At 42.2% G+C, this 61203-nt stretch overlaps 2 protein-coding genes across 2 annotated transcripts; one reads left to right on the top strand and one right to left on the bottom strand.

The window, feature by feature from the left end:
• Positions 1 to 5448: 5448 nt before the first annotated feature.
• On the bottom strand, positions 5449 to 42165 carry LOC146682241 (anosmin-1-like). The gene is made up of 14 exons (XM_085448368.1): positions 41983 to 42165; positions 35388 to 35447; positions 27797 to 27862; positions 27191 to 27413; positions 26123 to 26307; positions 25319 to 25448; positions 23787 to 23992; positions 23432 to 23558; positions 21443 to 21547; positions 19753 to 19841; positions 19300 to 19471; positions 17792 to 18018; positions 6468 to 6609; positions 5449 to 5498 (listed from the first exon to the last, which is right to left on the bottom strand). Exons 1-14 carry the CDS (start codon positions 42163 to 42165, stop codon positions 5449 to 5451), a joined length of 1965 nt encoding a protein of 654 aa, XP_085304494.1.
• Positions 38003 to 40332, top strand: LOC146682242 (uncharacterized). Its single transcript, XM_085448383.1, has 3 exons — positions 38003 to 38621; positions 38706 to 38798; positions 39587 to 40332. Exons 1-3 carry the CDS (start codon positions 38451 to 38453, stop codon positions 39896 to 39898), a joined length of 576 nt encoding a protein of 191 aa, XP_085304509.1. The 5' UTR covers positions 38003 to 38450; the 3' UTR covers positions 39899 to 40332.
• Positions 42166 to 61203: the final 19038 nt, after the last annotated feature.

Here is a 61203-nt window from a genome sequence, read left to right as displayed (position 1 = left end):
TAAACCGCCCGCAGGGGCGTGCTGGGTGTTTTTTTTTTTTTTAATATATATATATATATATATATATATATATATATATATATACACATATAGTATATACATTGGGTGAATGTGCAGTAGTAGCAGCAAGCAGGTGAATTCTGTACATTAATATGAATAGACATCTGACTATTATACAGGATAGACAATATAAACATATTTAAAATTAAAGGAATTGAAATGTACATTGTGCCTTGGTTTAGTGTCTGGAAGAGTCCTGTCTCAGTCAATTATAGATGATGTGAGAGGGCGGGTGTGTGTGTTTAGGGCACGGATGGCTTGGGGATAGAAGCTCCTCTTGAGTCTCTCTGTCCTTGCCCGGAAGATGCGGAACCTTCTACCAGATTGCAGAAGTTGGAACAGTTTGTTGCCAGGATGGGACGGGTCCTTCAGTATCTGCGCTGCTCTAGTCCGGCATCTCCTGGTGTAGGTGTCCTGAAGCGGGGGGAGAGCAATCCTGCAGCAGCGTTCTGCTGTACGGATCACTCTCTGGAGAGCTTTTTGGTCCTTCACACAGCTGTTCCCAAACCACGATGTCATGTTCTGTGTGAGGATGCTCTCCACAGCGCCTGTATAGAAAATCCTGAGGATCTTTGGAGAGACCCTGAACTTCCTCAGTTGTCGTAGGTGATACAGGCGCTGCCTAGCCTTTTTGGTCTGGACCTGAATGTGGGCAGCCCATGTCAGGTCTGAGGAGATGTGGACACCAAGATACTTGAAGGACTGCACCCTGTCCACTGGAGCTCCATTGATGATGATGGGCTTGTAGTCTCTGTGCTGACCCCTTCTGAAGTCCACCACCAGCTCCTTGGTCTTGCTGACGTTCAGCTGGAGGTGGTTGTCCTGGCACCACGATGCCAGATTCTTCACTTCATCCATGTAGGCCGCCTCATCGTTGTTGGAGATGGCACCCAACACCACTGTGTCGTCAGCAAACTTCACAATGGTGTTGGAGCCATGGGTGGCCACACAGTCTGAAGCGTAGAGGGAGTAGAGCAGTGGCGAGAGGACACATCCCTGAGGTGCTCCTGTGTTGATGGTGATGCTGTTGGAGAAGCACCTGCCCACCCTCACCACCTGAGTTCTGCCAGTGAGGAAGTCCAACACCCATGCACACAGACGGCTGTTAAGTCCCAGATCCCTCAGCTTTGTGAACAGTCTGCAGGGCACTATTGTGTTAAACGCTGAACTGTAATCAACAAACAGCATTCGCACATAGTTACCCTGTTTCTTGTCCACGTGGCTGAGAGTGGTGTGTAGGACGTGGGCGATGGCATCCTCTGTGGATCTGTTGGATCTGTAGGCGAACTGCAGCGGATCTGTGGTGTCTGGGATGGAGGAGGAGATGATGTCCTTCAGCAGCCTCTCAAACACCTTCATTACTACCGAGGTCAGTGCAACTGGCCGGTAATCGTTCAGGGATGAGGGGTTGCTGTTCTTGGGCACAGGGATGATGGTGGATCTTTTGAAGCATGTGGGGACCACAGACTTCGCCAGGGACTCGTTGAAGATGTAAGTGAACACACCTGCTAGCTGGTCAGCACAGCAGCGCAGCAGACGGCCGGTGATGCCGTCTGGCCCCGCCGCTTTCCTTGTGTTCACTCTCCTCAGTGCCACTCGGACGTCATGCTCCGCGATGCTGGTCACCGGTCTCTCGCTGATGACGTCACTGTCCTCGGTAGTCAGGTGGTAGATAACATTAGCCGCCTGGCTAACCTCGAAACGGGCGTAGAACCGATTCAGCTCGTTGGTGATTGCAGAGTCAGCGTTGATCGGCGCAGTGTCCCTGGCTTTGTAGTCCGTAATGGTGCGTAGTCCGTGCCACATACTCCGTGTGTCGCCCTGGTGGAAGCGGGACTCCACACGTTCCCGGTACCTGCGTTTGGCATCTCTCACCGCACGCCGCACGCCGTATGAGGCCGCTTTGTAGGCGCTCATATCGCCAGTGGCGAGACCCGCGTTGTAGGAGGCGGTCCTGGCGTTTACTGCAGTGCGGATCGATCTGTCCATCCACGGTTTCTGGTTTGGGAATGTGGTGACTCTCGCAGTGGGGATAATCTCCTCCGCTAGCATATTGACGAAGCATACTGCTACTTCCGTAAACTCGTTGATGTCGACTGCGCATGCTCTGAACATGTCCCAGTCTACGTCGTTGAGTGCGTCCTGTAGCGTAGCTTCTGATTGGGCAGTCCACCGTTTTACTTCCCTCTTGGTCACGTCTTCCCTCCGTATGCTTTGTTTATACTGTTCAGTGAGTCTGTTCAGTGACAGGTTGCTTCTCCCACAAGAACTAACAGACTTAAAAACTCCTTTGTCCCGCACGCCATCAAACTGTTTAACTCCTCTCTGGAGGGGAGAGGGAGGGGAGACAGGAAACAGGAGGACAAAGGAGGGGGGAACAACTAAGCTGTAGTGCCTCTTCACCTCACTGTACAATACCTTGTGCAATACTTTTTGTAAATAGTCAACAGTGCAATAGACTCAATACTTGAAATGTGCAATTCACTTGTATTTTTATTTTTTATTCCTATTTATTCTATTTATCCCCTTTGTATATTTTATTTATATTTGTCTCTGTATTTATATGTGTGTGTGTGTGTGTGTGTGTGTGTGTGTGTGTGTGTGTGTGTGTGTATATATATATATATATATATATATATATATATATATAAACAATTCTGTAACTGTAACTTCGGTCGTTGCTGTGCTTTTTTTGGAAGTCGAATTTCCCAGAGGAACCCACCCGAGGGATTAATAAAGTTCTATCTTATCTTATCTTATCTTATCTTATCTTATCTTATACTGGGGGATGAGGAAGATGGCGTTGTGGTCAGACTTCCCAAAAGCCGGGTGTGAGACAGCTTTGTAGCCCTGCTTGTATGGCGTGTAGCAGTGATCCAAAATCCGATCCCCTCTCGTTGGACACGAGACATGCTGGTAAAAGTTTGGCATGACTTGTCTGAGGTTCGCTTTGTTAAAGTCTCCTGCTACAATGAGGGCTGCGCCCGGGTCCTTGTTTTGAAGCGAGCTCAGCACATCATGTAATTCGGACAAAGCCATACCTGTGTCCGCTTGGGGTGGGATGTAGACCGCTGTGGCGATGACCGAGGTGAACTCACGGGGCAGATAGAAAGGGCGGCACTTAATGCTCAGGAACTCCAGATGTGGCGAGCAGCCGCTGGAGAGAGTAGAAATGCTCCTGGCATCACACCACTTTCTGTTTATCATGAAACACACTCCCCCACCTTTGGTTTTGTTCGACTCTGCCGTTCTGTCCGCGCGGAGCACAAAGAATGAATCCGACGGAGTTACGGCCTGGTCCGGCACGGTGGGGTGTCAACAGGAATCCAAGTCCGTTTACAACAGCTGAATGGTTGGAATTAATTAACGATGGAAGAAAATAAATCACTAATTTACCACCGGGTGAGCCACTGTGTCACCCCTGAAACTGTAGCTGTGCACACGCCACACAAGCTGCTAGCTGAACTAAGAAACAATGTCCAGAGCTGACGATAAATGCATTTAATTTAATTCATTTATTATGTATTTATTTTACACATTAACAGGTTTCAGGTTGTATTGACAAAACATATATGCATGTGTAACCAGGCATGTTTTTAACGAGCATCATAAGACACTTCAGTGCTTTTCATGAATATGTTTAACACGTTTTTGTTTTTCACATAAACACATTTGATTCATGTCTGTTATCTTTTACCTGGTAGTTAGTTTTATCATGTAAAATTGTAACAAACTAGGGAAAAAGAATCGCATGTCAGATCATTTCTGTCCTTTCTGCATTATAGTTGTACACAGTGTTGTTTGTTGTTCTGCATGTGGCTGCTCCAATCACTCAGATTAAAGTTCATGTATATAGATTAACGATAAACATGTATATGGATCGAAAGGAGCCCATTGAGGTGGTTCGGGCATCTGACAAGGATGCCTCCTGGGCACCTCCCGGGCGAGGTGTTTTGGGCATGTCCCACTGGGAGGAGGCCCCGGGACAAACCCAGGACACGCTGGAGAGATTATATCTCTCGGCTGGCCTGGGAACGCCTCGGTGTTCCCCCGGATAAGCTGGAGGAGGTGGCTGTGGAGAGAGAGGTCTGGGCTTTGCTGCTTGGGCTGCTGCCCCCGTGACCCGGCCCCGGATAAAGCGGAAGAAAATGGATGGATTAACACAACAGCAAATACATACATGTGTACCAGGTTCTCCAAAGGGTGACATGATGGTGACGAGTTGCATCTTTTTTATTGTTTATGGTCTGAACTATGATAAATATTCTTCATAGCCTTAAACTTAAACCAACCTCCTGTGTTCAGTCTTTGTCTCTGCGGCTCTGTTCACTGTGGTAAACGTAAAGGAAACATGCTCTTATCCAAACAGACTCAGTGTCTGTATGCAGCCATCTGTAGCACAACTTCATCATGGAAATAAACTCTATTCGAGGTTTGTTAACATACAGCAGCTCATACTGGCAATGAGACGTTTTACACTTCAAGAACAATAGAACCACATCTGGAGTACAACCGTCTTGGTTTAGTTTCTGTCCACATGAATAAGTCTTGGTTACACTTCTCATGGCTAAATACTGAACCAGGAGTACAGGAAACAAGAAACCTGTACATGGGTGCAGCGCGCTGTATTTGACACGTATCTGTAGTTAAAACCATCTTTGCACAGAGAGGTGAACAAATGTGCGCACACACATGCAACGCAGATGTAACAGTCCAGGCACAAATATACCACAACCAATAAATAGAGACACAAAGTATATACAGCATTTGAAGAGAGAGTGGGAGGAGCTACATGTCATTTATAAAACAACAAATCTTTTTAGAAAATAAGTTGCAAGAGCTCTTAATGGCACCACTCAGTGACACTGACATTAATTTCTATCATTACATGCAATTGTATCAAAACTGTTGATCAGACCTTAGTACACATCAGTAAACTAATCCTGAACTCGAATCCTTAAGATCCAGTTTTTAGGATCCAGTTTACTATCAGTGCTCGTTCGTGGTGTTAATATATCTTTTGCATCTCTGATGTCGTTGTCGACTAAATCCATTTCATGCTTTTATTGTATTTATTTTTTACATATAACTGTAGCAAACAGAAGTAAAAAGAACTGAAAACACAAAGAGAGCTTTTTGTTTATCTTCCTGTTGGTGAAAGTTGTGTCCATACTTTTACTGAAATATGTTGTATACATGCTTACTTGAGGGTCAAGTTTGGTAAAGCTTCGGTCCATTATGGGACACTGCAGGGAGGGATTCACATGTCTGTCAGCTGTCACTTGTTGTCTTGTTGTAACTGACAAGCTGCCATTTGTCAGTTAGCACCGCTGCTCTGTGGCTTCTTCTTTATTGTTTTGGGAGCTCGGGTCATGAGGCCATCTGGTCTCAGTGTCTGTCAGTGATTGGCTGCTCAGGATGCTTCCTCAGCCTTGATCCTGAATGCAAGCATATATATTTTAATGTTAACATAAAGTTTTGGTTCTGGTTTCAAAAAAGGACACGTAACTTATAATAGCACAACGTTGCCAATACAGAACAAGGTGTTGTTTCTCCCCTGCAGCGAAGACTCCCAAAGACTAGTCTGCTCATAGAAAATACAGTTTCAGGCGTTCGTGGATACAAATATTTAACTTGTAAGGCAAATTAAAGCGAGCTTTTTCTAGTCTTGTGCAGGCTGCTGATCAACATCAAAGTGAGGGTCGAGTTTATAACAGTGGTGAGTTATTACTGTCCTGTATGAGCACAGGAAGTGTCAGACAGCTAGCTTGGCTCAGGCTAACTATTAACTGAAGCTCCACTGTTGTGCTTTGTGACTGGATGCTGCTACTAAAGCTTAAACCCCGATGGCAGGCACACTCATTATATCTCTGTTTCTCTGTTATATTCATTTATAAGACACCTTCCTGCAGCTTTGGGCATTTTTATTCAAACTCCAGAGCCTATCAGTAGGAGTGAGGCAAACACCTACAGCTGGTGACTACAGAGGATGAAAATACAGCATAATGAGGGTGTGTTTGGCACTTTAGCCATGACGTTATTCAATCAGGCTTTGCTACTTCCCAGTGACAACATATACACATGGTTGGACTTCCAGATATATCAGGAACCTTGGCTTTGCTTTTATTTTCAACACCATTTTTTTATTTCAAGTATTTTTGCCTTTTTACATTTGTCTTCACTTACTGACCATGTAGGACACTTAAAAGGAAATATGTTGTGCATCACCAGTCAAGCTAAAAATATGATAAAGTATGGTGTGACTTTTTGGCCAATATCAGACATTTGCACTGTGTGATGCAGGCTCAGAATACACTGATTTTAAAATGTAATTGTGCTTTTACCAAAATGTCCAAACAAAAGATTTTTCTATGAGTGTTTTCCTTTTGATTGTTTTAACCTCTTACTGTGCAGTAAGGTGCTTTGGTATCCAGGGGTCTGGAAGGTTCTCCTGGTTGTAGGACCTTCACCCTCCGTTGTGATGGCCTGTACCTCCAGCCTGTACAAACTAGCAGGGCGTAGGCCTGACACCACTAGAACATTACCATCCTGAAAGAGAGGAGACAACAAGTCAAGGAAACGTACGGGACAAAGTGTGAAACACTCATGTTGTGTGAAAGTGCAGGACGACTGAACCAGCTTTCAGCTCAGGGCCCCTGAGATTTGCCCACAGAAGAAAATAATTTTGAACTTGCATTTAAACTAGAAAAGAGAAAGCCAAGTATTTCACTGTACTATCACAAAACTAAGACACAAAGAAATCGATATCAGCAGACGGTGATTTTTGTTGCTTTTTTACATTTAATGTGATCAATTTCTCATTTCACGTGTGAAAGCAGCTCCCAGCCTGGCAGATCCCCAAAGGAGGCATCCTCTAGAACCAGTAATAACTGCGCGTTACAAAGGTCAGAGACCAGTAATAGAACTGGTAGACAGGCTAGCGGAGATAAGTAGCCCATGGCCTCAATACGGTGGCTGAGGATGCCAAAGAGTGGGGCGGATGAGCTCAGAAAATTAGGAATTGGAGGAGAAGAGATCAAAGGAAATTATGGACAATGTAAGAACCTGATAGATGAATGAGGGGAAACCTCAGTCAGGTAGTGATGTGGCTCGACTCTGAACTGTAGCTCAAATGATAGATGGCAGAAGCTGCCAATCTAGTGCTGGAGAAGTGAGCTGCTGCATTTTGGGAAAGAATGTTAGGGAAGAGAGAACCTGGCTAACTTTCTGCTGCATTAGTACGTAAGGGATAGACACAGGGAACCTGCCGTCGTACAGAAAGGAATCGCTGCTGATTAGCATCTGAAGGCCGGATGCAGGGAGACTGGCCAGTTCTACAGAACATTGCTTCTGCATTTTGCGAATGAAAACTTGTTTTTTGGAAACGATAGAAAGATGCACAGAGCTGATCTCCAGAAGGCAGAAGGGTTTCCTGCAGAGAAGCTTGTTGCTGCATTCTGCGACTGAGGGATAGAGAAAGAAGCTGGCATCCCAGTTCACTGCTGAAGGGTCCACTGCTGCTTTGTATATGAAGGATCAATGCGGAAAAACCAGCATCCCAGTGGGATAGAGAGAAGGGAAACTGGCAAACCAGTGCCCCCTCTTTTTTTTTTTTTTTTTTGCAAATGATAGATAGATGCAGAGAACTGGTGGTAGAAAAGCCTACTGGTTTTTGTGAATGACGGATAGAGAAGAACCTGGCATCCCAGTGACAAACTTGCTTCTTTAATTGCTCCTGAAGGAGGCATAGAAAACATCAAAGCTGGCATCCCTTGTCTAACACAGACAAATGGAGGCAGGTGCACAGAACTGAGCTTGCCCCTGCTACCTGGCACTGATGGGTGGGAGGAGCTACAAGATACACAGTAGCTTTTGCTGTTGGAGGTACAGTTTTGCTTCAGCATGGAAGAAGACTTCGGACAGACATTTGGATGTGTGAGGTTAGCTTCGAATGCTGGTGGTAGAAGCAGCTGACACCAGGCTACGGTCCAGTTTGAATCTGTAATGGAAGGATATTTGGGAGACCTTTCGGAAGCGCTGGAATGGCACGGCTTCTGAGTCGGGCGGCTTTTCGACTAACTTGCCCGGTCTGTGGGCCTGTTTCAGAGCAACGTGAGTGGAGCTGTGAGCTTTGCTGGTGGGTGATCTTGTTGAATTTCACGGAGGTGGCGAGTGGCCAGAGTTACTTCATAACTGAGGGTATTCGGCATTCGCCATGATGTTGAGAGTGTTTGGGTTTCTTGGATTGCCTGGAGGCTGTTAGATTATAATATTATTTTATGCCATGTTAGACCCCTAATTAAAGATTGTGAATTATTATGTAGTTTTAGTTTGCATTATTCTCCTGAATTAGAAGAAGCTGATAACTATTGCATTAGTTAAACTGATTTGCATTACATTAAACTGCTGACTTGTTGTGAATGAATGATATTGTTTTATGATGCATTATACTGCTGAGTTATAAGAAATCTAATTTGTCTGAGTAGAAGAGAACAGAGTGTGCTGGAGTTTTCTGCCCCAACTCAGCAGGAGCAGATAAACAGGGAGCCAAGGTCGTAGCTTAGGCGCTGTGTGAGAGAAAGCATGTGAATGTTTAGGCTTTGTATGATAAGGTGGGGGCACCAGAGGCTATAAAAGTTTGAGCAATGCTCCACCATTTTGAGATCTGAGGCTGTCTGCATCAGTGTCCATCTCCCACGCGTGTGATCATTAAAATCATCGTTTGACTCAACCCGGCCGGACCAGTGTTGTTATTGTGGTTTTTCTCTTGTTTCCATCCCCAATATTTTGAACCATAACAGCTTGGGGGCTCGTCCTGTGGTATTGGGGTGGAATTTAAAAGTTTGGACGGTCCGAGGTTGTCGAACGGACAGGCACGAGCCAGTGGTCTGATGTGAGTGGACAAAAGCCGGCTTATCTAAAGGTAAGGCACTACCTGTTGAATTATTTCCAAAGTGTGCCAAATTGGATATGACTAAATTAAAGTCTACTCACTGAAATTACTGGTAGAGTGTCTGTTTTGATTTTGATGAGAATCACCGTGTGTTATGCAGTTAAAGTTGCTTAAGAATGTTTAATGAAGTTGAAGAAATATGAAACTGTTCTGGAGGAAACAGATATAATGTTGGGTTTGAGTCCCTGGATATTGAGCTGAAGGCTCAGGTAGTTTGGTAGGGAAATTAGGACAGAAACTGTTCTGGAGGAAACAGATACTGTTTAATTGGCATGGTAAAATTTGTCAAAAATCGGTTAGGTGAAAATTATTATAGGACGGCACTGGAAGATGCTAAGAAGCACATAGCCCGGGGGTTATGCCCCCTCCTGGTCGTGGACGCGCGGCTTTGACCTGTCGGCGAACAGGGTTAGTTCAGTTTGGCTTATCTGTGGGGTACAGGGCATCCTGAAATAAGCTAGGAGTTACCGAGTCTCCTCATCGTTTAAAACGGTGTCATGTGCTTGTTTGGACACAGTTAAATTGAGTTAGGGACTTTAGAAATCAGGCCATAGGCTGTTCTGGAGGAAACAGATACTGGTTAATTGATTACAAAAAAGTGAAGCTTTCTTCGGTTGGACCCGTTAACTTAAATTTGTCGAAATTTGTTAGGTGCTGAATCTGTCAGGCCTGTCAGTGATTGTAAATATAAGACGTCTTTGTAATATAAAATAAAAGAGTTTTGTCTGAGCTTTGTGTGACCCTGTGTGTGACGACAGCACACTGCAGCGCTGCGAGCTATTTTTAGACGGTGTGTGAACATGCAAATGAGCGGTGACACGCACAGAGGACTTTTGTTGCTGTTTAGCGTGTTTTTGAGTTTTATAATTTTGATTTGCAAACAATGATACATGCCTGTAATTAAAACGCTGATTTTGCTGATTATGATACTACAAATAAGGTTTTGAATGACTAGGGTGTGAATGAGGTTGGGTTTTAAAGCTGAAACTCAGAGAGGAGTGTGTTGGGAGACTGGCATGTAGTCTGCAGTGCAAAGGTGGGCGTCTTGCCTGCTAGTCTATTTAACAGTGATGAAAATGATATTAAATAAATCTCTCAGTGTGTTGATACAGGTGGCTATGGGGCTGGACCAACTGCCCCCACAAGCACGGCAGCCGAAGCAAAATTATAGTAATGGAAACCAAACTCAGCAAGAATCAGCAGCTGTGGAAAAGACAGCAGCTAGCAGAGAATTAAAGGAGAAATTAAGAGAAGTTTTAACACATAAAATTGGGGCCAACAGACTTGTGGAGGTTGGGAAGGCTTCCGGAGCATCACAACAAAAAGGTGAAACAAAAACACACACAAGCAGAGAAATGTGAGAGAGAGGCACGTGCTAGAGAAATGCCTCGTTTGAGAAAAAACGTTAAATTAGCCCACCTACAAACGCACATACACGCAATGAAGAAACAGCTTACACCCATAAACACGTGAAGATTTTCCAGCAAGTTGAAAGCAGTGAAACTTAACATACATCCGCCGTTAAATAATGAAGTTTATCCACTAATAACAAATAAACCCTCTGGGTTGCAGGACAACAACTTAACTTCAAAAAAAAAAAAAGGAGTTATGGTAACTGTATGCCTACACAATATAGTGTGTGAAGTTCTGGTTGATTTTTGGGTTTTGTTTGACACTAGGTTGATTCTATCAGTGAGGTTTGGATTGTTCTCTTTCTCTAAGAGAGAGAAAGATGGTTTGAACTTTGGACATGTTTGTAATGGGCCCCAGTATCTGTTATTATATGAGTGTTTTATTGTTTACGTTTGTTTTTGCTTTTGTTACAGTGCACTGAGATAAGAACATCTGAGAGGTGTGATCCACCGGTGGTGGTATTTTGGTATTTTGTGAGTTCCTGATTTAACAAATCAGCTCTTTAATCCAGACCTGAGAGATTGAACTTTAAAGCGCTATAAAATATTCTTATTGAAAACAGTCGCAAAGTATTTTTTCTCCATGATTATAATGAGCTTGGGAGAAAATTCACTTATATGGGACACTGATCCTGAAGCCTAAAAGGATTGCACCGAGTCAATCCAGTCCAAAGAAGGAAAAACAAACAAGGAGCTGTTTCCTTTAAAATGATGACGTCATCTTGCTGGTGATGGAGCCTCGAATAGGCTGCGCGTGAGACTCCATTATCAGCAACTTCTGGTATGAATGTGTGTGAATGTATGCATGTGACTGGACTGTGACGGACTGACGACTAAAAGTTTTAACTGACTTGATACTGAGACAAAAACGGTGCCGACTTTAGGATTATTAAATGTCCACAGACAATTCACCCAGCCTGTAAAAGAAGGGTGGATGTTTTGTTTTGCTTTGTTTTGTCTGCAAGAACAGAAGAATGACAGAGACTAAAGAGCTGTAGCTTCACAGCAGTGTGAACTGCAGACTTAACCCTTTGGTTGCTAATTTTGAGCTACTGATGTTTGCATTAAGGAAATTGTGTTTTAGTAGCTGTGTTTCGATTAATGTATCATATTATATGGTGGGGAATGTTAAATGCTAAAGTGAAGAAAAGGTTTGATCCCACTCATGACTGAGCATGTTATTATTAACCATAGTGGGTCAATGTAGAGAGTGAATTAATTTTAGAGAAATAAAGAAAAAACAAACAAAAAACCCTCCACCGAGGTCTATGAATAAGAGGGGAATGATAGACAGCCACACTCAAAATGGAGATATGTAATGATAAACACTGGTCCCCGTCTTTTGGGCGCTTTCTTGAAGTAGTCAACATTTTAAAAGTAAGATAAAATAACAGGGGCATGTGCTGAGGGGTGGTGCTGCACAAGAACAAGAGTAAAATAAAGAAAATATTGTTTTTAGGTTTGAGAAGTGCAAATTAGAACGTACCATTACACTCAGAGGATCAATATGAAGCTTGATATTTGTTAATTTTGAATGAAGTACATGACTGGTGACTGTTCTGTCCTGAGCTTTTGTTTTTACAGCACCCGCTTGATCACACCAACAGTTTCTCGCCACCGAGGAGGGGTACTTGCAAAAAAAAAAAAGATAAAGAACGGGGAGGAATATCATCAAAACTGGAAAAAGGTAATCCCCAAAGGGGGTGATAACGCCATAACTTTCACTTAGGGTCAAATTCTCAAAATTTGACCCTCAAAAATTCTTCAAACATTTAGACACAAAGTGGAGATTTAGATAAATATAATGTCGTAAACCACATAAGCATGAAGTATTTGATTCAATAAGATGGTGAAATAACAAGCAGCAAAAGGTTGATCATGTTAATGGTGTTTATTCAAGGGTGCAGAGGAGATTATTATTATTAAAGACAACAAATGAAATAACGAAAACTAGAAGTGGAAAAATTTGCGTTAACGGTAATAAAATCAAAACAAAAAGGAAAACTAACTAAAACTGTACTGAATGTTCACAAAACTAACTAAAATTAACTAGATTTATAGCAAAATGTGTTTGGTTGCATTGATGTGTGCGTGCCCTGCTGTAGTGAAATTAAGGTAGTACGTTAGTCGAGTCGTCTGTGTTGCTGCTCCGTCCACGCGCAGAATCAGGTCAGGAAAAGTCGGGAGACAGCGCCAGAATAGAATTGAGGATGATTTTAATATGACTGTTTTGTAGACATGACAAGAGTCTTGTAGTGGAGAGGGACATAATGTCCTCCTGAGACCCAGAGAAGAAAAAAACAGGGAGAAATGTTTTCGTTTTTTCTTTTTACTTTTTTTTTCTTTTTTCTTTTAAATGAATCAAGTGTTATTAAAATAACAATCTCATAAGATGAAGATCAGGGACCAACCCAGAAGTCACTGACACTTCACTAGCTGTAAACTATTGGTTTAGGAATAAGTGATGGCACTGAACTTTCTATTTCACAAAAGTCAATTTATTTAGGATATCTGAGGAAGTACTGATTTTATTTGGAGACACAAAGGAACATTTGGCACTCCCCTCATCTCACATCTGTTTCATTGTTGTACCCAATCATTCTACAACTGAAATGCCTTGGACTGCTAACCATTTCAGGCAAGTGGAGTGAACCATATTTTGCTAGACTCTCATCAGATTGGGGCTTCCCTTTTATTGATCTTTGGAGAGAAGTCTTCATTACTGGTATTATTCAGGTCTTGTTCACATGTTTGTCCCAGGTTTCTCAGCTAAGAGGAGCTTAAACCCCAGATACTGTGAGTTCTTTTCACACATTGAGATCACTGATAACTTTCAGCAACGACGTGATCTCGTAGAAACAATTAGGTGTTATGGATTCAACTATAATTGCGACTCTTATTTTTTACTTTACTGGAAAAGATTTCTGCATTTTACCCATATTTTAGTTTTAACTCAAAATCAAAATTCCAGATTCTACTACATGTTGGTTTTGCACCAGATAGGACGACAGATTTCAGGTGGCCCTGTGTCTTTCTCTATTACATCTGCCACTGCATCTCGATAATCTTTGTGTGGCTTTTAGTGGGTCCTGACCCTCTCATATTTTGAAAAATCTATGTTTGAATCTCCCTTAATAATTGTGTTAAGAATTCTCTCCGCCTTGGTCAAAAGTTGGGTATTAGGAAAAAGTGAAATAAATATAAATATAAAGTCCCAATGTGTAGAGCACACATTAATAAATTAGTCATGTTCCCTGTGAAAGTAAATGAGCCTAATTCTTAAAGACCCCTGAAATTATTTACTAGATGTTTATTTTTTGAATAAAATAAAATCTGAGTTTAACAAAACATTTTAAATGTAAATATCAAGCTTACCTTTCTCTCTTCCATAAAATGTGCTTGTGGGCACGCCAGCCATTTTGAAAAGGTGGGAAAAACAATTGGCAAGGCCACACCCCCACACATGTGATATAATTTTAAAGGTACTGTTGCCCTCTCTAAGAAACATCAGGACTTAGAGGAGTGGCAAGTAGAGTATGAGAGCTACAAGCAAAAAACTAAATGTGTACTACAGTGCGCAAAAATGAATTACTGGGCCATCAGGGGGTTATGAGGGACATTTATAAAACAAAAAAATCCCACAAACCTTAAAAGTGCACTTGAAAAGCTCACACAAGAAGGTTAACCTAGCTTACCTAGAAGACCTCATCAGGGGGAGGACACTCCCCCTCTTTTTAGAGCTCACCCACTTAACTCGCATCCCAAGAAAACAGCTAACCCCAGATAAGGCAGCGTGATGTATCCCGAGATAACAGGACTGGGACATCTAAATAAAGGTGTGAAACAATCGCCTTCAAAAGGTTATCAATTGACTTCAACCAAAATTAGGACCACTCGGTGCGGCAAGAGTTAATAGTGATTAGTCTCAACACCCAAGGATAACCAGAAGAGCATGACTGATATGATGGAACTGGGATTTTGTTACACTTAATTTTTGCAAAACACAAATAAAACTAAACTGAAACTAAGGATTTTCAGAAAATAAAAACTAAACTAAACTAGCAAAGAATTGGTAAAAACTAATTACAACTGGCAAAAAATTGAAAATCTGGAGTCGAAACTAAATAAAAAATAAAACCTAATGAAAATGGCGAAACGTTTAAAACTCTGGTGCAGAGATTGGCAAATCTGACCAGGAACGTTATAAAATGGATTGTCAGAACAGTCAGCGTTAAAGCCACTTTTGACAGTCCATACTAGGATGGCATTGGACATCTTCGGGGCAGAAAAGGGTTGGTGTGACCAAGGTGTGGTTTGGCTTGTTGTATGTATATTTGAGATCATATGGCTCTGGATGGACCAGTTACCAGGGCATGGAAGGAGGACAGACTCATTAAAGGAGGAGAAGGAATTTCCTGGGATTGGAGATCCTCTGGGTGAGTGGTTGATTAAAAGCATGCATAAAATAGAAGTTATCTGTTGTTATTGATTGGTAATAGATTGATGATTGGCCACATTTACAGCTGTATTGACTTGTTGTGGACGTAGTCGACTTCAGGTTTAAACACTCTCATTAACAGGTTGAAAATAGTGATATTAAAGGAAGAGTATGCAGCACCACCCTGTCAGACGCCAGTGATGGTGGAGCTCACTGATGAATCAGGTGAGCTGGATTCATGGCTGATTCAAAACTAAGATCCCCCTGCTGTGGTCAGGAAGGGGAGAAAAAGGGGGTGTTTTACTGTTATTTCAATGTCAGCATTATTATTGTATGAGAATCATGCAACAAGCATTGCATCGATGATCATTTATTGAAGCTTTTGACCTTATACTAACATCTGTGTTCCTGTGATGGTTATAACCTCTGATGAATCTTCCATTTACAGGTGTTAGGATAATGATATAATTTTTCATTGCAGGTGTAACCATGATCATTTTTATACATATTGCAACTTGTTGCTCATTGTAGAGTTGTGCTCAAGTTAATAAGGGTTAAAAGCTACAGTCAGCGCGAATGTCTGACTGATCTATTGAGGGGAAAGGCTTCGAGCATAGAAGGCCGCACACGCTTACAAAACACTGATATCATGTTATTCTTTGTGATCTTTTCTTCAATTATGTCTTTAAGGTTAGTTTAAATAGTGGCAGTTAATTAAACGACATTTATTAAAATATTAAATACCTGAGTCAGAACGTTACACGCGGATCACCTTAAGAGTCTGGGAAACTTTGTAGCTGCCTAACTTTTTTTGAATGTTCTAGCTCTGTTGATTTGACACATGGGGATGTGTCAAAAAAGGGGGGGAAGGTTGAGCTTTAACATCAAACCAGGATTATTTGAACATTTTATAACTTCATTTGTGTCTTTAATAATTTAGGAATGGTAAAGCTTAAGCTAATAGCGGTCCGAGAAGACGGACCTTTTAGAGAATCAGTGAAAAAGCATAAACTATCACTTTCATGTTTAATCATTACTCATTACGTTCGGCGTGACTGTCCGGACTGATAAAGTGTAGGAAACGCCTTGAGTGCAGAGGGCTAAATGCAAACATGCTTACACACACATAAGATATGATTAGAATAAGTCCCTGGGACATTCTGAATGTTTTAGACCAATTTTGAATCACTAGAAGGTCAGTAGATAACAACATTAGATTATTAGGGTTAGGAAGAGAGGTGTTTTGGTTTTCTGTCTCTTACAGAGAAAGGAACAGACACCAGACGAGGTCACAGAGATGCGAGGATCCTCCGTAGCAGAGACAGACACAGTGACTGCCGAGACATCAACTGGGTCCAAGGGTCATGGCGTTTGGGCTCCAGCTAGTCACCACAAAAGGATGGATCCCATAAACACAGCAATAACCATGAAGGGGTTGGCGGAAATCCGGGAACACCAGACCAACGAAGTTCGAGAGGCTTTTGGGCAAAAAGGGGACACCTTCCTGTTCCTTTTCTGGAGAATACACAGATCGTTGTTTGAAATCGGGGCAGAATAATCCCCTGATCTGTGTTACGACTGAAGGGTTGTCTAACCCCTAAGGTTGAAGAATGAAGAGCAGAGGATCACCCAACTGGACGACACTGGTAGCTGCAGCAATAGAATAAAGGCTGAAAGCAGTGGGAGACAAGGAGAGAGTGTCATCTGGACCTGCTACTGTTGGAATCATAGTTTTTCTTGCATCTGAACTGCGCAAACACAGAGGTCATCCCACATATGGTTCGCCCCTCAGGGGGACAAAGGACCTCAGGAGTGAGAAGAGATGAACCCGGCCACACTGAATTGAAGGGTGTTTGTGAGGTCATTATTCTAATGACCTCATCAGGGGGAATTGTTAGATTATAATATTATTTTATGCCATGTTATACCCCTAATTAAAGATTGTGAATTATTATGTAGTTTTAGTTTGCATTATTCTCCTGAATTAGAAGAAGCTGATAACTATTACATTAGTTAAACTGATTTGCATTACATTAAACTGCTGACTTGTTGTGAATGAATGATATTGTTTTATGATGCATTATACTGCTGAGTTATAAGAAATCTAATTTGTCTGATTAGAAGAGAACATGCTGGAGTTTTCTGCCCCATTTCAGCAGGAGCAGATAAACAGGGAGCCAAGGTCGTAGCTCAGGCGCTGTGTGAGAGAGAGCATGTGAATGTTTAGGCTTTGTATGATAAGGTGGAGGCACCAGAGGCTATAAGAGTTTGAGCAATGCTCCACCATTTTGAGATCTGAGGCTGTCTGCATCAGTGTCCATCTCCCATGCGTGTGATCATTAAAATCATCGTTTGACTCAACCCGGCCGGACCAGTGTTGTTATTGTGGTTTTTCTCTTGTTTCCATCCCCAATATTTTGAACCTTAACAAGGCAAACCGATGAAGCAGAGCTCTGTAGTTCTTCGTCTGACGTGGTGACGGACAAGAGGGCGACCGTAAGCAAATGGAAGGTGACTGAGGGACTTTTTTTGCCTTTTCCTGCTTCAGTTCCAGCAGTGATGAGTTCCCTTCACTGTGCCTTTTCTCTATTGCTGGTTTAATAGTAATAGACAGATGTCGTTATGCATCTCTCACAGACTTTAGAAAAGCTGGTGACGACCTTTAGGCCCAGTATGAGTTGAGTCACTTTTACAGGTTAAAAACTTAGATGCTCATCGTGGTTCTTTATTTGTACATTTGTACATATAACCAGCAGTCGAGGCACACTGGAACTCTCTCATCTGGAGCATCTCTCAGTCATGCTCAGGGCTTTGATGTTTTGCAATAAGGTGGATTTTGCCATACCAAGCAATGCATGTATTTTAAAAACATCACTTTTCAGATTTAATTTTCCACATTGTATAGTTTAGTAAAGTCACTTCACTGACCGGCGGTAGGATCTGGGACTGGGAGATCAGGGTGCGAGGCAGCTTGACATTGTAGTTGCGGTTAGTTGGGATGACTTCTGCCCAGGTAACCTGGTAACCAGTTAGCTGCTGGTGGGATGAAGTCATAGATATATCCCAGCTAAAGATAGCTGTCACATTGCCACCCAGGACCTCAAAAGATGCGATCAGGTTGGTTGCTTTCACCAGGACTTTCTGAAGATTCATAGCTGAAAAATACACAACCGGACAGTCCAATGAAGTCAGATACTGGAAAGGTTTTCCTCTCCATGAGGAAGCAAGTGGCATAAACTTCCAATCGCTCACCAGAAGAAGTATAAAAACAGACAGACTGGAACATGATTATGTCTCCTCAGGCAGTTTTGAATATTTGTGCATATGATTCCTCTGAAATTACATTTCATGTTTACATCATTGTGTTGTGCATTTATACTGCTTTTGAAATGTGAAGGCTTAAAATGGGAAAAACAATCTGGAACGCTTTCTGGCACCTTCAGGAAATGAGTAGTTAAATCTGACAGATAAATACACAATACTGAGTTAGGTTTTCATGTTGTGCTCCAGCCGACGACATCCCGATATTTGCTCAGTAATAAGAAAAGGTGTCGATGTTGTGCTACCTCAGAAGCTACTGAAAAAAGCATACATGCATTTACATTTTAAGGTCATTTGAAGCACATCTTTTCAAACAGCTCAACAAATAACATCAAACAAAAGATTTTAATATGTGTACTTTGTTACTGCATCATTGTAACTAATGTAAAAGTGCTATTTTTACCAGAAGGAAAAAAATATGTTAATGTCATGGTAATGTGATGGACACTCGATGGAGAGGTGTAAGAAAGAGAGGACATGAGAGGAAGTTAAGATTTTATTTTGAAAGGTAAGGATTGCTCAACAAGTGAGATTTGATAATCTGGAAAAGTTCAATTTAATTTATATTATATAATTACACCTATATGTACTGTTGCATTATGTTTTTGTTAACTTTCAAAACTAACTGAAGCACACAAATCTTTGTGCCATTCGAGGATTGTGTGAAAAACGGGGCAGTTTAATACAGGCTACACTGACTGGTTTGCAGTGTTGCTATTTACAGTTGCATTTGCTGCACTATTTTGCACCATGTTATCATCATAATTCTTTTCTCAGCGTTGCACTACTACACCCAGTCTTAAAGTTGTCTCACTTCCCATTTCCAAGTTTAACCCTGATCATGGGTGTAAAGTTTCAAATTCCTCAAACGATGTACGGAAGGTAGGGGAGGGGCTGGTTGCATCGAGAGATTTGATTGGTCAGTTCAGCGTCAGTAATGTTTTTATACATATGTGTGCTGTGAGTCAGGATTGTTTTGTGTCTAAAGAAAAAAAGGCTTGATTAGAAGCTAACAGAGTTGACCTCGCTGACTCGTGCTGCACTTAGAAAGTGTTGAGGTGTGCAGACACTGATAAGTAAAATGAAATAAACAAGCCATTATGCGTTTGCCTCACCGGTTTCTCTGGGACAGTTGACAGGTGTTGGACTCTTGGCCTGGATGGTGGTGCAGGGAGGCGTATGAAAGCTGGTGCTTTCTGCCAGAGGATGACTCGTTTTGCTGACTGGCTGCAGAAGGACTTTGTACTTACAGGAGAAGAGTAAGCCCTGCAGGCTGATAAAGCTCTCCTAGATTAGACAGACAGGGTGTGAGCATGGCTGACTGGAGACTGATTCCCAATTTCAGATTACTGCAACTCTCATTTCACAGCAGGCAAGGCAAAGACTAAAATCACCTGTTCACAATGCATACGTTGTCTCGTCTTATCAATAACAAGATTAATAAAAGCAGTCCTTTTTATCTGTACCACCCATGTGATGCCTTTCAACTCTGTTTTATTTTGGCTATGGAAATGAAATAATTTCACCTCCATGATCAGAATGATACTCATTTATTTGAATAGGGTTACCTTTGTACTGGTCTCCTCCACAGGGCTGGTCTGGTCGTGTCCACAGTATTCAGGTCCCCACTGGATTCTGTAGAATTCAACCAAAGGATCTGCACACAACAAGCCAGAGAAGAAGCAATGTTTATGTTGAGTCTTGCACTTTGTTCATTAGCTGTATTATACTGCTATGTCCACGCAACCTTTAAAGTGTTTTTCTTCTTTGAACCTGCTTTTTGAAACCTAGTTATGTCATGACACAGATCAGAATTGTTTTGCTCTGTCGCTTTTTCCCTCACGCTTCCTCTGAGTGCTTTTATGGAGGTTGTTAGGATGAGAGTTTATACTGTAAGGATCCACCAGCTGTTATTCACTATAATACCTGACAAGGTGACGAGATTTGAATACTCATTCATGAGATCCAATATGGTGTCTCACTCCCATTTCTGCTTTATCAGATTACATATTCACTTTTTATTTCATGACCTATAACCCTGTTTTCAGGTCCATGGTGGAGATCTAGGATTTTACTGCAGAGATTTAGGTTTTTGATTCCAACCTTGCAGAAACATTAAACCACCAGCCCTGTTGTGATTGGGGCCATTTGTGGTGTCTTCTTGTCATGTGATGACACTTGTCTCCAGTCACCAAGCACTCGCTCGGTGAACGTGTGTGCTTCCAACCACAGCCCTAAAACTTCAAATACATGAATTTATATTCACCCAAATCTCTGCAGCTTCCACTGTGCTGGATGATTCTGTCACCACCTGTCACCAGTCCTCCCAATCCTTTCTGCTATTTCGTTCTTCATCCTTGTTCTTAGGGTAGAGGTTTTAGCAGTGCTGCGCTGTGTCTTCCTTTTTTCCAGATACCTGAGCCATTATTTTTAAATGTCAGCTAACTAGTGAGCTTACTGCCCCATGTACACCAATAAACCTTTACTAAACTGCTGAACTTTTAATCATTACATCTTATTTCTGACCTGTATGTGGGTTAAAGCCCAACAACAGCTTAGCGTATTCCTGCGTTTCCATATCCTGCACAGCCTTCGGGCTGCAGAGAAATAGAAGCGAGAGGTAAGAGCTCACAGTTTGCATCATTGAAAGACGGATTGTCAGTCACATCAGGGAAAGATTACGGGAGCGACTAAATCCCTCACTCCACAGGACATTTTTGCACAGTCCACTGTTTGGCAGATCAACATAACTCTTTCTTCCCCTGTGTTAACTGTGAGTGTGGTACAGAGCATTTATTTAGTTTTTAACTTTGAGTCTGTGTTCATAAAATTGTGTTTTTGCTCTGTATACTTTAGTTTTGTGCTTGTTTTCTTGCCTTTTATGCAGTTTGGCACTGACTGCTGTGATGCAGTAGTTTCCTAGAGACATTTAGCAGCTCTAACCTAAGCTCGTGTTTCAAGATTCGCTTCAGCCTCTTGCTGATGTTGTGAAACTGGTGGTTAACATTGTGTCTCATGGCAGCAGACCAGCCTCCTTCCATAACATGAATTACTCATCATATTTACACCTTCTGCACAGAAAATACGTTTCTTTTTCAGAATGACGTGTATTGCAATTTTTGCTGAGTAAACCTTGGCACATTTATCTCTGCACGCTGTTTCAAACGGGGTATTTGTCTTTTAACAGCAGTTGTTTGAACGTTTGCAGAGCAGCTGCAGGATAGCTCAGATGTTACGTGTGATATGATTTGTACATACCCACGCTTCTCTGCCAGTAAACATGAACCCTGAGCTGTCCGTCCTGGTAGAACGGTGTCCCCACATCCAGGACGTCACCTGCAGGGCTTCTGGGAGCACTCGTGCCTTCAATACAGACAGAATACAATTAAACATGAACTGCATCACATACAGTGATATCCAAACACATGCCATGACACAGCCGCAGGTACAAAAACCTTTGGTATCAATCATTGGAGGTAATTATTTTCTGTATGACTTGTTGGTGTCTCAAGCTGCTGTGGAGGAATTTGGGCCCCCTCTTGATGCTGGTGGCCTGTGAACAGCTCTTCTAAGGTCCCATCACAGTATTTCATGTGGAGGTTGGGACTTTGGGCCACAGCTTTCTGTTATAGATTTTGTCCTGTTGAAGAGTTGCTGTTTTGCAGTCGGTGCACTAGCATGAACTCAATACTAAATATGCTAACTGAGGCCTTTGCAGTCTGACTCTGGATGAATTTGCTCGGGCTCCTGGGATGGGTAACCATCTTTCCACACATGAATAATATTTTTTCCTGTGGTGTACTTCGTTATAACCCTTCCCAGACTGATGATTACATCACTGCTGATGTCGTTCCTCCTCAGTGTGTTAGTACACACCTGAATGCTGCAGACTTTGACTCTCATCTACTGATAACCTCTTAATAAAGTGCATCTGACTGGGAGAAGCTGGACACTACTTACTTTTCCTCCTAATTCGGATGGAAGCAGTAAGGCTGCGCTGCACAACAGCATAACCCTGTAAAACCTTTGTTTTTCACATGACTACCTTTATGTTACCTAATCTCAGTGAATACAGAGCATCACTGTGGAAAGCTGATAGGTCGATCTCATTCAGGGTTTTTTAGAAGATAAAGTTGAAAATGAATATTAACTTATCATCAACTAGATGTACAGTAAAACCCAAAGTAAACAGAAACTGACTGAGGGCCTGCATTGCACATCAGAACGTGTAGGTTTGATGACAGTTTCTTCGTTAGTATTAACTATGACTTTATTTTCCCATCCTCGTGGATTATTCTGTATCTGCATGCAACAGTTATTCCCACCCGTGTCACACGGGGGGCTGTGCACGTGCTGATGCATCTCCAGTCGCTGTTTTCAGCCTGTTGCCTGTGATTTTAATGCTTCACTTTCAAGTTTTTATCATTTCATCACTGCAAGACTTAGAATAAAAAAGCAGTTTCTCCTTTACATTAAAGACAAATCTGTACATTTAATTTTGCCAATTCGATATATACATTTGGAGGCGGGGCTTATCACAACGTGCTTTTGTGAATGAACTCTGGTTTCCAAGCTTGTGAAGGTTTTTCCAAGAACAGAAATCCTTCAGCTTGTGAAAATGCTGAAAAACACACATACTTTGCATTTTAATGTCACGTACAGAAAACGTTGATGTGCTGGTGAACCTTTTCACCTTGAACGTTCACACGCCGCTTTCTGCTCTGCACAAAAGCACAGACGCTGACAGCGACTTCACTTCAATCCTTCTTTCATGAGGCACTCACTCTCACGCTCATTTCTGTAATTGTCAAGAACATTTCTATTTTTTCTTTGTTTAATGTCAACCACCTCTTTGAAAGGAACGCCTTGACATTTTGAATTTCAAAGCTAAGAGTTTTCAGCCCCGTCACACTGATAAGTTCGTAGGTGTGGAATGTTAAGGTTGCATCTGGAGTGAAGCTCTGAGATACAGGAGATCAAAGATTGAACATCCCAGCAGGAGAAAACCTTTGAAATATTAAACCCCAACGTGCTTTTTTTAAAAATAAAAAGTGTCACCATAAGAGTGTAAAAGCAGACCTATCGACTATACAAACGGAGGAAGCTTTCAGTGCGAGCCTAAACATCTGAACACGCTTTTACACTTTGGGGAAATTTTAAGCCGACATGAAGACGTTTTCTTTTCTTCACGACAAAATTTCGAGCTCGAGCTGAAAAAGCCTCGGTGTCGTGTGCGTGTTTCCGTACTTTGCTGCGTGGTGAAGTGGAGGACAGCGCGCGGTCCTTTGAACTGAGTTTGTCCCCAGTAAGACACAGCCTGAACCTCCACACTGTAGCTCCTGTTGGTCCTCATGCTGTCCAGCTCCACCTGGCTCTGTGCACACAGACACACACAGACACACAATTAGGCACACACCACACCACTGATTCCATGTTATATTCAAGTCATATTTGCTTCCAGTTGTGATCACAGATGTAAACATGCTACACACACTCCACTCCACGAGGGTTTCGGAGAGCATTACATGCATTATATCTTTCTTGGGTCTTAAAGAGAAGTCATGTTTTTGACGTGCTCCATCTGCAGCTGTGGCATTCTCACCTTTCTGACCGTCTTCCTCCTCTTGGTCAGGGATGAGGCGGAAGAATGTCCAACTGCAGTCCAGCTCCAACTGACCTTGTAGTGGTGGATGGGAACATCCAGGTCAGGAGGCATGCTCCACTCAATCCTGGCTCCCACTGTGCTCCCAGGACCAAAGCTCATATTTGCTACTCTCAGCTCAGTGGGAGCAGGAGGATTGGAGGGATCTGAGGGGCACATGTTGGATGTTATTAATATCTGTTTGCATGCAGAAACAATGACCTTTAGTGCACTGACATGTGCTTAGTTTTTAACCCATCCTGCAAAGTTCACAAAAGGCCGATTCATTCACACGTTACTCTCAAAAGAACCAAAAAATCGATTCCGGAAGACATCTGCCGTATTTACAGGTAGTACTGTGTGGCAGGCTGTGGTTTGTGGCTTGGCTGCAAGGGAGGAGCAGTGGGTTCAGGGCATGGTGTCAGGGGGGCTGACTGCCATCATCTGACCATGTATTTGAGTATATCAGCAGGACCAGAGCAGCGGTCTGTGCGGCGTGAAGCGGAGGAGGGCAGCTGGAAGGCTGCTGCAGAAACAGATTACGGATAAAAACGAACACTCGGCGTGTAACGCTGTGTGCGTGGGTCCTTCACTATCACACACTACCATTGCATTCATTAATAGTGAGGACTGCTGCCTGCCATTAGCATGAACTGGCTGGATGCTGGTATTTATATCCGGTGCTTCCTCAGCCTGATCACGATCAGTGATCAATCAGATGGTAAAACTGTTCTAATAATACATGAGGGCACCACCTACACTGCGTCCCTCAGTACCTCAGCACCGTGCAGCAACAGTGGGAGAACGCCATGAACACGTCTGAACTGATTAAGGTTCACATCTTTGCGACTTGCCGAGGCGGCTCCTCTGAGACTGTGGCAGCTACAGAAACCACACAGAGCAAAACAATGAATCCTCTGAGGACTCTCTCCATAACCTCTGCATATATACCACAGTACAACCATTTGCTAAACAGTCTATTTTCCCTTGCATAGCTTCTAACTGTGCCAGTGTTGATATTAAGAACTTTTGGCTTCTTGACTTTAACCTCATTAAAAACACCTCTCTTCTCTATCTCTTCTACTTCGGGTAGTAGAGGCAGGGGTGGGCCTGGTGCTGTGCTCTGTCACTTTGTATTTTCTAAGCTGTTAAAATATATTTTGCTTTCAGCTGATGTCACTGTAGCTGGTCGGTCTGAACTCCTCTTCTGTCACCACCTCTGCCTGTTTGAACGTTGCTGCATCGCCTACTTTCTTCACTGGCCTACAGCCACTCTGAGGATCACCACATCAGCACGGCTACATCAGCACAGTCACTCTCTGTTGCCAGACTTTGCTTTTGTGTGTCTGCAGCTGGCAGCTTGTCCAAAGTCTGACTGTCACCTGGCTCCAGCCCCCTGACGGTGACTCATTGTGGTTAATGCTGCTGTTTGGCGAATGGGAGGAGCTACTACGAACACACACACACACACAGACATGCAATGTGTGTCTGACCTGTGCTTGAGTGGAAGTGTCTGCTGGGCGTGGTGAAACCTCTGGTCCCGTGAAGGTTAACGGCTGCCACTCTAAACTGGTACCAGCGACCGGGCCGGATGTCTGACAGCCTCGCTCTCTGCTCCGTCGTCTGTTTGGGAGAAAACAGCGTGTTTGGTCAGTGTTTAGGTTTCTGTCTTGGCGATGACGATTTTTAACGTCTAAGAAAATAAGTTGATAGATTTTTAAGCATGTCACAATTCATTGTTGAGTTAAGAGGAATTTACCAAAATGTCTTATGACCCGTAAAACGTTTGCAGAATATTTGAACATGCAGTGATGAATTTTAGCAGATCCAGATCCAGATGCAGGCTTGTCTTTCAGATTTCCACCTCGGACACTTAACCTCACATTAATGCACAGCTGCTAGAAACTGCAGATGAAGTTATTAAACTACAAGCAAAATAATAATCTCATGTCTAACAAAGTTAAAAGTCTGAAAATTTGAAATAAATGTGATAAAATGTGTTGTTGCTGTGCCCGCCGTACATGTGGAAACTGTAACATCTACTTTTACCAGCAGCACTTTATGAAGTTCATGCCGAGCTGAGTTCATCTTATTATTCGCCTCCACAACAGTCCCAGTGCATCATGTGACGCCTGTGTTGCAGTGCTGCCGCCATCAACAAAGCAAAAACAGAAACAGCAGAGCTGTTCTGTCAGCACTTGGAGACCCAGCACCTTACAAAGAGATTTTATTTGGGCTTTCTTTCCTTTAATTTGTCACGTCTCAGTAACAGTCTATATTGGAGGCAGTTAACTAACCTGTGCAGCCACCTGCCACGACGTGGCCGTGTCCTCGCTCGGCTGGATGCCAAAGTTCCATCTCCTCTGCAGAACGTAGACGACAGGCTCGGCCGAGATGTTGAAGCGCGATGACCAGTGCACCTCCAGCTGGCCAGAAGACACTTCTTCAAAGGCTAGCTCCTTCCTTGGCTTCAGAGGAGCACCTGGACAGACAAAACATCCACCAAAGGTGAAACAGAGTACAACTGAAGGGACAGTGCTGTCCATCATCTGCTGTAGCTCCGCAGTGGGGCTCCTAGTCAGCACCCACCAATGCTGCAGGGATTTGCAGATTTACTCAGGGAGAATTTCCACTTCATTTGTTTGAGTAAAGGCCCAGGGGGGCAGTTTTTAGGTTATCAGGACTGATAACATTAGAGTGCGTGTGCCTGCATGGGTTCTCTCTGGATACTCGGGCTTCCTCTATGTCATCAAGTGTGACTCATTTGTGACCAGTCCAGGCTGTAGCCTCTCACCCTGCGACAGCCGGGATGAGCTCTAGCTGAACTGGATAAGTGGGAGAAATGGACGCATGAAGCTTCTTTATTATTTCCTACAGTCAAATCGTTAAACACATTTATAGTCAGGGCTGCACATAAGTGGTCCGCAGGTGCGAATGTCAAAATAAAAGACCGCACCAGATAAGAAGTTGCAGCGCGCGTTTGCGCACATATCAAAGGCAGTGTTTCTGTCCACTAGAGTGGGATTTTCACGGCACATTCTGCACCACATCTCTGTGCGTTCATCATTTGTTTGAAGCCAGCTCACCTCCTGCAGCCACTTGTCCGAGAATACGCGCTTCTTTTGTGGTTCGGACTCCTCCTGACATTTCTTCGGAGGTGGAGGAACATCACAGTAATTGCTTAAAGGAGCTTCTTCGACATCTTTAAGAGTTCTAAACAAACGTCTGTCCTCCTCCACAAAATCTAATGGACGCAAACGCGCGTTGCAACTTCTTATCTGGTGCGCGTCTTTTATTTTGACAGCGAATGCTCACCTGCTTATGTGCAGCCCTGGTTGTAGTGATGTGATTCTGGCTCAACATACCCTTGTAGATGTCACTGGGAGTCTGGCAGGTGTGGCCACAGCTGTTAGAGCAGCATTTCTTCTGAGCAGAGCATTCTTTGTCGTGGTCACAGCTTTCCACACAGGCAGCAGCAAAACCACTGGCTCTCTGTGGAGGTGGACAGCTGCCCTGCTTCACCATCAGCACAGAGTGCAGGAACTCACAGCTGGTCACACACTCCCAGTGCTTTCTGGGAAACACCCGCTGGATGAATCAAAGGCAAAGTAGTTAGCACAGGTTAACTACTGTTACAGCTACTTCCTGCTCTTTGCTTAGAACATGGTGTAATTCTCACACTTGACATACGACAGTGAAACAATGAATAAACTGTGAAATATGATAATGTCAGGTTTGCATCAATAAGTAGCATCTAGACAAGAAGATTAAGAAAAGCGAGACAAAAAGAACAGCACTGAATATGAATAATATTTCCAGGAACAGGCGGATTCTCCAGGTCTTTACTGGGACTGAGAGTTTAACAGACTCTCCACCTTTATTTCAAACTGTGATTGCACAAACAACCCTCGGCTGTTTTTGTACTGTACTCAGAAAGCATACAGTACGACTGACTCTATGCTGCACCATACCTCACATAACTCTCTGCAGTTGCCTTTCCCCTTCATCTCCCAGGAGTCTCTGCAGGGCTCCAGGCACTGTGGAAGTCAAAGCAGTGTGAGCACGTTTAAGGTTTATGGTCAGAGATGAAGAAATACATTTGGAGGTTATGCACAGTGAAGTGTTCATGTTTTATTGCTGAACACAAGAGTGTGAGACAGTTTAATGTCTCTGTGAAACTGCAGGTAACCACAGATTACAGCCTGTCACATCTCGCTTTAGTTAAGTATAAATAATTGTAAAAATTATACAAACATGTACAGGGATGGTGTGTGTGTGTGTGTGTGTGTGTGTGTGTGTGTGTGTGTGTGTGTGTGTGTGTGTGTGTGTGTGTGTGTGTGTGTGTGTGTGTGTGGGCATTCAACTGATTGTACCCATAATATTAACTTCAATAAAATGAAGAATAATTGGTGCTTTTTGTTATTAATTCATAATGATGCTGTTGTTTCCAGGGGAAGTGGACATGAAAGTGTGGTGACATCAGACTAGCTGCACAGTGAGGACATCAGTGCCTCCTTCTGTCTCGTCCTTTTTAAATATGATCATATTTCTCTGTCATGTCTGTAAGCAAACACACAAGGTGACACAACTCTGTGTAGGTGCACACCTGTGTGAGGGGATTTATGTTACTGGAGCATGTCAAGCGTTAACAGTGTAGTGCTCTGCACCACAAAGCCCAATCCTGCACCAGTAAGCAGAGGCAGCCCAGGGGAGCAAGTGTGCACTGGTTCTAATTTCATGCTGTAGCGAGAAGCAGTGGGGGAAAGTGAAAAGCACGACAGCCTCACGAGGGCATAGCAAGTCATCTGAAAGTTGGAGGAGTGCTCCAAATGCTCAGCAGATAAGGCACACGCTGCACAGGAAGTGACGCTTCACTAACTCACAACACTTTTGTCTGACCTGGAAAAACCGTTTGTTGCACTGTAAATTCAGACAAAACACAAAGTTATTGTACTCAAATCTTCCAAATATGGTATCTACTGCCATACTTACTCTGGCATTACGTTGACCTCCAGTAACACTGCTGGGAATCAGGATGTGTACATCGATCCACATATAAACAAACATCTAGGACTGATTTCTTCCTTTTGTGCAACATCTCTAAAATTAGAAATGTCCTGTCTCAGAGTGAAAACGAGCTCATGCATTTGTTTACTTTCACAGAAAGAGCGAGCATGTCTGCTGTACTGTTACATCCAGAATCACATTTAAAATCTTTCTCCACAAATACTTCGGGCCCATCTTACACTCATAGTCTCTCATTGTGTCTCAGACTGTGGGCTTGCTTGTGTTTCACTGGATATTAGATGACTCTATCACTCATACCCTCCTAATCCAAGCTGTAGATCTTTAATGTCAATAATATGTTTGCAACAAGCAAGTCGTAAAAGATCTACCCATGAATGATTTTTCTCGCCATGCTGAAGCCTGGTGTCGCTCTGATTTGGTAGGACAGAGCACCCTGAGTAAAGATCCGGCTCAGCTGGCCTCAGGCTGCTTCCCAGTTCTCATGTGCACAAACTAAACTCAGTCTAACGTTGTATTAAATGGACATAAAGCTGCAAGACAAGGTTCCATTAATTGTTTCTGCATTATTTCATACAATAACATGAGTTGTGCATAATCATGAGCATCATCCTGGTCTCCCGCTCAGACAAATGGTTCGATCCACTTTGCAACACTGGGAGATGCAGTTGCTTCAAGTAATGACACCGATTCCTTTGATTCAGGTACGCAGCACAATAGACCGCCGCAGAGGAAGAAGAAATGAAACGACACAAATTGGGCTTTAAACATCTTTCTTGGTTAAGCTCATAGTCCAGGCTGCGGCTCAGGAGACACAGCGGGGTCATTTACCAACCAAACGTCAGTGGCTCGATCCTCACAGTGTAACTGTGGTTTACAGTCACACATGTTTACTTCTGTGTATTTTCTGTAAAGCTTACAGATTTGTCATCGCTGCTTACAGGGGGGACAATAAGCTTTTGGGTTAATATGAAGCCACAAACGCCCTCCGATGAAAACAAGCCACACATGCCGGGTTGTAGACGTGCTGAATGAAGCAGGTGTCGGTGCTCTTAGTGCTCCACGAGGAAGAGTTCAGCAGCACAAGCAAGATGAAGAATACGTTAAAGATTGTACACGAGTCCACAAGACAGGAGAAGCAGCATGTTGTGTGTGAGCGTCGGAGCTGCTGCAGAGCCAAGCAACAACACCGATGACAGACTCGCTTTGTGCCTGATGTTCCAACTAGTTTGGGTCATTTGCAACCTGACGGAAATATCTGTGCACAGAACAACAACGAGCGACAACAAATTCCAGCCACTCAGTCGGCGGCTTTATCTGTTTGTTCTTCCAGCATCACAGATCAACCCTTAATGATTATGTACAACTCTGAGTTTGCTGTCACAGCATGAGAGGCAGTTACACCCTGGTCAGGTCGCCCTGCAGGGCTGACAAGGGAGAGCTGCACAATTATGTGACATGATGTACTGTTTTAGAGCCCCGTGCTGAGGCGACCACATCTTTTAATCAACAAAAGGGTTGTGAAAGTTAAAAAAGGGCAAAACTCACAGTCAGTGATGTGCACTAAGATAAGGGAAGATACAGGGAAGAAGAAGTTGCTGCAAAGTAGAGTGTGGCCCACACTGTGCTGCTCCGCAGTGGAGTGTCTGATTGCCCTGTTCCAGGCCTGTCATCTCCCATCTCCTGTCCACGCTCTCCACAACAGGACGCTTCCACTAACGCACACTGACATTCCCACTCTCGTGTCATTCCCTTTGTAGCTCAGCATCACTGAGTTTTCTGCCCCATTTCAAGCTTAAATCATTTTTGTTTCACTACTCTGAAGATAAAGCAGCCCATGAAATGTATTTCTTACTAAAACCTGAGCCGTGCTGTTCTTATTTACCTACAACGCACAGCAGTGTGTGTGTCATTACACTATTATTATTGTAGTGCAGTAATTCTGTTTATGTGGTCATGTTGTGTGTCTTGGTTTAATGTTGGGGTTAAAGTGAGGCCAGGTGCAGGTTTGGGCTGGTTGGTGTTGGGGTGAGTTTCAGCTATGGTCCATATGTCAGCATGATGCCTTCTAAACTAATGGAGACATTATTGTGCTGTTGGGTTATTTTGGCAGTGGATGTTCCTTATTCCTCCATGACCAAACGGAGATAATGGAGCAGCATCTTCTCTGCTGACCGTGTAAAATGCCGTTCCTTTGGTTCCTGACACGGTTTGATTCTCTGCCCAGACGAACCCCACAGAGACCAAACAGGCCGTGTTTGTGTGTCTTGTTTCCTGTTTGACATTGTCTCTGAAAATGTTCCAGATTTTTGAACATCCACAGGCGAACTTTAACTTTTCCTAGAAAATTATTTCGCAGGTACTTGAAAATATGAGTTGAAGGAATGAAAGAAAAGGTTTTCTGGCTCTTAATCAAACATCACATCAAGGCTGTTGTGTATTGAAGGACACTAATTACTGCTGAGAGGAAGAAGGTCATTACACTGCGCTCGATGCCAGTTTGTGTATGTTTCGCTCAGGACACTGGTGTCAGCACGTGACTATGATGCTCGCTCATTGTTCCAGTGCCACAGTGCCATCTTAAGCCTTTTTTAAGAGCTGAATCGAACTAGACTGTGTGGGAGTGTCTTGTTAATCAACTCTGGCATTTGCAAATGGCTGTATGCCTGCAGGAAATAGTGACAGAAGGATTAACAAGCTCTCATTACCACCAGAGCCCATGAGGATGACATGAGGCCAAAGTGATAGGCTGTCTCACAGCAACAAGGATCAGCAAGCTTATCATCAGACCTCTCTAAGATTAAGAGCTGGGCAGGGGTATGTTGGAACTGGGACTGTCATGTTAGCCACACTCACAAGTCTGACATGAGTAATATTTTATAACACGGAGGAATATTAAATCTCTAAAGTTGTCACTACGGAGATATTTTATCTTTTACTGTGGTTCATATTTAAAGTGCTGGAGTGAGGCCCACATCCAGCCTCGGTGTTATTACTGCTGAGGTTCGATGGCATCCGTGATGTCAGACAGCTGACAGGTGAATGTGGGCAGACACGAGTGGAGGATTTCGTACTTTAATAAAGATCTGCATCGTCATTTAAGTTTCAGACGTTCGTTGAAGTTCTTAAATCAGTCTGATATTTTAAATGTGCATGTTTGTTATAAATGTAAGTAGGTATTATATATTTAAGCTGTTAATCAGCCTATCACAGCGGCCCCCAACCTTCTTTGTGCCACGGAGCAGTTTAACGTCAGACGATGTTTTCACGGCTTTAAGGTGTCGCAGATAAATACGACAAAATTAAAGACACGACCGAGACAGAAACTGGTATTTTGTAAATATAATAATAGACGTGAATTCACTGTGTAACTGTGTAACGTTGTTAGCAGCGTCCTCCTGAAATGCACCAACAACATTGAGAGTAACATCCTCCTCTCTGCCCCTTAATGCTCTCTGGTCGCTATGGTAACTCTTAAATATTTCTTTCAAAATAAGACGCACGACTACAACACGGGAAAAGACCCAGGAAACCGAGTTAACGATGAAAACCCTGAAAATCATAAATTTCACAGCTGAAAGTGTGAAAAGCCTCAACTCCCTCTCCACATCCAGCCTCGGTGTTATTACTGCTGAGGTTAGATGGCATCCGTGATGTCAGACAGCTGACAGGTCAACTCTCGCAGTGCGGTAACGACTGTACCTGCTGATTCCAGGTCTTTCTGCAGCTCAAGTTGGCTCTGGGACAACTCTTCTGATAACTTTTTTCACTCCACTGTCTGAAATCTTGTGGGGAACAACTGTCTATAGTGACATGCCTTCCCCTGATAAATGTGCATACAGTTCAATTCAGATTAATTTACACAGCACCAAATCACAACTACAATCACCTCAAGGTGCTTTATATTGTAAGACTGAACAATAATACAGAGAAAGCCCAACGATCAGATGACCCCTGAGAGCAAGCATGTGGACACAGTGGAATCATTAGAATCAGTTTTTATGATCCATAAAGCCTGGTGGCATAAATCAATCAATGAAACTACAGGCTTATATTAAAGACATAACGCTGTGGACGACCTCCAATTTCCTTCTAAATTCAGACAAAAAAAGGTTTATATTTACGGCTAAAAATCTCAGAAAGATGGTGTCTGACCGGATTCTTGGGGCATTACCTTCATTAACATATTTCCAGGCTGGACGACTGTAACTCATTATTATCAGGATGTCCTAAAAACTCCCTGAAAAGCCTTCAGCTGATCCAAAATGCTGCAGCAAGAGTCCTGACAGGGACTAGAAAGAGAGCAGATTTCTCCTGTTTTGGCTTCCTGTTAAATCCAGAATTCAAAATCCTGCTGCTCACATACAAGGTCTTAAATAATCAGGCCCCATCTTATCTTAATGACCTTGTAGTACCATATCACCCTATTAGAGCACTTCGCTCTCACTCTGCAGGCCTACTTGTTGTTCCTAGAATATTTAAAAGTAGAATGGGAGGCAGAGCCTTCAGTTTTCAGGCCCCTCTTCTGTGGAACCAGCTTCCAGTTTGGATTCAGGAGACAGACACTATCTCTACTTTCAAGATCAGGCTTCAAACTTTCCTTTTTGCTGAAGCATATAGTTAGGGCTGGGCCAGGTGGAGTTGAACCATCTGTTATACAATTATAAGCTCAGACTATTGCAGTACTTTGTGTGATGAGCGGCTCTTCTTCTTCATTCATCTCTTTTCACCCCCACATGTTTATAGACCACTGCATCGTGTCATGTTTGTCTTCTCTGTTCCTTGTTGTGTCCTGTTACATTAAAATTAAAAAAAATATTTATGCCCAAAATGGTGACTTTAAGTAAATTCATTACATGTAAATTTTCCATGTATAAATGTTACATTTAATGGAATCTGATATACAGTCAGTTCATACAAAGGATGTTTTCATTAATGTTTAATTATTTAGATAAATAACCATTTTATTTTGTATAAGTTACATTATCACATTATTACATTATCTTATCAAAATGATTGCTTGATGTTGCGTGTTAGAGTATCTCACATTGATAAGCTCTGATTTGGGTTTATTTTGCAGCAATGGGACATGGGCACCTTGCACAGGACGATGATCTCAGCAGCAAATCTACAGCACAAAGGCTGAAAAAGAAAAGACTCAAAGTGCTGCAGTGGCCCATCACAGAGCAGAACTCCGCCTGGCTGAAAGGACAGAGAAAAGCCCACAAACGTCAATGAACTGACGTAACACTAAAAAGCAGCTGGCCAACATTCCCCACATGAGTGTCAGATACTAATAAGTCATATAGAAAAGGATTGTTTCTAATTATTGCTGCTAAAGATGGTTGTTCACGCTGCTGAATCATGGATAAGCTACTTTGTTTTTCACATGAGTGGATTTAAAAACACCAGGACTACCTGAGCATCATTTCACAAACAATGTTCAGATTATCAAAAAGATAGCCATCCATCTTTTACTGTCTGCCTCTTTCATGACTCCTGATGTATTAACAGGGAAACTGCTTTGACATATAGGATGTCACAGAATAAAGAGCCACAACTGGTGATGAATGGCAGACTTAAGAAATGGGTAATAACCACTATAATCCACCAGCACGTCCCAGTACATACAGATGTACACCTGTGCACAGAGCATGCTGTCAGGTTGCATGTGGCCTGATTTATTGCTGCAAAAGCATCGAGCATAAAACTACACACACATGAGGAGAGCGAGAAAGAGTGATTTATTACTCTGAAAGGCTCCAGCAGTCCCACATGACTTCCTATTTTTACACTCACAGCTAACTGAAACTCTTCGGTTCTTGTCCGTGATGTAAACGTGTATATGAGAACAGTGTGTGCCAATAATTCTATCATTTACGTTTTAATCTGCATCTTTTCATTCATGCTGCAAAGCAAGGGGGACTTTACATGATATACATTTATAGATTTTTTTTCCAGGCAATTCCAGGATTTTTAAAAATGTACTAAGGGAGAGCAAGTCAGAGGGGCCCGTGGGAAATAAGAAAATCTATTGGAAATAAATATAGAGTTGAGAAACGAGGGAAGTTGTTTTGGATTCAAAACTGCATGTTAATGGAAATACTTGCATCCTTACAAAGGTACAAAAATACTTCAATAAAGTGCTTCAGATTGAATGAGGAGCACATTCACGTTACATGCATTCATGAGCGCATCACTTTATAAACTTCTGTCTTATACTGTATGAAAATAGCACAATGTAAAACACTTTAGACTACAAGCCACATTTAAATCATTTAGTGCACTTCATCCATCGTGCATCCACACTTACAACAATTAACTTAAACTGCATGTAGTGGGGAAACCCACACAGGGAGGAAGAACATGTAGTGTGGCCCAGTTAACCAGGAGATTTATCCAGGAGGTGAGAGTGTTGTTATTTTCTATGGACAATCAGAACACTTCATGCAAATGAGGTTCAGGAACAACCCACTGTCTCAGGTTTGTGTGACGAATGGAAAATCAGAAGGACGTACTTTTAAAAATGTCTCCTACCTTTGCACACTGTTTATGATTATGACACCAGCCCAAGGATCCGTTATTCTGAAGACGAGACTAAAAGGAGGAAGACAAGGACACAAGCATAAACAAACGGGTCTGTCTGAGTTAAGCACCAATGAATCCAGTTTAAAGCTGAGTGATGTCACTTTCAGAGGAACGTGAGAAACCAACAGGTGTCTAACTTTGCAGACTGTTAAAGTATTGAATAGGAACATCTAGTGCCAACCCTGTTCATTTAAATAAAGCATGCAGACCTCATAGCTCAGATACTTTATGCACGACGATCTTTTCCACCAATATTCAAACTTCCAAACATGTTGCTGTTGTCGGAGCAGCTCCTGTCTTTGGGATCAGACAGCAAAGACTGGTTGCAGGCCTGTTACTCTGATGTTTTTATACAATACAACCTCCAAAAAAACCTTATGACCTGGTTTTAAAACACAAACATCCAAAGTGCTCAGTTGGAGACAAGACAGGATGCCACTGACCAGTAAGTAGTGGTGGCTAGATCCATTTTTTGAATGAACGCTGAGCGTCTCCTGCTCTTCTGGAGTTAAACCTGCTGACTTGGCTGGTGAATAAAATGACAGTAACAAGAAATGTTTGTTTCTTTTTAATCTATGAGCAGCTGGGGGATTGTTCACTGTTCTCCTTTTTTCTTCTTTTTTTCCATTTCAAAGCCGTTGAAAATGTTGGCAGCAAACAGTGAGATTGAAATATCGAACAGTGATTGTCTAACAGCGCTGTTTGCTCTGTCTGTAGATAAATGGAATATGAACGATCGAGAGCGGAGACAAACTGTCTTGTTTGGTTTTATTGAAGCCAAGGTCATTATGTCAATCAACAGTTTTACTTATTTTGTTATTGGCTGTTTAAAACTGAGCTCGCATCAATTTCCTGAAAAAGACTCCTTCTACAGAATCACAGGAATCAGATAATGAAAAAGTATTCATTGACTTTTTCCATGCAATCTTTGCCCATTCTTCTTTGCAAAATAGCTCCAGTTTAGTCATCTGTGAATCCCAATTTTCAAGCCTCGCCACAGAACAACAGGATCTAGGTGTGGACTTTAATTCTAGCACTGTCCACACCACTGCAGTGTAGCTCTGGCCGTTACCAGTTTAAGCTGGCCAGTGAGCCTCACATGTGGGTGGCTGTAGCTCAGGCAGTAGTGCAGGTCATCTACTTATTGGAAGGTTGGTGGTTCGATTCCTGGCTTCCCCTAGTCTGCATGCCAAATATCCATGAGCAAGATACTGACCCCAAATTGTTCTCTGATGTGTGTGAATGTTAGTTAGAAAATGTGCTTGTGTCAATGGGTGAATGCACAAGTTGTGTAGTGCTCAGAAGAGCAGAGAAGCGTTATATAAGAACCAGTCTGTTTGCAGTGCAGTGGGGAACTACTGCATCAGGTCGATAACTGGAAACATCACCAGCGTTAACAAATGAATCATTTCTAAATTTTGTGAAAGTAGAAATAATAATAAATCATAACAGAGGTGCTGGATTAGACAGTGGTGAAACATAAAACGTATACTATGGCCCTACAGGACAAGTCGTGCTTCTAATTGTGACTTTCACAGGAGCTTTGTGAGGAATGGAGCCCAAGAATAATTAGTGTGAAAAACCTGAGGATGGACGTTAACTATAGTCTAAATCTAAAACAGGGTACAAAGAATAGCCCTAAAATAAAGTGACACGCAGATTCACAAAGTCAATGTGAGCATGTTTCACACTTCAATAGTTAATGAATTGACGTGAGTGCTGTGGGAATACTGCACTCAAAAAACAGATTCAGGTCCTCCTTTCAAAGAACACATGCAAATTATGTTAGTTGTTCACAAATGCAATTAAAAAATACCAAATTAATTTGATTTTCTTTGTGTAAACCTAAAATTATTCAAAACCAGCAGAGGCTGATTCTGAACACAAAATGAATGAGTTTGTTGGGGCACTGGGGGTAGGAGTACATTTTTGCACTTAAGTATTTGTAAACTCAAAGAAATCAATTCAAGCCCCTCTTTAAGCTTAAACATTATTTTTAATCTCATTCAACGCAAATGTAGCACTCCAGTGTTACTGCAATTATTATTCGTGTGGTGAACCTAAATTATTTTCTCTCAAAGCAGTCTTTGTCACAAGAACACAAAGTTACTGAGTTACACAACGGTCCGCCTTCTTTGAAAATTTTGCGCTCTTTCAGGATCACCTAAATGAATCCAGCTGCTCTTGGCCTCTCTGTACTTTTTGGATAAAACTACACCTTCAGGTAAGGTAACATATTATTTTTCCATATATCCAATTGTGTATTTCTTTATCAGCTAAATCTATAATGCTATTTATCATAGAAGCTTGTAACAGTTGTTTTTTGAACTTTTGGTGGTGCTACCATTCTCTTCTCTGCTTGAATACTATTTTTTTTGACAATATAGCCAGGTCTTTTCAAAAGTGCCTTGTTTTAGAGGAGAAATTGTGTAGCTGCCAACTTTTAAGTTGGAGCGTGTGCTAGCTTATTAGCAGCTAGCCATTGTGCTCAATGAAAGATGATGTCCTATAGCTAACTTCTTTCTTACTGTTTTCTTTTTATAATCTAAAAATGTGGTATTCTGTGTTTATTATTATATAATGCCATTTTCTAGTAGAAAGTATCGTTTTGAGGTGTCTTTAAAAGCACTACATAGTTTACTGAGGGTGCTACCAAAAGCGAACCATGTGGCCGGAAGAGTAACTGCAGGCAGCACAATGCGCACTCCCATGACGTTCAAACCTATTTATTATTATAAAAGATTTCGGCTACGTCCACACTTACACGGGTATTTTTGAAAACGGAGATTTTCCGTTTTCGTTTTAAAAAATAATCCCGTCCACAGGTAAACGCAAAAATGAAGGAAAACGCTGCTAGGAACATGCCAAAGCAACAGGTGGCGATATATTCCTAAACTCAGCTAAAAACAGTTTAGGTCTTGACAAACTTCACTGATGGTTCAAATGTTTAGCAACTTTCAGTGTGTTGATTCAGCAGTCTGTATTTAAACTTCTAGTTTATTATATTTGTGTATGTTTTATTTCCAGGTGAATGCAGAGTTCCTGCAGATCACTACAAAACCCCTGCAGGCGAAGTTCTTGGCTCAGCTGGACAATTTAACCGACAAGCTGATGCAAAATTTTCAGGGGAGCAAAGGAGCAAAGGGCCAAAAGATCAAGGATATCATGGCGATCAGTAGTTTGGTCCGTACTAATGATAAACCCATCAATTAAATGCAATCAATCAATTCCATTTTTTTCACCCTTTTTTTTCCACCCTTGCATTAGTATGATGACATCGACATAAAGAGGGAGCATACTCTTAAAAGCCTGGTGATCTACTTTAATGAAGATCCAGACCTACTGTTCAAGGAGTATCTGGTACGCTTATCACACTTTCTTTTCTAGATTCAATTTGAGTTAGGTTCATCGCACACAAAATCCTCATATATTCAAAAGAGACAATATAATTGTGAAATAGTATTATTCTTAATAGTCATTGTTGAAACTTGCACTGGAGAGCACTTTTTAAGGGGACAGTTTCAGCAAAAAGTCAATTGTTCATTCTTTTGGTGCTGCCATGTAGGTATCTACTGCCTCTATAAACACAGTAAATGTGGACAAAACATTCATCCATTTTCTGTCAGTGTTTCAATTCAGTTTATTTATATAGCGGTATATCACAACAACAGTCATCTCAAGGCACTTCAGAAAGTAAACACTCCAGTGGAGTTCAGTTTATTATGCCAATTAGTAAAAAGTCTTCATTATAAGGAACACAGCAGATTGCATCAAGACACTAACTAGTGTCACTGCCATTACAGCAATCTCCTGGTTTCAGGAATAATGTGCATAAAACAAGCTGTTTCAAAAGGTTCCCAATTGTGATGAAATAAGGGAAATTGACCCAGCCCCCCCCCCACACACACACTGATAGACACTGGAGGAGCTCCTGCTCTATATCAAGCCCCTCCCAAAGGGAGGTACATAATACCTGAACCCAAACTATTGATAGGAAACAGATTGACGGGTTTTATTTATGTTTGGAGTGTTTATAGAGGCGGTAGAGACCCATGTTTCAGCACAAAAGGATACAAAAGCTGAGTTTTGCATAATATGTCCCCTTCCAAGTGACAGAGCCCTTAAACCTGAAACAACCTGTTTTTCAGACCTCCTCCACTGAGGATGAACGGTTGAGGTCCACTGCAGCAACTGTCATGGGCATTTACACCATCAGAAGAGAAGGGATTCAGGAGCCAGAGGATGTTGGAGTTGTCATTGAAGGTACTACAGTTATGAACAACCTCGGTAGTGTCATCATGGCATTCATCGTCCTCTTTGGACTGATTTATGCACTTGATCTGAGCTATCCAAATGACCACAAGTACACGTTTGAGTTCTGTCAGAAGATTTTGATGAATCTGGATGGACAAAGGCTCAGTACAAAGATGCAGCAAATGAAAATGAAGATGTTTGCTTAGGCAAACAAGACCCAGCACAAAAGTTGATTTTGGCCTTTTTATATCTTTTGTTCAAACTGTGACCTTTTTTTCTTTCTTTTTTTTGGCCAAATGGAAGTTGTCTATTTTTGTCTGCTGTTATGTTGTGAGTGATGTGACCTTTAATCTGTACTACTATAGATGGATGAAAGGACTGGGGATTTAGCTCAGAAAAAGTTTCATGGTTGTAACCACCATTTTCTTTTTGATTGCTTTTGGGATTTGCAAAGGTAATAGAAAAATGTTGACAAGTTTTGTGTCTTCCAGTGTTTTAAAGTTGGTCTTCCCGTTCTTATAAGCTTGTAAATGTTTACATGTAATTGGTTTTGGAGAAGTAAAGTTGAAAGATTTTTTTTTTTATTAAAATACCTCCCCCTTGGTAACAGAAAAATGTTCGTCATGAAAACACACACACACACACACACACATATATATATATATATATATATATATATATGTGTGTGTGTGTGTGTGTGTGTGTGTGTGTGTGTGTGTGTGTGTGTGTGTGTGTATTTATGTATTGTTGGGTTGTTTCAAATCTTCAGTGACTGCCATACTATGGTGTGAATTGCAATGTTTAGTAGGTTATCATTGTGAATTTGCAAGTGTCACTATAAATATATACAATGATTCTGAAGTGAAATCTGATTTTACAGATTCCAGTTTGTTTTCAGTATTGCCTAGTAGTACAGAGGTGTGTGCTATTCAGATTTGACATTCATTACAAATGTACGTCAGCACTTTTTTGTGAGCACTTTGATTTTTGTTAAGGTTGATTTGACCATGTGACATGTATGTTTATTTACAAAATATTCTGTTTCTGCTTTTAATTCAAGTGAATAAACCTGAGTTGTAAAAACAAATTCATTTTGTCATTATTTTAATAATTAAATTAGTTTTCTGGTAATGAAAATTATGATTTAGTTGAACTCAAAATAATGATTTCAATGCAATGAAAATCTAGCTCACGTGAATGACATTGTATTGAGTTGGACCAACCAAAACCTTTCACATCATTTTAATGTACTTGTTTTCATTTTAGCAGTATTTACGAAATTGTGTTCTACTGACTCAATTTAATTGAATTGTCATGATGTATGTAGATTAGGTTGGACCAAAATAGATGTATTACGTGGAAAACCTGCCATCAGTCCAATTGAGTTCATCCAATGACTTATTTTTTTGAGTGTGGCTACTGCAAAACTAGGAATGGCAAATGATGTATCGTCTGAGGGGCAGCTTTGGAGAGCTGGAACTGAAGCAGGGACACAGTACAGTAGTCTGCTTCTTGGCATGTTTGACGAGCACCACAGCACACATTACAGGCTGGACCGTCATTCTGTGCAGTTTCATTGGACTAAGTGAGGCACACTCGAAAGCCTGAACCAAAGAGTCACACTGCAAGTGTGTGCACGTGTCAGTGTGTGTGTGCACGTGTCAGTGTGTGTGTGTGTGAGAGAGAGAGAGAATGGCAGAGGAAGAATCCGTTTGAATCCCTATAATGAGCCGTATGGTCTATTCTGGCCTTTCAGTTGAACAGTGAACATCAAGCATGACTGAACTTATTTTTATCATGTTGTCAACTCCATGATGTCACTGTTTTAGATCGTTTCAGACGCTTAGAATTTTATGATATTTAGATATCATTTCTAAAGTAAAGTTTTTTTTGTTTTTCTTGTTGAGTCAGTGTCTCTGGAGTATACTCACCATCATCCTGAGACCTTGTTTTGTAGTGTAAACGTGACTTTCCATTACCTTGTGCACTGGTTTCCCTCAGCTTTCCCTAAAGTGCCCATATCTGACTGCATATGTTTCATTTTATAGCAGTATATATAATAAGAAATATATTTACTTATATTAAAAGTTATTTTATTAACGTAATGTAACTTTACATAAACATTATTGCACAGATCTATTGTTTGAAACTCTTTTTCAGAACTCATGTAAGGGTCATGGATATTTTCTTTCAAACCAATAAAAAAAGCATTAGCTGATTTAAAAAAGTTAAATAAGTGAAATTTAAGGACTGGTTATGTATAAACAGCCGTTGTCAAAGGTGTCCTGACCTGCAGAATCGAGAGCGCCGCTACACTGTGCAAGCTGAGGCATCGCGACGCACACCTGGCCCTGGAAACGCTCTCCGACCAGGACTCATCAGCATCGGCGCGCTGCCTCCTGGCACAGACACCTGAGCTGCAGAGGAACATAATCCACAGGCTGGTCCTGACAGCGCTGTTTGTGGTCAGCATCTCCGTTCCGAGGTGGGATGCTGAAACAAAAGATGCGGAGTAATGTGATGGAAGCCCAGCTTTACTAGCTATTATATAGCCAAGGGTGGAGCTATGAGATCTAGGCGTACACAGCTCGGGTCATGAGGCTGAGGGATGCTCATGAGCCGGTGTTTTCATTCCAGTCGGTCAATGTGCGCACAGCCAGGAGTATTGGGTCAACAATTCAATACTTTATTGTCCCACAAGGGGGGATTAGTTTAGCAGCAAGGGCAACATTAAGAACAAACAAAACAATGATAAAAAGCCACAAGACAGTTATTTACTTGTCATTAGATGTAGCCAGAATAATATGATGCTCACAAAAACGCACGGAGACGAACAATGACGAATAAATGAGCAGTGGCGTCATAATTGATCGTGACTAGTTCAATGGCTGATTTGCAGTAAGGTACAGTAGTCAGGCAAATTGAAGGCTAGCTATGAATGTATTAATGAATGACCACATTCTTCACACTCTTTATTACCGGTTCCTATTTTACCCTCTCACGGCTGCAGCCTTCCAGCTCCCAGCCGAACACACACCACCAACACCAACAGTCACGGCCCACTTCAGTCCTTTAAAGAGGCTTGTTGAGCCGATGCAGCTCCGGTGCGTCCGCCCCCGCGCTCCCGCAGCCGCGCCACCGACCCACGCCCTGCCACAGAACCAAAATACAAACTTAAATTTGCTTTCATGAGCACTGGTCGTGATAAATGTCAAGCTCGAACATCTAATTACACCATCGTGGTTTGTGTGTCTGATACCAGCTTCATTGATGTTCGTTGTTTCTGTATTTTATTGATCTGCTTCTGAATCACGGGCTGCACTCCTGTGAAGACTTCCTGTTTTATGAGCCAGGGGGATTTTACGTCTGAACTTAAAAGGTTTTGCATGTGTGGCGCTGTTAATTCAGGTTTGGATGTGCACATTTGTAAAATAGTTTTACATGCAGTCAGATTGCTTTGTATTTTTGTGTGGACTGGAGTATGCATTTGTGAGCCCTTTAAAGTTACGCACAAATCACTGTACACGATTGTAAATCTTACTTTATGCTCGTGGATCATATCATAAGCAATTGTGACCTTTTTTGAGGCAAATTTCTGTCCATATATAAACAATGACCAGCTAACCTAACCCCATTAACGTCTGTGGGAGGAAGCCAGGGTACTCGGGGAGAACCCCACGCAGAAACGGCCCAGGCTGGATTTGAACTCAGGGCCCTCTTGCTTTGCTGACCACCACACCATCCTAGTTTGAATTTTTTTCATGTAAATCGGGCCTTTATTTCACAGAATTTTAGTCAATGAAATATTTTACTGTTACTCTAGCTTGTGTTTCCTTGGTGTGTTTTCTGAGTGAATGAAAAAGGAGTCTACCTACTCTGTGCTTGTATGTGCTGCTTGATGCCAGCACAGGTTGCTACTCCATTAGTAGAAAGGAAACATTTATGTTCCTGAATCAGTGATTTTACACACTGGAGACATTTTTTCCGAGGATGAGAGCTTTTTCCTCAACATGACCAGGGCATAGCAGGGAATGTATTTGTCAGGGAATTCTAGCTGGTATGTTTAGTGGTAGCTGCAAACACCATTTTTATAGACTCCTCTATTAAAGTAACCACAAGCATATCTCTCATAAGTAAGCGGTTCACTGCTGGTTTCCTTGCCCAAGGAAAGGAGAAAAATGACGTTTTGGAAATTCTGAAGAGATCCTCCTTGGATTGTCAGTTCCCTCATGCCTGGCGTAAGGGCCCCCCTTGCACTGCTAGAGCATCCTGCAGTGTTAATAGGCGCTTTTTTCTCCGCTGCACTAGATTTCCAAACAGTCACTCATGCCTCCCCGCTCCCTCTCAGGTTTTATAGTACTGTCTTTGACCTAATGAGCCTTTACAGCTGAGATTTTTTACCTCTCAGAGGTTCAAAACGAGAGGCAGAGCAGGTTCATTACGCCTCTACATATACATTCAAACACAAGGCGATGAAATGCTCCGAGTGTTTTAACTAACAGTGGCTCCTCAGTGTACTCACTGGAGAAAATGACATGAAGCCTACAAGCAATCCTCTGAATTGTTTTCCGATTTGTTTTGCATCTGCCAGGGATAGTCCTAAAATAGGCTGTTAATGAAGTGAGTGTCTCCAAAGAAGTGGTGAGCTGCTGCTGCTGTGGTGGCCCACCCACTACAGGATGGAGAAAATCCCTCTGAGCCCCCCGGTGAGGGGTTTGGCTTACTCACAAATAAAAACAACATACTATGACAGCGTAGACTCACTATGTTTGTGTTGTGTCTGCCAGTGTTCTGGGGCTTTTTTCCCTCTTTTCCCAAAATGTCCTCTACACTTCGACTGGGAAGAACAACAGCATGAAAGCAGACTTTTGATAGAGCCTGTGATCCAGTGCATATGGACAGAGCCTTATCAGTTCTATTTTCCCACACGAAAGCCATTATTTTGGCCTTAATGCTGGTGGAGTCTTGGAGAACAAAAAGAACTACGTGCTTTGACCTTTACTCACAAAGTTCATCATTCATGGGAGATTTAGAAGTAATGCAATACTGAGTCTTCATCAAATTATTACAATTTCATTGTGAAACATTGCAAACATTCCCAGACAATAACGAGAGGTTTTGGATGCGTTTTAGCACGTCCTTACCTGCGATCATTCGAAGCACCGTGAAACTGGGGATTCCAATCAGAGGTTAATGTTGAATTGGGCTGGTGGGTGAACGAGGAGGTTTGTCTTTAAATAACTTCCAAATTGATTTGTTTCTGTTTGTTTCTTTGTGAACAATCTGTGCTGCTGCTGCTCCGCGACTCATTCTTCTTTGGGAATATAATAAACTGCATTCTACAGTATACCAGCAAATGCTACATGAGCTGTCGTGCTATGATTGATGCTTTCCACCTGCTAGAATAACAGCAACAGCCCCCACCTGCCTATTCACAACGTGTCTGCCTGCTCTCCACCTGCTGATGGTCTGCAACTCTCCTGCCTACTCAGTTCCTCCTTCTTGCTCTCCTCGCTCACCATAACAAGTAAGACAGAGTCAGACACTTACACAACTCACCACTACAACACTTACCTGTTGGATCTCGCTAAGTGCTGCTCTCTTCTGTGGCAGAGCTCCTGTGATCCAATTCTCATTGAGGCTCTCCTTTACTCCCAGTTCCCTGCTTGATAACCGTTTCTCCTTCTCTGATGAACCCTACTGCAAACTCAGGCCTGAGTCTGCTCTCTGAGTCCTGCCTGATTCAATCCCTGGCTGTATTACTACATAACAGTAACAACTAAATATAAGCATACGTGCATATGTGTTGCTAGTAGGACTCAAACATGTCATAACTCACTGGATGTCCACTTTTGTGATGTTGAACGAGTTTTCACTTCAGCTCACCTCTGAACAAATTGCAGTAACTCTCTTGCATCCTGCCTCTCATTAAACACAACTAACATCCCTTGATGGTTCTTGATCTTGCATCCAACTATCTTTTCTATGGAGGTCCCTGATTCTTAATCTATAACCACGTGGGAATAGTAAGTGGAGCTGTGTTAATGTTGGTCCCATTAGTCCCAATCCCCATCTTCTGCTCAGTGAATGTATCTTCTGACAGGCACAGCTACGCATTTTTGGAGTTTGATTGCAGCCTCTGATCTCCAGCTCTAATAGTAATTTTGTATGGCTTTGCGGGCCAAATGTAATTAGGCTGCGGGCCAAATTTGGCCCGCGGGCCAGAGTTTGACACCTGTGGCCTAGGCCCTTATGTCTGTCTAATACATCCCTGCAGTTTAACTAATTGGTGTGTGTCATCTGGAGGCATGGATACATAAAGCTGGGTATCCTTTGCATAGCAATGAAAATGTATGATATGTTTTCTAATAATACTACCAGCACGTGTAATATAAAAAATGATATTGGTCCTGGCACAGACCTCTGTGGAACTCCATAATTACCTTTAGTGTGTGAATATAATTCACTATTTACATGAACAAACTGGAAACTGTTGATTCTGACTGATATGACTCAAACCACTGCAGCACATTAATCTCTATGACAATAGGTGTTCACTCGTACTCTACCAAAAGCCCCTCCAGGGACAAATAATGATCAAGACTCCAGACTCAGATCAGCAAATTCCTCCACAGGTTAATGAACAGACTCCTTACTGCTTCACATTAAGGGGATTGTGGGTTTGAACCTGCTGACCGACTGGGGCCTTTCAGTCTGGAGTTTGCATGTTCTGTGTGTGTGCCTCCAAAGACATATTGGGGTAATAGGTGACTCTAAATTGGCCATGGTGTTGTTGGTAAATGGACTGGTTCTTAAATGGTGGTTTTCTACCCTGTCTGAGCACTCAAAGCGCTTTATACAACGTGCCTCATTCACCAGCACCCATTCATACAAGCACTGTGCCTTCCAAGGCTTTGGAACAGCTTACCACTCACTCTTCACACTAACAGCTTGAACCTCATCAGTTTGGACAAATGATGTTATTTTTGCTTAACTAAAAAGATTGCACACTTCCTCCACCACTCACATTTTGGGGGGAAAAACTGCAGCCGAACAACAAAGCAAAGCAAAAAAGTACTTAAGCTGAAGAAGTTTGGAAAGCTTACATTCCAATAACCCAAAGCTGTTTCCTCATGTGGAACCATCGCAACGTACTCTTGTAATTGTTCAGTATATAAACTTCCATCATGACTGTTGCTAGAGAGAACAACATTCCCTGCCCATTACACACTCAGGAAACTTGTAGACCTCCTTTATGAGGTGTACCCCCATTGAGTGGGGTTTCCCTTCAGTAACAAGTGCCTGAAGCAGTGTGGAGCTCTCCTCACAGCTGCAAGGAGCCTGAAGGACCCCACACTGGAAAATGAGATTCCACCAGGACACATACAGAGAGGAAGACACACACACTGTTGTAAATCTAAAACAGACTTACAGTATTTATTTTTTTATTCTATTTATTTATTCGTTTCTGCATTTGGGAAAACCTTGAAAAACAAGCAGATACCCTCTGGTACGATATGATATGAGTGTTGGTGATGGTGAAGATTTACTGTCAACTAAAGAACCTCATTTTTAATGGCTGACATTTTGGAACATAGTGACAGGATGTTTAGGTTGTAAACAAAGCAACCAATTCATTGAACTTATCTAAATGGATTTAGATTAAACACTGAAAAAACAACTGAGATGACACTAATAATTTATAATCACTCATTTTTTGTTTTTCCTCCAAACAACTTCTCTGACTGTATCACTTTGTGGTTTTTCCAGCAAGTGAGTCCACAGTGGGCAGGTGTAGGTGAGATGTGGGGCTGTGTGGGCTGGGCAAACCCACATTAATCCCATGGATGTCCCAAGTGGGTGTGCCCACACACGGCAGTTTTGCCTTTTCTGGTCGTTATTTGGGATTTCTGATAAGAGCTGGCTTGTCCACAGAAGATCCCTGTGTGGTCCATGTAAGCTGCATTTGAAATGTGTTGTTTTTTTCTCATAGACACTGTCAACAGAACCCAAGCCGACCTGAAATGGTAGCTTCAGTGAACACATGGTTGAACAATGCTTGAGGCCAGTATTGGGGAAGCAGCAAAATACCTTTGCAAAATGTGACTTTTTATTTCATGTTCAAGAAAACCTTATGGGATTACCAGAATTTCTCCCCATCTTATGATTTGTAACAGGAAACAGCTGTTAGTAAAGAGTGTTCAATGGTCACTTTTTCAAGCCTGCTCTATAACGTTATTACTCCTTCTTGTTGAATAAACACATGACCAGTACGTTATTTCTTAAGTCTGATAGTGTTTGTCTACAATGGGGGGGCTTCAAAGCTGCTTGGAGATGAAGAGTGGCTACCACATTACAATCAGACATCAGACCAAGTGGGAAACAAATTGTTAGAGTTGTAGAGTTCGCAAGAAATAGCAAATTGAGAGAATCCTGAACATATCAGCTGCTACTGGAGTGAAAGGAAGTGAAGGTCAGTGATTAGTTGATGCCAACCAGGTATCTGAATGCAAACAGTATCAGTTCCTCCAAGAATCCATGTGCACAAGATATATGGATGAGAGGGCGTGAGAGAGAAAGCAGAAGGCTCCGACCGAAGCCACGAGTAGACGGTAAAAACAAGGTAAAACAGCACACAATCCATCCTGCTGGTCCTTATTAACCCTGAGGCGTCTGCAGCCCAGATGGCTTATTATTCTGCACTTCCTCCAGTTCTACCTCAGAGGCAGATAGACTAGGGCCTGCATACAAACTTAGATTCATTTCAATGTTATTTATATGCTGCAGTATCAAATCACAACAACAGTCACCTACTGGAGCTGTATATTGTAAAAGGCACCCTACAACAATACAGAAAGAACCTCAATCATAAGCACTTGGTAACAGTGGGCAGGAAAAACAGAATGAAACCTCCAGCAGAATCACGCACACATCTGCCATGATGGGTGTGGGTGAGGGGAGGGAGACAGGCCAAAAGACACACTGTGGAAGAGATCCAGAGATTAATAATAACTAATGATTAGATGCAGAGTGGTGTATAAACACAGAGAGAACAAGTGAGCGAGGAAGATGCTCAGTGCATCATGGGAAGCCCCCTGGCAGCCTAGGCCAATAGACTATGTGCACGTTAGCATATGCTACTTCCGGTGCGGAAACTCCTGTGGGGAGCTTTGTTTCCAGTGTCCTAGTCACGCCTGGTTTACGGTCCAAAACAAGTTAAGCAAATGATTGAATCAAGCGGCGATTTACATTTCTATAGATGTCTCGGGCATTTACCCAATATATCTGTAAATGATGTTCATCGACTTGTCGATATTTTTCCCCTGCGCCTCAGAGCAAAAGAGAAAATGGATTCAAATGTTTCTCAGTATCTGTAAACAGCGGTCCCTCGTTTATCGCGGGTGTTATGTTCTAAAAATAACCAGCGAGAGGTGAAATCAAGGAGCCAATTTTATTTTTTGACGGTGCAAAGCGTTTGGTGGACATCGTGGACATACAGCACTGCACTTCAGTTACACTGCTAGCATCGATGCAGCGATTCTGTACTGTACAGGAGAGACCAAGGAGATCGTCTGCAGCGATCAGGACGCAGGACACAATGTGACGTAAAGAAATAAGCATGCTTGCACTAAAAAATCTGCGAAACAGCGAGGTGAAAGGTGAACCGCGTTATAGCGAGGGACCGCTGTAATTTTGAAGGTAAGTCACAACATACCCTTTCTTTCCGTTTTCGAGTTTTGGACATGATTTTGGAGGATATCTTCGCAGTAGCGATTGACCGCAAAGTAAAGATACCGGAAATGTACAACCCCACATCCGGTCTCAAACCAGGAAGTTAGCATTTTCTCGTGCACAGGGTCAATTAACCCTTTAAGACCTACCATAGAACCAAGTCCACCACAGCTTTTCTTTATATTTTTAGATGCTGTAGTGCCAATTTGGGAGTATTTCAAGTTTCTATACAGCAATACAATCGTTATATCCCCAATTTTAATAATATGCATGCATTAAGTCCATAGTAACTACATAAATTGCAAAAAAAAGTGCAATAAATTGCAAAAAAATTGAAAATCATCTTTGTTTTTTTTACACATATTTCTAGTTAGAGAAATTTCAGAGGTAAAAAAGTTGCACAAAATAATTTCCAACCACATAAATTTATTTTGAGTGTCTTCATAGTTTTATTTTTGAGATACACCAATTTTTATATACTGCAGGAAAAACAAAAGTAAATATTATAATGCATATTTGCAAAAAAAACCCAAAAAACAGCATGTGCATCTAAATAAGCTATATATCTTTGTAATTGCCCTATAGGAAAAAAAACGTCCAGTTTTGGTCAGGTAATGGCGGACATCAGATAGATTGTGCTGACGTTTAGTAGGAAGTGTTATGAACAGCTCATCAGATCAGAAAGCGTGTTTCTGGAATATAATATGTTTGTTGCTGCAGATGCTTTTTACACAGGGTTAAAGTGCAACTAAGGGAGGGTTCAGGGTCACCACTGCGATCCCTATAATCTTTATCAAAAAGAAAAGTTTTAAGCCTTGCTTTGTCCACTAACCTTTTGGCCTCGTCCTAAAAGAGAGCTGCTCTCTCTCCCGTTCCAGATTACCACACCTGATTGCTACAGCTGAGCAGCATCAAGATCGTCTGTGGAACAGCATATAGAGCTCCAGCAACAAATGCTTTGCTCTTTCTTTTGGCGCTTGGAAGTGTGTGCCTGCCTGCTATCGCTGTTTTGCTTTGGTTACTGGAAGCCAAAGGTGGGAAATATGTGAGACCTAGTTTGTGTTGCTATGTAGTCATGGTATTTTGAAGTTGTAGGGGTTCGCTGCCATTTCTTTTTTATGTAAACCGTTTCTTTAGACCCTACAATAATACATGCAGAGAGAAACCCAACAATCATACGACCCCTCAAGAGCTTGGCGACATTGGGAAGGAAAACCTCCCTTTTAACAGGAAGAAAGTGGCTGTTTATAAAGACATATCTGTGGGATATTATGAATTATTTTTTTCTCTAATGGTAAAAATTCTATTACTAGTTGAGTTTAAAGGAATACTTAGTTCAACACAAGTCTGACTCTTTTTTGGACTGACCTGACGGATCCAACGTATAGTGACTGTCATGGTTCTGAGTTTGTTTTGTATGTTGCCGATGACATTTTCCACTAGTTAATCTTGAGTTTATTCTTTCCATGTTCCTGAGTTCCCTTTGTTTCTTGTCCTTTAGGTTGCACTTGTGTTGCCTGTGTCTCTTATGTCTCTTTCCTTCCGTGTCTTCCTCTTTCTCTCTCCCTCCATGTTCCTCTATGTTTCTCTGTGTTCCTCACCCTCTCGCTCCATGCCTTAGTCATGTCTGTGTCTCCCTTACTGGTACCCATGTTCTTCTCCCTGTGGTTCATCCTTTGTCTCCTCAGTCTGTCATACACTGTCTTTCCTCTGTTCAGTTGTCAAGCGTACATGTCCTTGTCTGGGTTTCAGCCACTTCCTGTTTTATTTTGACAGTCCCTTGTCTCATGTGTATTGTGTTCACCAGCTCGATAGCAGACCGGGAGGTCAAGGAGCCCGGCGAGAACAGCAGACTCCCGCACATCGTTTTCAAACCCCCCACGGTCTTTCACTACTCAGGTTAAACATGATGTATAAGCCACTTAGATAACTTCGAAATGTTAATGTTTGGTTAGTTTCAGTGTTTATTTGTTCTGAGTAAATCGGTTTGGCTGAGATTAGCTGACTCTGGATTAAATCTAACATTAAAAATATTTTAATTCAGGAAACATTTTCACCGGGAACAAAAACAGCATCTTAGTACATGGAGATTCTGAAGGCTGCTTCAAAAATGATCAGATTCTTTTAAATATTTTTTTCAGTTCTCTTCCAAACCCCAGCAGCTGTCTGTCATTTTTGAGTGTCCACCAGGGGCGGAGCGTGGGGGTGGCTTACTGGGCTTAAGCCCGGGTTGTTTTGTCAGAAGCCCGGGGTCTTTTGGAGTGTAATTTTTTCATAGTTAGATGCCTGGCTGACAACTGTATAAAACAAAAAGTACACACAATATTCGAAGCACATAGTGCACACTGTGGGAATTTACGACTGTGCGTGAATCCCCCCTGATATTGGTATGATCCGAGCTCAGGCACTAAGCGACTGAGCGAGGGGGCGGGGCAGCTGCTGCCTGTGAGTGCGCTGTTGGAGGTTGGAGAGACAGAGCCAGCCATACTAAGGAGAGCTTAAGTTTGACCAGGTACCAAAGCAAATCATTCGTACCGTACAAATAATGTAAATATGACGGTGCATCACGAAAGATATCAAACTGATCACTTGACCAATATTACCTTACTTGCTCTTCAAGTGACTCAACAAATGGCGAAATGAAAAGCCGAACAAATGCTATTTTTTTTTTTTAGAGATTCTTAGCTTACGTGTGTTTATTTCATATTCTCAGTTCTTACCCTCCCAGACTAAATCGGTTTCAGTTATGTACTGAAACATAAGAATGGACATTAGAGGCTTCTTTCAAAGAAAAACTCAGGTAAATGTTATTTTCTATATTATGCTTTGTATGTTGTTCAGTATATTTCTATGCAAAACAAGAGGGATTTCAGTACACGGCAGGATATTCACATTTGTAACCAGATATTTACACTTTAGGGAGAAAACAGTTTTACTGTACAACATCAATTTAGAGTAAACTTTTATTTTAGACAAATATTGAAATATCTTTTGAATTAGTTAAATGTCAGAATAAAGAGAGAGAGATCGGTCTATTTATCATCACTTTCATCAAATTTAGGAGTACATATACACTAAGTTTATTGTTAAATAATAAGAAACTCCAGACGATTCCATTCTGAGCTGAAGAAGCTTCTGATTGGTTAGTAGAGTCCATGTGAGTAAACTGGTGACACACCTGTGGATGCATATAAGGCAAAACACAGAGCCTGTTTCTGTGACATGGGAACATCAAGAGATGTCAACCAAAACACCAGGAACAGAACTGTGGAGCTCCATAAGTGTGGCTCAGTTTGAATACAATTTGGTGCCATTTACAATTAAGAAATACAGACAGTTTCTCTCTTTACTCTTAAAGTTAACAAATATAAATTAAACATTTAGTCTAATTTGAGGTTTTACCTTAAATAAGTGTTTGTGTTTTTATCTGAAGAGCATGTAAATATCTGGTTTCAACTGTATATTTGATGATGTTGGTGTTTGGTTTGATTCTCAGCACAAAGAGGGAGAGAGAGGGTGAGAGAGGGAGATGGAGAGGAGAATGAGGACAGAAGAGAAATGGAACAAGAACCAGGTGAGACAGACATGTTAGTCAAATGGTTGTTTGCCAAAACATCAGAACATGTATCTCGTACCTAGTGTATCTTTTTAGGTTTGTTATTTTTCAAATTCTATATTTATTAAGTTATGCAAACTTATTTGCACAACAAGGCTAATTAGTTATATAAACTTTTGTGAATCTAAATAGAGTACTTTGGTAGAATTAAAAATAATATGGCGGACTTCCGGTTTAGGTGACTATGGCGTAGGTCGCACCGAGCGTAGCTCCTGCAGAGTCTAGTTATTATCTAGCATTTCCAGGCACATTTTGACGGGTTTTTTCTTTTTGTTTAGTTCCGAGACAAGACTGTTTTTGCTTTTTGTGTTTACAATGTCGCGTAAGGTTAATAGGAGCGCAAGCACCTCTCAGCCGAACTTGCGGCCTGCTGCTAACACTGCATCCCCGCCTCGTGGTAAAACTTCGCCACTGCCTGGGTCACCCGACACGCCGCTCGTCGATACGGAAAAATTCACGAAAGCTGAACTCCTCTCTGAACTTCGTGAAGAAATTTCAGCACTGTTTAAAAAGGAACTGACGACAGCGTTTGCGGAGAATCTCACGTCTATCAGGTCCGACATACAGCAACTAAAAACGGACCTTTCCTCAGATATAACTACCATGCGGCAGGAATTCGCTGGCCTCAGGAGCACGGTTACGGAGATGGAACAGTCTCTCTCCACATGCACGGATGATATTGTCCACCTCCAAGCCAAAGTGGATGCGATGTCAAAGGAGTTGGCCAAATTGGAGAATAAATGCGAGGATTTGGAGTCCAGGTCTCGCCGCAATAATATACGCATTGTTGGTGTGCCAGAGGAGAACGTCCTGTCCGCTACAGATGTGTCCGTGCTGTTGATGGAGGCATTTCAGCTTGGGAAGGAGCCGCTTGTAGACAGAGCCCACCGAACTTTGGCCCCCAAACCTAACACCGGTGAACGCCCCCGTGCTATGGTTGTGAGGCTGCACTATTACGCGGACTGTGCTAGGATTCTCCAGAAGGCCAGGGAGCTGCAGAGAGTGCAGATAAATAATATGACCATTTCTGTGTTCCCCGACCACACCGCTAAGACAGCGCGGGTCCGTGCGGCTTTCAATGAGGTCCGTTGCCAGCTTCACGGCATCCAGGGAGTCCGATTTGGGATCCTCTATCCGGCAAGACTGCGGATCACTTATCAAGGAATGCAGCGCGACTTCGTCTCGCCAGATGAGGCCAAGGAATATATTAAGACAATAACCACGCGATAAAAAAATATAGCGGGACAATGTTTGTTTGTTTGAAATAGCGTATGATCCTAATCCAAACCTCATTGTGGTAAGCTAAGTTTGTTACTCTGCCAAACACTTGTTTTGTTTTACCTGTCTAATAGTAAAATATAATTAGGTTATTTTTATTTTATTTGTGCCTTTTAATCTATTGAGAAATGACTCTGTTGGAGCTTTGGTTTGACACGGTTCGTTTCGTAGTCGGGAGCGTTTTTGTTCAGATTGCTCCGGGTGGGAGCGTGCACTGCCGTCTCCATCGTTTGGGGATGGGGGCTTTTGCTGTGCAGGGGGGAGGCGGGAGGGTGTGTTTGACGTGTTATTATTATTTTTATTCTGAAGCTGTACTTCTGTTGTTGTGGGTTTGCGTTGTGTGTTTGTGTGAGTGTGTTTTTCCACTTGTTCTTTCTTTGGGGGTGAAGAAATAAGTATTTTCTCTTTTATCTTTCTGCAATGACCAGTACTTCAGGTCAGTCCTTAGGCAATAGTGGTATTAGATTTTTAACTTGGAATGTCAAAGGTATGAATAGCCCAATTAAACGATCTAAAATATTCTCGCATCTTAAACGTTTAAAGAGTGATGTAATGTTTTTGCAAGAGACCCATTTGCGAGATCAGGATCATCTTAGGCTCAGGTGCCCATGGGTGGGTCATACTTTCCATTCAATGTTTAATTCAAAAGCCAGGGGGGTGGCGATCTTAATAAACAGAAGGGTACAGTTTACAGCCTCTGAGATTAAAGCTGACAAAAACGGGACATATTTGGTTGTTGTAGGCACCATGTACAATGTACCCGTCCTCTTAGTCAATGTGTATGCGCCAAATTTTGATAATCCAGGTTTTACAGATGCACTTTTGAGTAGTCTCCCTTCCCTTGATACTCATCTTTTGATATTGGGTGGTGACTTAAACTGTGTTATTGATCCTGCCTTAGATCGCTCGAATCCTCGGACCCTGACCCAATCCTCTATGTCCAAGTCTATTTCAGAGTTTATGTCTCAGAATGGTTTTGTAGATCCCTGGAGGTTTTCTAACCCTACTGCCAGAGCGTACTCTTTCTTTTCTCAGGTACATCAGTCCTTTTCGCGGATTGATTATTTTTTTGTGGACGGTTCCCTTATTCCAAAAGTACTGTCATCTACATATCATCCTATTGTCATTTCCGATCACGCACCACTTAGCGTTGACATCAAGCTCATAGCCCGGTCCTCTTTTTCCTCACCCTGGAGATTTAACTCTTTGTTGCTTTCGGATGAGGGGTTTGTTACCTTTATCAAATCCGCAATTGATGAATTTATGGTGTTTAACGACAGCGATACTGTTACGAGGTCATTGCTTTGGGAATCTCTTAAGGCATATGTGCGTGGGCAAATAATTTCTTTCTCTGCCCATTCCACTAAAAGCCACAAAGCCAAACTTCAAACTTTGACTACGCAAATTTGTGACATAGATAGACAGGTTGTTGACAGTCCCACTCCTGATTTGCATAAAAGACGACTTGACTTGCAGACCGAATTTGATTTACTTTCTACGGCAGATGCTGAACGTCTCTTACTTCGTGCGCGTGCGACTTATTATGAACATGGTGATAAGCCCAGAAGGCTTTTGGCCCATCAGTTAAAACGTCAGGCCTCTTCTCGATTAATTTCTCAAATTAAAGATGCGGCAGGCAACTTGGTCTCTGATTCAAAGGAAGTCAACGAGGTGTTTAAGACGTATTATTCCTCCCTATATGAATCTGAATCTGCTGCTGACGCCTCTGAGATGGATTCCTTTTTTAACGGTCTTATAATGCCCACTGTCGATCCTGTTATAGCTGAACAATTAGATGCCCCTTTTAGGTTGGATGACATTGTGCATGCAATCAAGACCATGCACAATAGTAAGGCACCAGGACCTGATGGGTTTTCAGTTGAATTTTTAAAAACATTTAAGATAAGATAACCTTTATTAGTCCCACACGTGGGAAATTTGTTTTGTCACAGCAGGAAGTGGACAGTGCAAAAGTTATGAGGCAAAAATTAGAATACAATAAGAATAAATACAGTACACAACTGTACAGAATAGAATAAAATAAAATACTATATACAGTAGAATAAAATAAATATACAATAAGACAAGTTTGTAGACAAGTTAGCCCCACTACTTCTTTCAGTGTATAATGAATCTTTTGTACGTGGTCTATTGCCCCCTACATTGTCTCAAGCACTAATTACTGTTCTCTTAAAGAAGGGTAAGGATCCTACGTCTTGCACCTCGTATAGGCCTATTTCACTGCTGAATGTTGATGTTAAAGTCTTGGCTAAAATTTTAGCAATTCGCCTTGAAAAGGTTCTTCCTACTATTATTTCAGATGAACAGAATGGCTTTATTAAAGGCCGCCAGCTGTTCTTTAATGTCCGCACGCTTTTGAATGTCATTCTCTCCCAACACTCGACCACTAATTCAGAAGTAGTTATCTCACTTGATGCTGAGAAAGCTTTCGATCGTGTGGAGTGGAGCTTTCTCTTTGCGGTCTTGCAAAGATTTGGTTTCAAGGACAGATTCATTTCATGGATTCGACTGTTGTACAGGGCACCCCAAGCCAGTGTCTATACAAATGGTGTTTCCTCTGGCTACTTCTCATTGTCACGCGGCACGAGACAGGGTTGCCCCCTGTCCCCCCTACTTTTTGCTATTGTAATTGAACCCCTATCTATAGCTTTGAAGGCTCTTCCTCATTTTCGTGGTATTTCCCGGTCAGGCCTTGACGTAAAATTGTCTTTATATGCAGATGACCTGCTTCTATATGTTTCTGATCCCTTATCTAGCATACCATCGATTGTGTCTCTATTAAACAAGTTCGGCTCTCTGTCAGGTTACAAAATAAATCTTCTTAAAAGTGAATGTTTCCCCATAAATTCTTTAAGTCTTACACTTAAACAATCTGACATTCCTTTTAGACTTAGCCCTGCTGGCTTTAAATATTTGGGAGTTAACATGACTCGTACTTTGTCTTCTCTATACTCTTCCAATTTCTCCCCTTTAATGACTCAAATTCAATCAGATTTTCAGAGATGGAAATCGCTACCTTTGTCCCTAATTGGTCGGATCAATGCTGTAAAGATGAACATTTTGCCTCGATTGTTATTTCTGTTTCAGAGTATTCCTATATTTTTACCTAAAGCTTTTTTCAAAAAGTTAGACCAGCTAGTTACATCGTTTTTGTGGGGAGGGAAACACCCCAGGGTGAGGAAATCATTATTACAGAGACTGACATTTGATGGTGGTCTTGCCTTGCCTAACTTTTTATTTTACTATTGGTCCTCTCATGTTCACAAATTGACCCATTGGCTTGAATCTCAAGAACTGCTGTGGTGCAAACTGGAACGCCTGTCGTGCACTTCCTCATCCTTAGAAGCTTTATTGTTCTCTCCACTACCACTTAAGCCTTCTCATTTCACCCAAAATCCCGTGGTACAGTCTAGTCTAAGGGTCTGGTCACAATTCAGGAGTCATTTTAAGTACATCTCTGCGTCAGTACACATGCCCATCACGCAGAACCATCTGTTTACTCTTGGCCTCATTGATGGTACCTATGTACAGTGGAAGCATCATGGTATTAATACGTTTAAGGATCTCTATAAAGATGGCACTTTCTTAACTTTTTTAGACCTGTGTTCAGAAACAAATCTTCCGGCTACCAATCTATTCCATTATTTTCAGGCGCGGCATTGCACTTCTGCTCTCTTCCCCTCCTACCCTCTTCTTCCAAATGTCCAACCGTGGGAGGAATTCTTATCCCTTAAACCCAATAAGAAGTCAATTATATCTTTAATATATAAACAACTTATGGATTTAAATATCCATTCAGTTGCTAAAATTAGGGGGGCTTGGGAGCGGGAGTTAGGAGTAATTTTTTCGGATCAGCAATGGGAGAAGGCAGTATCCAATGTCCGTTATAGTACGTCCTGTGCCAGGTTACAACTTATCCAGTTCAAGGTGTTGTACAGGGTTTACTATTCAAAGTCTCGTCTGTCTGAGATTCACCCACAAGTGATGGATCAGTGTGAGAGATGTCATGCCACCCCATGTGACCTAGGCCATATGTTCTTTCTGTGCCCAAGACTCCATGGCTTCTGGAGTCAGTATTCAGTTATTCTTTCCAAGGCTCTTGGGACCCAGATCTGCATGGACCCTTTTCTAGCTGTTTTTGGGCTTCCAGTCAACACTGGTCTAACCGACCCTACACACTTCAAAATTTTAGCCTTTACATCACTTTTGGCTAGACGTTGCATCTTACTCCTTTGGAAATCTTCAAAGCCACCTTCAGTTTCTTTTTGGTTTAGAGATGTGATGTCATTTCTTAAATTGCAAAAGATAGGCCTTGTGGCGAAGGGCAAATACAGAGAATTTTATCGTATCTGGGGGCCCTTCGTAGACTATTGCAAGTCATTACACGCTCTACCAGCTGATTAATATCACATCTCTTCCCCCCCCCCCCCCCTCTTTTTTTTTTTTTTTTTTTTTTTTTTTTTTTTTGTGTGTTTTGGGGTTTGTTGTTTGTGTTTGTTTTGGGTTTCTTATTAGGTTTTGTTTTGTTTGTTTATTTAAGCGTGTGTGTGGGTGTGCCTGTGTGTGTGTGTGTGTGTGTGTGTGTGTGTGTGTGTTATCGTATCTGTTTATGTAAGAAAAACTAAAAAATATGTGAGGGGAACAGATTGAATTGTCATTGTAAACCACTGTACACTTGTCTCTCAATAAAAATATGAGGAAAAAAAAATAAAATAATATGGCACAAACTTGTGACTCACAAAGACAAATACAGAGGGATCATTAATTAGTAATGATTCTCTTTCTGATCATTCAGAGAGGTCAGGGGAAATCAGGAAAGCAAGAGAAAACCAAAACACAACAGCATCACAGCAGGAAGCAGCAGGTGGATCGTTAAGGACAGCTGAAGGAGGTTTACTGGAAGGAGCAGCAGGAGATGATTTAGGAACTCTAGAACGTGATCCAAGACAATGTCCTCCCACAATATCCGCTGAGCCAGTTTGGAGGCCAGCAGAGGGCGTTCAATAAGAGTTGGTTTGAACAGTTTACATGGCTGGAGTATTCTGTTGTGAGGAACTTGGCTTTCTGTTTTTCATGTCGCATTTTTGGGAAGCAGAATACTTTAAAAAAAGATGGCCTCAGTCATTCAGGGTTCTGCAATTGGAAGAGGGCTTTAAATGCCTTTAGGGAGCACGAAAAGAGTTCCAGCCATTCGTCTTCTATGATCTGCCGGCACAGCTTTAAGACCACAAAAAACCAAGGTGACGCTGTTGAGCAACTTAGATCAGCAAGCGCAGCAGAGATTTCAGAGAGACGACAGTATCTCCACAGGATCTTAGCTGTAACAAGTTTCCTTGGAAAACAAGGAATACCATTCTGTGGCCACGGTGGGCAGGAATCCACCAGTCATAATCAAGGCAACTTCCTGGAGTGCTTGAAGCTGCTGAAAACATTTGATCTATTTTTGAAAAATTACAGTCCTTTTTTTTAATTTTTTCTAATTTATTTATTATTTTTTTGTGTCCCGTTTGGATCTTTAGCCATCAGAATTGTTGTCTTAAGGCCAAGAAAGATGCCAAGCGGATTTATTTTACCAAGTGGATCATCATGGCCTTGCCATATTGGTCCATTTGATTGACCTTTATTATAATTATGAATTTATTTTATTTTCAGTTGCTACAAACGGGACAGACATGACTGGCGGATAGGACAGGGAGAGAGAATGAAAGAAAGAGAGGGAGAGAAAGAAAACCAAAGGGGAGAAGAGACGGTGAGAAGGGGGGAAGAAAGAAAAAAAACAAACAAACAAAAAAACAAAACACCTGGGTCACCTGTATGGAGAAAAAAAACAGAAGAGAAAGCAAACAACAAAGAGCAACATAATAAAAAAAACAGCACCATCACAATAAACTAGCTAGCAGTAGATATCAGTAGATACTAAATAATAAACGATATTGTACAGCACGCAAGATAGACAGCGCACAATGTGCTTTGAGGCAGCAGCCAAGAAAGCTGTAGTCCACGTCTGTGAATACCCGTGTGTACACCTGTGTGCACACCTGTGTGGATCAGCATGCTTGCATTCCAAAGGTTTCTCCATGTAATGATCTGCTAGGGAGTGTGGGGAGCCATAGCCCCGTCCTCCAGGGTATGAAGCAGGTATGGAGGAGATCAAAACTCCAGACATCCAGAGGCCCCCAGAACACAAGAGACCATGGAAGACTAACAGAGGGGCAGCCGCGCCACTGTCCCAGAAAGAGCTGAGGAGAGTCCCAGATGAGGGCTCACTCAGCAGCCGCGGAGCAGAAGCCAGGGGGGGTTGCAGTGACGCGCCCGTGAGCTCCGCTGGCAGCCAGCTGCGCCTGAGTGACTGAGCCCCAGGCCGAGAGGCCGGGGGCACCCCACCTCCGAAGTGGCCCGAGCGAGCCCCAGGCTCCAGGCCCCGATAAGTGGCCGCCAAGGAGTGAGCCGGTGTGTACCCGGACGCCCACCCCCAGACACAAAGAACCACCAACGCACCGACACCTGAGGGAGTCCGCCACTGACAGGGGAACTGGTGGTGGGGGGAGATAGGCCTCCAAACCTTGGAGGGCCTGAGATGTCCCCAGAGAGGTGGCGTCTGATACCCAACCTGACATATAGACACAGACATACAGGCACACACAGACACAAACATCCATTCCCACCCTCATGCTCTCATATGCACTTACTCCACACTCAACCAACGTGGAGACAGACATAAAGAGACGCTGTACACACGATCACACTCCCCAAGCGTACTCTACAAACCGGGTCTAGGTACCCTTGCCCCTGGAGGGGGAAACTGCACCCAGACCCAGGTGGTGTTACCCTTTTCCCTGCGGTGGGGGGAGGCAGACCGCCCCG

This window comes from Copadichromis virginalis, linkage group LG23 (genome assembly GCF_057382275.1).
Source record: "Copadichromis virginalis isolate Kocher_CV1m ecotype Utaka linkage group LG23, C_Virginalis_male_GT1.1, whole genome shotgun sequence".
Classification (NCBI taxonomy): domain Eukaryota; kingdom Metazoa; phylum Chordata; class Actinopteri; order Cichliformes; family Cichlidae; genus Copadichromis; species Copadichromis virginalis.
This window is presented reverse-complemented; position numbering and strand designations above follow the sequence as displayed.

What these genes read in the sequence shown, in the direction of transcription:
- LOC146682242 (XM_085448383.1), top strand. Translation starts at nt 38,451, where the DNA reads ATGTTTTATTTCCAGGTGAATGCAGAGTTCCTGCAGATCACTACAAAA. An exon ending in TCATGGCGATCAGTAGTTTG is followed by an intron (nt 38,622 to 38,705) that starts GTCCGTACTAAT and finishes CCCTTGCATTAG; the next exon opens with TATGATGACATCGACATAAA. An exon ending in TACTGTTCAAGGAGTATCTG is followed by an intron (nt 38,799 to 39,586) that starts GTACGCTTATCA and finishes CCTGTTTTTCAG; the next exon opens with ACCTCCTCCACTGAGGATGA.
- LOC146682241 (XM_085448368.1), bottom strand. Translation starts at nt 42,165, where the DNA reads ATGCTGACCACAAACAGCGCTGTCAGGACCAGCCTGTGGATTATGTTC. An exon ending in CCACTTCACCACGCAGCAAA is followed by an intron (nt 21,548 to 23,431) that starts GTACGGAAACAC and finishes TCTGTATTGAAG; the next exon opens with GCACGAGTGCTCCCAGAAGC. An exon ending in TTACTGGCAGAGAAGCGTGG is followed by an intron (nt 19,842 to 21,442) that starts GTATGTACAAAT and finishes TGTTGTGTGCAG; the next exon opens with ATCCTTTGGTTGAATTCTAC.